The sequence below is a fragment of the Bubalus kerabau genome, chromosome 10 (genome assembly GCF_029407905.1).
Source record: "Bubalus kerabau isolate K-KA32 ecotype Philippines breed swamp buffalo chromosome 10, PCC_UOA_SB_1v2, whole genome shotgun sequence".
NCBI classification, from domain to species: Eukaryota; Metazoa; Chordata; class Mammalia; order Artiodactyla; family Bovidae; genus Bubalus; species Bubalus kerabau.
The window spans coordinates 43,780,953-43,853,041 of NC_073633.1; the positions used below are offsets into that span (position 1 = coordinate 43,780,953).

Sequence of the window (72,089 nt, forward strand, 5' to 3'; positions counted from 1 at the left end):
ATTTTCTAAATCAGAATATATTTATATGAGTCAGGTATATCTGAAAATGTGCTAATATTATTACTTTGAAAGCAAGTGATCTAAGAGACGGCTTTTCTCTACTATTTCATTTAATCTCTGTGAAACATTTTTACCCTTAGTTAGAGTTTTAATCAGAAGGTTCACATAGAACTTTCACACTCAATTTATGATCCAGGGTATGATGAGGGTTTTTATAGACAACAATAAAAGGTAATTTAGACTATTAGTTCTTTAGTGGGGTTCAGACTCATTTTTTTTTTTTTTTAACTTTTTGTAGTACATTGGTCTGAGCAATGTGTATGAGTTCAATGAATGACAGAAAGGCAGTTGTGGCAAGACAGATTGCCAGGACATGAGGTCTGAGAACTAACAGGGAGCAAAATGTATATGGTCTCTATCTATAGAAAAGGAGTTGTGAATTTATCTGTCTTTATGTTTAAATATTTAGTTCAAAATATATTTTCTTTCATAATTCTACCCCAGACTAGTCCAGTTCATATGGTTAACTCCTGTGCTAGAAATCCTATTACACTTGTAACCATGGCATATGATCTAGCCCTTAACTTTTGTTTTGTTTTGTTACTACTTCTGTTATGTTACTCTTTTTTCAACAAGATGTCTTTTGAGAGGAAGTTCTGTTATGGATAATTTTGACTAGTGTAATTATAGACACATAGTAGATATCCCATAAATATTGGTTGATTACAATTCCTGAGAGGTTGGGGTGGGAAGGGAACAAATTAAAAGAAAAAAATGGATGGATGATATGAAAATATATGTCATAACCATTGAGAAGATTAAGTCCTTTGTGTAAAGACTGGAGAAACAAACCATTTCAAAATTATTTTCTGATCATTTTTGTCTCCTGTTTTAAGTCATGTTTTAGTTGTTTTTATTTTTAAATACATCTATCATTAATTTGTTATTTCAGTAAGAAAACTCTGTATTATCTTTCTTCCTGTCCTGATTTAATATTCATTCTTGTCAAATAGTTTGGTCACGGCTCAGATGTTACTGTGAAATTGAGAAGAGTACAGCATTGTTCTGCTATGCTTTTGAAAAACTGCTGTATCTTTTATATTAGGTAAATAGACACAGTTCCAAAAAAGGATATACATTTCCATTCTAATTCTTTTCATGCTGTTGTTACATAAAGCATGTCCTAAGAGCCAAGGATGAACAAAAACTGCTTCTTAAAGAAGAAAGGATAAAGCAAGATAAAGACATCAAAGCTGTTGCCAATACATTTTATCCTGAAAGAAATTACCAGAAAGGATCAGAACTTAACGGAAAGGGGTTACTATTATAAATCTTTCTGAGAATTTCAGAAGGGAGTAGGAAATTTTCAGAGGAGGAGATATATTTATTCAGTTGACAATAGTCCTGTGAAATTTTCTAGTTAATTCAAACAAAAGGCAAAAGCTTTAATATATCTACTGGGTAAATGATGTTTTAAAAATCAGGGAAACACATCTAAAAATGCTTAAAGTGAAAAATGTCTAAGGCCAAATGCTGAAAAACTTTTGAAGACACTTTCAAGTTTTCTCAAAGTACAGTTTCAAGTTCAATGCAAACTCTGTGAAAAATGGTTTCACTGAGAACCAGCATCAACTGATTGTTAGGTCTAAGGTTTCCCATGGTGCCAGGTACTGAAGAAGAGGTGTTTTTTTTTTTTTTTTTTTTTTTTTGTAGTTTTGCAATGTATGATTTGTTCAACAAGTACTCTAAAGTCCCACTTCCTGCAAGGCACTGTGTGCTAGGGAATGTAGAAGATTCAAAGATGTTTGAGGTAATTATCATACCCTTAAGGAGAAAAAACAGGTATAGAAAGTAACAATTGCTGACATCTTTAAGAAAGCTTGTCAAAATTAATTTAAACCAAACTCATGACTTATACAGAGAACTAAAATATCCCATAGTTCGCTTCAAGTAATATTTTATTCTAGTTATATATTTGTTTCTCTTTTGTGGTCTGTGTGAGACTTATGACTTTCCCCTTTGGCCCTATTCAACTGTATTGTCTGTCCCCTGAAGAACCTAGCCTCACTAGGAGTATAGGGCAGTTGTGAGTCCAGAGTCTATAGTGGAGAACTTATGTTAGAAGATCCCTCCCAGCACTTGGCATTTTATTTGAGTTTCATAATTCCCCTCTAACTCAGTTCTGCCTAATGGCTTTATTGAATTGATACAGTGATTAAATACATTTGTAAATCACTTAGCAAATTACCTAGTAATCGCATAGTAAACACATATTGTGTACATGCTGAGTCGCTTCAATCATGTCCAACCCTTTGTGACCCTATGGACTACAGCCCACTAGGCTCCTCTGTCCATGGGATTCTCCAGGTAAGAATACTGGAGTGGGTTGACATGACTTCCTCTGGGGAATCTTCCTGACCAGAGATCAAACCTGCATCGTTTAAGTCTCCTGAATTGTCAGGTGTATTCTTTACCACTAGCACCATCTGGAAAATCCATTAAATGGTATTAAATCAAATAATATAATATTCTCTGTTTAGAACTCTCTAACTGCTTTCCATTGTACTTAGAATCAAAACTGCTGCTTACCACTGAAGATGTCCTACAATGCCTTTACAAAAATCTGTCCACTTGTGTTAGTGCCTTCTTGCATAACTCTTTCCCTATATTTCATATTCCTCTGTCACCCTAGGCTTCTTGCTATACCTGAATGGTGCTAAGCATCCTCCCTCCAGGGATCTCTAAACTTGTTTTCTCTTTTATTTACAAAATCTCCTCAACAAGATTGTTGAGTGGCTCGCTCACTCCCATAGTCACATGGAACATTTTTCATGACAGTTCTATATCAGTGCCATTTCCTTAGACATACTTTACTTGGCTGTCATATCCAGCGGCAATTCCCCTCAGTGGTGTCCTAGTTGCTTTTTATCCCCCTGTACTAATTAGCACTTAAATTGTTCGTTAACTTATTTATCTTTGGCATCCTTACTAGACTATAATTTAGGAAAGAACCTGTAAAGCAAGGACTTTTTCTCTCTGCTTAACTGTTTCATCCTGTCCCTATAACAATGCCTCACATAGAGATACTAAAGACATTTTTGTATGGAAAAAATGACTGGAAGTATTTATTTCTATGGATAACAAAGTCCTGTGCTGCCAAAAGCTATTTCTAGAGAAAAAGGACACAATTAGGAATTAAGTCCTTTATCCATGGCTTCTTGAATCAACATAGTCTTTTTAAAAGTAGAAAATAAAAGTTTTTAATTTCAAAGAGTACAGCCTCGGTAGGTGAGAACAGTTAGGGAATATCAGGTAAGATCAGCTCACACTTATTTGTTGTATCTCAGTTATAAACTTTAAAAGTTAGTCTTAATTTTTTATCATAGTGCTTACCTAGTGACCATTAAAAATAACACATGTATACCTGTGGTGGATTCATTTTGATATTTGGCAAAACTAATACAATTATGTAACGTTTAAAAATAAAATTAAATTAAAAAATAAGTAAATAAAAAAAATAAAAATGCATATAGAGTTTTACAATTGTGAGCCCTGCACTTCATGCTAACAAACAAGATAAGTTACTAGTAATCTAAATATTATTTTTAAAGTCCAAAGACTGAGTAATAGTTTTATAGTTGTTAGACCACAATTTCACATTAGAGTCTGTGCTGTTCTATCTTGCTTTCTAACTGCTTTATGTGCACGTCTTTGTGAATTTGTAACCCCATGGACTGCAGCATGCCAGGCTTCCCTGTCTATCACCAACTCCCAGAGCTTGCTCAAACTCATGTCCATCAAGTTGGTGATGCCATCCCACCATCTCATCCTCTGTTGTCCCCTTCTCCTCCCGCCTTCAATCTTTCCCAGCATCAGGGTCTTTTTTATTTCCTGTCACCGTGTAATAATTTTGATGAAGTCAGGAAAAGGCATGAAGAGTTTGACAGGATAGATTTTTAGTTAAACATTTATAGTATATAGTGTTTGTAATATAAATCCACAATTAAAATGTCTTCCATTAATTTAAGAAAATATTCATTTATTCATTCAGCAATTATTTGTTTACCTACAATGTGCCAGACACTAAAGATATGTGAATGAACAAAACACACGAAAAAAACTTGGGCAAAAAAAGTTTCTTCAATAATCTCTACCAAATTTCACTCTTTGTAAATCTGTCATGGGTGAATTTAAATATACTGACTTTTTTCCAGTTTCCAATTTGTATTTTGCAAACATCTATTGCTTTTAAAGCATAGATTTGGCTACTTGAATAACTAAATAATGGAATTAAAGACTTTATTCTGAAGGAACTGCTATTAATTGAGGGAAGGGAGCCTACACTTGAAAATACTAAGTTAACATACACATATGCATATCAAAGAAGAGATTCAAGATGACTGATGAACATCTTTGATGTTTAGAGATAGGTCACTAGATTTGAAATCAAAGAGACTAGGTTATTGAGTAAATCAAATGCTCATTAGTGCTTCCAGTGACTGTATACTTTCATTTGCCTTGCTGTTTCTTGGGAGGCAAAGCTCTAGATAGTATTTTCACTTGATCTTAGGCTTGGGATTCATATTTAAAGTAGTTGAAGCTTCTGTAGTGATGGTTGCCTTCTCTGCATAACAAAATCATGAATACAGTAGATTCTAAACATTTACAGATTTACAATTCATGGTTTTAACTATTTGCCAGTGAAGGGGGAAAATACTTAATATTTTACTTAAAGAAATTTGATTTATTCACCTGAGTGAGTTTGTCTAGCAAGTACTTAATCTTTTAGTGTTTTTGTTGTTCTGAATATCCTAAAATAATACAACTTTGCTTATTCTGTGAATATTTTCCATTAACTAAAAGAAAAGTATTTAAAAATTTGAATGTGCCAAGGAAATATAGGACTAGTTGGAAATAAGTTTCAAAAGAAAGAAGAGGCTGAATATAAATAAAATACTATGTAATCAAATTTAAAGTTGCCTAACCCACTCCAGTATTCTTGCCTGGAGAATTTTGTGGATGGACTGAAGCGACTTAGCATGCATGCATGCATGCAAGGCATATTTTTATGTATCATGAACCTATAATTTGGGGGCCAGTCTTTTCATTTAGTTAATATTAAATCCTACATTATTTGGATTCAGACGAACATTTTTGTATTTTAATTTTTAGCATATTTATACTGTGTTTACCATGAGGATGGGTATTGAAAGTATTAAATTCTTATCAATGATTTACTTTATTTATATAACTTTTTTAAAGTGTAGAGATATGATAAAAATTTATTACAAGCATTTTGACTATATTTACATATCAGTCAAAAAATCTTTCAAAAGCTTTTCATTTCTACTTCTGGTTACATTGATACTGGCAGGTTTCACAGCTGTGGTAGCATTTGCAGCAATAGTCTCATTGATTACCTAAGAAGAAAAATTCAAATAAAGAAGTATTTATTGCATTTTTACTAGACTGCATCTTAATGTGCTGCACATGGGGTATTTATAATTGCCTCTTATTATCTTACAGTCTTGTCAGAGAGGGGGAATTCGTGCACATTAGGCAATTAGAATACAATCCAAAAATGACCACTTGACTTTAACCAAGCAGCGGTATGTGTGACTAGTACAGTAACAGTTCAGGGAAGGTTTAATGGAAGAATTTAATCCAAGAACAGATTAAAGGCCTGGCTTTTCCCTAGAACTTGATAAAGTGGAATAGACTAAATGGATCATAAATTCATAAGTGAAACTGTGAGTGCTGAACTAGTGTGATTGTTGTAAGAAATTGAAGAGGTCAGCTGGACTGCAGAGAAGGTACAGGGAAGGGAAGCCTCAGCCATTACTGGGACCTGATGATGCTTGACCTGTCATGCACATCCTTGTCCAGGAAGGAGTCTGAACTCTATCCATTACGCAGTAGGAAGTCAGTAGTTGTGAGTCCCAGACCGTTATAGTCATGAGAATTTTTTTCATGTCATGTACAAATAACTTTAAATAAATCCACATGTTTATTTTTCCTGATCCACACAAATATGTGGAGGACAAGAAACTCTAAGTTTGGATACAAATTGATCAGTATTTCTTCTTAGTCTAATATTTTATAAAAATTCTGAGATAAATGTGTAGCCTTTATGAAAGTCTTACAATAGTTTTATTTTTAAAAGAATATGTGCTAAAATTAGAACTTTCGGATGTTTATAATTTGGATAAAATGCAATTTTCCAGGATGATTGAAGATCACTGGATACTGACCTCTGAGCTGTTACATACAATCCTGAGCTGGTCTCTATAATAAGAGTGGGAATTTGTTTCCTTGTTGGTGAGCTGTGCTGTGCTTAGTCGCTCAGTTGTGTATGACTCTGCGACCCCATGGACTGTATGTAGCCCACCAGGCTCCCCTGTCCATGGGGATTCTCCAAGCAAGAATACTGGAGTGGGTTGCCATGCCCTCCTCCAGGGGATCTTCCCAACCCAGGGATTGAACCTAGGTCTCCTGCACTGCAGGCAGATTCTTTACCGCCTGAGCCACCAAGGAAGCCTGCCTTGTCAGTGTGGATAATACCATGCACACTGTGGTCAGAACTCTATAAGTAAAAATAAACTGGAAGTTTTGGCCAATATCCACATATTTAATAAATAATTTTTAAAAGTCAGGTTAGTTTAAGAAAACTCTGGTAATTATCTAAATATAATTTAAGGAATTTTAATTTTTCTGGAATCACAAAGAGGGAACTCTCTGAGGATGGTAACGTTAAAGAACAAAATTCTGCATAGGTAGTGTGACATTTACTCAGAAAAATTAAATCTAGGACTAAAGTTGAGAAAAACTGTTGTCAATTGGAAAGATTATGATGACTGAGAAAGCATTATAGAGGACAAAGTCTTTGTCCTTACACCCTACTGGGAATCCCTTATGGTCTAAAACCTGTGTGATAGGAAGTCATTTGAATATTCCATTATAATACTTCCCAAATATTCCCTAAAGGCTCTGTTCATTTTAATGTCTATAGGATGTTTTCAAGGAATGCCTAATGACATGAGAAAATGATCACAAGGTGAATGGCAAAGGGAAACAAAATTATAAATACAGTATCATTTCCATCTATAATTAAACTCATTAAACAAATATATAAAAGTGAATTTCAGGACATATAATACTTTTGGGAGGTTCTTAAGTCATAAATTTTTGAAAATTTTCTCTGCATAAATATACATATATATATTTCCCAAATTCTTAATGTTGAACCTTGACTCTTATACTTTCAGAGAAGGGCATGATCTACTTATAGTCATAGCTCTTATTTTTTATTAAAGTTTCAGGTTTTGCTTCATAGATTTGTATGAATTTTCTGTATATCAAGAAAAAGAAATCTTGGAATGTTATATTAATTTCATAAAATAGTTTTCCATTATAGTGTTATGACTAGTTTTAAATCACCTTGAATGATGAATTATTTTCAATTTCAGGAGTTTGTTTTGCCTATTCTTATTGCAGTATATACATGGTGATAAATTTTCATTCATGATTGATCGTAATGAAAATGTACATCTATTTCATTAATTCAAGTTTGTAATTTATATCTGAAAATACACAATGATGAATGCATTCAAATTACAACGCAACATGTAGGGTTGAAGAGAAGTATATGTTGTTTCACTTAAGCTGCAAGTGCTGTTTTCATTCAGCATGTAATCATCAGTTTTCAATGGGAGGATGGAAAGAGTTTGAAATCCAGGTTGCTGCTTAGTTTATCAGAAAGGTAAAGACCCAGTCATGGTTCATTTTAATAAGTGAATGCTAGGACCTGGCTGACAAGATAATTTCCATCTTTATTAAAGACCTAAGTGCTTATTCCCTGAGAATTAGTTGGCCTCGAGTATGGTGTTTATGAAAACATGTAAGAGGTTGTTAACATTTTTTAAAAAAGCTTAAAGTTATAAACTCTTCATTGCTGAACAATCCCATTTTGTTTTTTCTTTCAAGATCCTGGGAATGAAAATAGGTAGTTCATTGTTTAAAACAGAAAACAAAACTTATTGTTGAGTGACTGCTGACTTTTACAGTGTACTTAAAATGACTTCAAATGCATTTTTAGTGTCTTTTTCATTTATATTTGCTCTAAGAATCTTGAGGATAGATAAGAAATATATAAAAACACAATAATCTAGTTAATATGCTTTAAATACTGTCTTGGGAGTAGGGATGGGAAATTGGACCCATTGTGAGTTCCAGTGTAGTCTATTTTATGAAATATGCCTTATAGAAAAAATTGGTGCTATTAAGGTAAAGTACAAAGCAAAGGGGTATAAATTCAGATTATGGTTTTCTGTTAGTATTCATATAATCTAGAAAAATTGTTAGCAAAATAGTATGATTGAAAGACTGTCAGATTTTATCTTTTTAGGTTGTGTGATACTACCTGTGTCATTTACTCTCTTAACTGTAATTTTGTTATCTATAAAGCACATCAACAACTCATTGGACATAAATTTGAGAAAACTCCAGGAGATAATGGAAAACAGGGGATCTTGGCATGCTGCAGTGCTGGGGTCCAGCCCCAGCTGATCCAGGGAGTTCGAAGCGGGGACAGCGTCGGCGAGGATCAGGATACAATAGCTTCAATTAGATATTAATTAGAGATATAAAGAGTAATAGAATGAGGATAGCTCAGTAGGAAAATTCGGTGGAGAAAAGAGGCTGAGTAGCTTGGTTTACGCGGGAGACCAATAAAACTTCAAGACAAGAAGCTTGCACCACTTAACGTAGGCCGCAGGCGTCCTTCCGTTCTCCCGAAGGAGAGGAGACACTGAGGCCTCCCCGGTCGGATCTTAGAAGCCCAGGCATAATTAGTAAGCGTGGCAGGCTCCGCACTCCAGTTGGAGACTCAGCCAGAGTTTGAGAGAGAGAGTGCTACATGGGGAGACCAGACTTTTGAGGAACTGATCCCAATTCTTTATTTTCCATGGTCTACTTTTATACACTGAGATGTTATGCAAAAGTTACGCGGGGTCAGCAGTCCTGACTTTTATCAAAGTCAGGTGCTTCATACAAATGTATACAGAGGTCTTAGGGGTGTTACATCATCTTCTGGCCAGGGGGCCTGCTGACAATTTATGACCCTCCTCTTGTGACAGCAGTCAGTCAACCAGGACACTTATTTCTCCAGGGGTGATTATTCTTAAAACAGACGCCACCCAAATAAAGTTACATTCCTATAGGGTGAGGGTGTAGTGGGTTTTAGTTAAGGAAAGAATTTACTTAGCCTAAGGTCTAACGTGATTAATATCAAAGGTTAATACTTATTTCTTCTATATATTCATTAATGTGTATAAGGGCAGGGGATGTGGAGACTTAGCAGTAAACATTGGCTCAACAAATGAAAAACCCTTCACCAATACAATTTCTAATCAGCCCATTATACTTATACTAATGGTTTTCTAACTTTTCTAAGGAACCTGTTTTTAGAAGGTTTAAAGCATCTCGTGCCTCTCACGGTTGGGAGGCTGTGAGCAATCACGTGTGGCTGGACAAGCCTGTCAGGCAGGCTAGAGAATCTTCAGAAGAGTTTGTAGGTTAAAACACTCTTGTCACGTCCAGGAATTATTATTAACTGGAACTCTAAGTTAACTCCTTCTCCGAAAGAGGTGGTGGGGGACAGCCCCCTGTAAAGTCAGAGGTGTAGGTGAGAGCACAAAGTAGTAAAGTAGGCAGGCTCTGGTTATGGAGGTAGATGCTCGAGGATTTCTAGGGGGACTCCTGAGGCTCGATCCCGCCTTTGCGTATGTTGAGCCTCCTTCCTCATGACCTTTGCCACGGGCGGAGTGCCTCCCGCTGGCTCCCCGCATTGCAGTCCATGGGGTCTCAAAATGTCAGGCACAATTTAGTGACTGAACAGCAACAAACATAAAGTAGTGATACTACTATATTTTACAGAAATTATTTTGAGGATTAAATAAAATATATAAAGTGCCTAGGACCATACCTGGTAATTTTTCCAGATTCAGTAAATAGTCTTTTATACAGACATCTATATGTCTTTTTCCTATTTAACTGTGGGTTTAGTCTGGGGTCCATTGACATTTAGGGAATAATGGAGGTTCTCCATTTACAGAAGTCCCTAGGTTCTATGCTTATATTACTTTCATCAGATTTAAAATTTCTCTGTTACAGCCCTTAATTACAAACATACATGTTAAACTTTATTCAGTTTAACTGCCACTTTATCTTATAGTCTAATTTAACAGTTTAATTGTAGGCAATTTCACAGAATTAGAAGCCAGACCTGTGAGTGTAGCCCTGGTTGTGGTAAAAAAATTGCAAAGGGAACTAATTTTATTTTATTTTTTTAAATTTTTTCAAATCAAGAGTTTTTATTGTCTCTTTAAAATATCACAACTGAGTCCATAGAGCCATCTGCTATCTTGTTGTTTCTGCAGCAGGATCACTGAGATCTTATTCATCAGCCTGCTGAATTGTTCCTTTTTCAGAAACATAGATACCATCCAAAAATTTTATGATATCCTTGTTTTTAACTGTGGTGGCTTGCTGAATCAAAGCAGCTGAATTTGACACAAGTTCAATGTCATTTCCTTCAAGAATCAACTCATCTTTCTGGGCTTGAGATACTGAACAGGCAACCCCTGGCCTCATTCGAACCCTGTGTATGTATTTTTCACCCCCAAAATTTCGGATTTCCACAAGAGAACCATTCTCCTGAATAACAACATCGATGGGGAAGTGGGCATACACTGACCTCATCTTGTAACGGAAGCCCAGTGTAACACCCTTGATCATGTTCTGTACGTGACTACAGATTGTGCGAACAGTGGCCAGTTCCTTTCTGTTTCCCCACCATTTGTCAACACGGAGCCTCTTCTTTTTCTTTCCAAGGAGACTGAGTTCTACATTGATGTGATTGAAGTCCCTCCGCAGGGTGCCTCTGGGGCCCTTCACAATAATTGTCTGTCCCTTCAAGTTAATGTCGACATTTTCTGGGATGTCGACAGTCTGGTTGCTGAGAATGGTCTTCATTCTCGCAGTAGATGCGGCAAAAAAGCAGGGAACTAAATTTAAAGTGAAACGTTTATTCCATAAATAGATCCTTTAAAATGTCAGGAGTAAAATATACTTATATAAAATATTTTCAGCTTTGAATTCAGTTGATTGGTTGTTTTGTATAAAATCATACAAAAACGAGACTTTCTGTGGTTGTGGGAACAATGAGAATTGCCAACAGTTCACATTAAATGCATAATGTAAAATTATCTACACAAGATATTTTATCTTGCTTGTTTTTTTTTAACTTTAAATTGGAATCTTTGAGTCGTTAGTTTCTAGATGTAATATTTAAGTATTTGAAATATATGCAGCCTCTCATTTTATACCTAATAATTTTAACACCTAAGCATGGGCTAAATATTTGCTATTTTATTTTTTCCAGCTTCATTGAGATATAATTGACTTTTAAAATTGTATAGGTTTAAGGTGTATAATGTGATGATTTGAACATATATATTGCAAAATGATTACCATAATATGATTAATTAACACCTCCATTACCTCATATAATTACCTTTTCTGTGTTTGTGAGGTGAGAAAATTTAATATATACTCGCTTAGCAATTGTTGAGTATATAGTATTGTTAACTATACTCACCATATTGTACATTAGATCACCAGACTTTATTAATCTTATAGCTGGAAATTTGTGCCTTTTGACCACAACTCCTCATTACTCTGACCTCACACCCCTAACAACCATCATTCTACTCTCTATTACTATCATTTCAACTTTTTTAGATTCTACATGTAAACATGATCATGCGATATTTGTCTTTCTCTGACTTATTTCACTTAGCCTAATGATCTCAAATTTACCTCAGTTCAGTTCAGTCACTCAGTCATGACCGACTCTGCTACCCCATGAATTGCATCATGCCAGGTCTCCCAGTCCATCACCAACTCCCGGAGTTCACCCAAAATCATGTCCATCGAGTTGGTGATGCCATCCAGCCATCTGTCGTTCCCTTCTCCTCCTGCCCCCAATCCCTCCCAGCATCAGGGTCTTTTCCAATGAGTCAACTCTTTGCATGAGGTGGCCAAAGTACTGGAGTTTGAGCTTTAGCACCAGTCCTTCCAAAGAACACCCAGGACTGATCTTTAGAATGGACTGGTTGGATCTCCTTGCAGTCCAAGGGACTCTCAAGGGTCTTCTCCAACACCACAGTTCAAAAGCATCAATTCTTCAGTGTTCAGCTTTCTTCACAGTCCAACTCTCTCATCCATAAATGGTTTTCCCATGACCACTGGAAAAATCAAAGCCTTGACTAGACAAACCTTTGTTGGCAAAGTAATGTCTCTGCTTTTCAATATGCTATCTAGGTTGGTCATAACTTTCCTTCCAAGGAGTAAGCGTCTTTTAATTTCATGGCTGCAGTCACCATCTGCAGTGATTTTGGAGCCCCAAAAAATAAAGTCTGACACTGTTTCCCCATCTATTTCCCATGAAGTGATGGGACCACATGCCATGATCTTCATTTTCTGAATGTTGAGCTTTAAGCCAAATTTTTCACTCTCCTCTTTCACTTTTACCAAAAGGCTCTTTAACTCCTCTTCACTTTCTGCCATAAGGGTGGTATCATCTGCATATCTGAGGTTATTGGTATTTCTCCCGGCAATCTTGATTCCAGCTTGTGCTTCTTCCAGCCCAGTGTTTCTCATGATGTACTCTACATATAAGTTAAACAATCAGAGTGAAAATATACAGCCTTGACATACTCCTTTTCCTATTTGGAACCAGTCTGTTGTTCCATGTCCAGTTCTAACTGTTGCTTCCTGACCTGCATACAGATTTCTCAAGAGGCAGGTCAGGTAGTCTGGGATTCCCCTCTCTTTCAGAATTTTCCATAGTTTATTGTGATCCACACAGTCAAAGCCTTTGGCATAATCAATAAAGCAGAAATAGATGTTTTTCTGGAACTCTCTTGCTTTTTCGATGATCCAGCGGATGTTAGCAATTTGATCTCTGGTTCCTCTTCGTTTTCTAAAACCAGCTTGAACATCTGGAATTTCACGGTTCCCATATTGTTGAAGCCTGGCTTGGAGAATTTTGAACATTAATTTACTAGCATGTGAGATGAGTGCAAAATTGTGCGGTAGTTTGAGCATTCTTTGGCATTGCCTTTCTTTGGGATTGGAATGAATACTGACCTTTTCCAGTCCTGTGGCCACTGCTGAGTTTTCCAAATTTGCTGGCATATGAGTGTAGCACTTTCACAGCATCATCTTCCAGGATTTGAAATAGCTCAACTAGAATTCCATCACCTCCACTGGCTTTATTCATAGTGATGCTTTCTAAGGCCAACTTGACTTTATATTCCAGGATGTCTGGCTCTAGGTGAGTGATCACACCATCATGATTATCTTGGTCGTGAAGATCTTTTGTGTATCTATGTTGACTCAAATCATAATATTTTGTGTATACACACACACACACACACACACACACACATAACCCTTTATCATTATGTAAGGTTTGTCTAGTCAAGGATATAGTTCTTCCAGTGATCATGTATGGGTGTGAGGGTTGGACTATAAAGAAAGCTGAGCACTGAAGGACTGATGCTTTTGAACTGTGGTTTTGGAGAGGACTCTTGAGAGTCCCTTTGACTGCAAGGAGATCCAACCAGTCCATCCTAAAGGAGATCAATCCTGAGTGCTCATCTGGGTGCTCATTGGAAGGACCGCTGTTGAAGCTGAAACTCCAATACTTTGGCCACCTGATGCAAAGAGCTGACTCATTTGAAAAGACCCTGATGCCAGGAAAGATTGAAGGCAGGAGGAGAAGGGGACGACAGAGGATGAGATGGTTGGATGGCATCACTGACTCAATGGACATGAGTTTGGGTAGGCTCCAGGAGTTGGTGGTGCACAGGGAGGCCTGTCATGCTGTGGTTCATAGGGTCGCAAAGAGTCAGACATGACTGAGCGACTGAACTGAACTGAACTGAAGGAAATTTGCCTCTTCTTACATGCTTTTGATTTAAAGTCTGTTTGTCTGATACAAGTATAGCTACCCCTACTCTCTTTTAGTTTCCACTTGGCTGGAATATCTTTTCCCATTTCTTCATGTTAAGCCTATGTGTATCTTTAAAATGGTTTGATTGGGAATTAATCCATTTACATCTAATAAAATGATTATTAATATCTCTTAATAGGTAAGGACTTTCTAATGCCATCTTATATTTCTCTTCTTTGTAGTTTTCTTGTTTTTTTCTTCCTCTTGTGTAGTCTTCATTTGTGAACTGATAATTTTCTGTAACAGTATGCTTTGATTTCCTTTTCTTTGTTTTTCATATATCTTTTGATTTGTGGTTACCATGAGGTTTATATAAAATGCCTTATAGATACAAGTCTATTTTATGCCAATAACCAGCTAACTTTGATCACATATAAAGCTCTATCATCTTTATGTTTTTGATGTTAAAATTTACCTCTTTTTCTGTTAGTATACATTCACAGATTATTAAAGCTATAGCTATTTTTAATACTTCTGTCCATTAACCTTGGTTATCACATCATCACATTATAGTATTCTGAATTTGTACTGTACAATTACATACACTTCACATGCTAACAAGGTTATGCTCAAAATCTTTCAAGCTGGCTTCAGCAGTACGTGAACTTCTAGACGTGCAAGATGGTTTTAGAAAAGGCAGAGGAACCAGAGATCAAATTGACAACATCGGTTGGATCACGGAGAAAGCAAAGGATTCCAGAAAAACATGTACTTCTTCTTCATTGACTATGCTAAAGCATTTGACTGTGGATCACAACAAACTGTGGAAAATTCTTCAAGAGATGGGAATACCAGACCACCTTACTTGTCTCCTAAGAAACCTATATGCAGGTCAAGAAGCAACTGTTAGAATCAGACATGGAACAACGGACTGGTTCACAGCTGGGAGAAAAGTATGACAAGGCCGTGTATTGTCACCCTGCTTATTTAGCCTATATGCAGAGTACATCATGCAAAATGCCAGGCTGGATGAATCACAAGCTGGGATCAATACTGCCAGGAGAAATATCAGCAACTTCAGATACACAGATGATACCATGCTAATGGCAGAAAATGAACAGGAACTAGAGCCTCTTGATGAGGGTGAAGGAGGAGAGTGAAAACGCAGCTTGGAACTCTATATTAAAAAAACCCCGAAGATCATTGGCATCCGGTTCCATCACTTCATGTCTAAAAGAAGGAGAAAAAGTGGAACAGTGACAGATTTTCTTTTCTTGGCCTCCAAAATCACTGCAGATGGTGACTCAGTCCTGAAATTAAAAGATGCTTGCTCCTTGGAAGGAAAGCTATGAAAACCTAGACAGCATTTTAAAAGGAGAGACATCACTTTGCCAACAAAGGTCCTTACAGTAAAAGCTATGGTTTTTCCAGTAGTCATGTACGAATGTGATAGTTGGACCATAAAGAAGGCTGAGTATTGAAGAATTGAGGCTTTTGAACTGTAGTGTTAGAGAATACTCTTGAGAGTCCCTTGGACAGCAAGGAAATCAAAACAGTCAATCCTAAAGGAAATAAATCCTGAATATTCATTGGAAGGACTGATACTGAAGCTAAAGCTCTATTACTTTGGCTACCTGATGCAAAGAGCTGACGCATTGAAAAAGACCCTGATACTGGAAAAGATTGAAGGCAAAGTGAGATGGAAACAACAGAGAATGAGATGGTTAGATTGCATCACTGACTCAATGGACATGAATTTGAGCAAACTCTGGGAGGTAGTGAAGGACAGGGAAGCCTCGCGTACTGTAGCCTATGGGGTTGCAAAGAGTGAGACACAACTTAGCAACTGAACAACAGCAAAAAAAATATATATATATATATATTCATATATATATATGAATAGCTTATGTTGGCCATTTTGGCCAAAAATTAGCATATTTCTTGCCATAATTTTATTTTTACTTCTATCAAAGGCTTATTGTATGCCTGGTGTTCTACATATATAAATGCTTTTAATCTTCATTATAATCAGGTATTATTTTCCATTTTATAAATGAAAAAACTGAAAAATGTTAACTTTTCTGTCATTTAATATTATTAAAAATATAGTATGAGGATAAAATAATGAATAAAATAAATAATATCTGCTATTATGGAGCTTTTATTATTGGGGGGTCAGTTCAGTTCAGTTCAGTTGGTCAGTCGTGTCCAACTCTTTGTGACCCCATGAATCGCAGCACGCCAGGCCTCCCTGTCCATCACCAACTCCCGGAGTTCACCCAGACTTATGTCCATCGAGTCAGTGATGCCATCCAGCCATCATCCTCTGTCATCCCCTTCTCCTCCTACCCCCAATCCCTCCCAGCATCAGAGTCTTTTCCAATGAGTCAACTCTTCGCATGAGGTGGCCAAAGTACTAGAGTTTCAGCTTTAGCATCATTCCTTCCAGAGAAATCCCAGGGCTGATCTCCTTCAGAATGGCCTGGTTGGATCTCCTTGCAGTCCAAGTGATTCTCAAGAGTCTTCTCCAGCACCACAGTTCAAAAGCATCAATTCTTCGGTGCTCAGCCTTCTTCACAGTCCAACTCTCACATCCATACATGACCACTGGAAAAACCATAGCCTTGACTAGACGGACCTTTGTTGGCAAAGTAATGTCTCTGCTTTTGAATATGCTATCTAGGTTGGTCATAACTTTCCTTCCAAGGAGTAAGCGTCTTTTAATTTCATGGCTGCAGTCACCATCTGCAGTGATTTTGGAGCCCAGAAAAATAAAGTCTGACACTGTTTCCACTGTTTCCCCATCTATTTCCCATGATGTGATGGGACCACATGCCATGATCTTTGTTTTCTGAATGTTCAGCTTCCAGCCAACTTTTTCACTCTCTTCTTTCACTTTCATCAAGAGGTTTTTTAGTTCCTCTTCACTTTCTGCCATAATGGTGGTGTCATCTGCATATCTGAGATTATTGATATTTCTCTTGTCAATCTTGATTCCAGCTTGTGTTTCTTCCAGCCCAGTGTTTCTCATGATGTACTCTGCATATACTCTGCATGATGTACTCTGCCTTGATGTACTCCTTTTCCTATTTGGAACCAGTCTGTTGTTCCATGTCCAGTTCTAACTGTTGCTTCCTGACCTGCATACAGATTTCTCAAGAGGCAGGTCAGGTGGTCTGGGATTCCCATCTCTTTCAGAATTTTACACAGTTTATTGTGATCCACACAGTCAAAGGCTTTGGCATAGTCAATAAAACATAAATAGGTGTTTTTCTGAAACTCTCTTCCTTTTTCCATGATCCAGCGGATGTTGGCAATTTGATCTCTGGTTCCTCTGCCTTTTCTAAAACCAGCTTGAACATCAGAAAGCTCACGGTTCACGTTTTGCTGAAGCCTGGCGTGGAGAATTTTGAGCATTACTTTACTAGCGTGTGAGATGAGTGCAATTGGGGGTAGATAGCAAAACAAACAAACAAACAAACAAAAAAAACAATTTCAGGGCTATTAAGACAATATATAGTGTAATAATGAGGTAGATACTGTGAGACTGAGGATGGAGGTCTTAGGATTCCGTTAGTATAATTGAAGACCTCTCTGTCTATGTGGCTTTTCTCTCTGAATGAAAAGAATGAGAGAGCCAGGATAATATTTAGGGAAAGAGTGTTCTAGTAAGAGGGAATAAAATAAATTCAAAGGTCCCAAAAGTTTTGAAGCAGTGGTTTGCTTGGGCTAAAAAGGACAGTCTGGTTGGAAAGGCATGACTGTGGATGAGAGTTATGGCAAACAAGTACAAGATGGAACAGAGTATTATAAAATACAGGAGAAGGGTTAAGTATGTCAGGCCTTTGGAGGCTTTGGTGAAGATTCTTGATGGGATACTTTTGAATGGCATGGAAGCCGCTGGAGGTTCTGGAGCAGAGCAGTGCCATGTTCTGATTTACATTTTGAAAATATCATTCTCATTGACTGTAGTAGAAGCTATGATGGAAATAGGTAGCCTGTTAAGAAGAATCTCAATAGTACAGGCAAGGTTGATAATGCTGGATGATATGAAAAATGGTTTGGGTTATAGTGTTATTTTAAATATAGGGAGCAAGAGAGGAATTGTGGAAGGATTCAGTGTCTTTGATATGGATATTTATAAAAATGAAATTGCCATTTTATTAAGATTAGGGAAAAACTTGTTTTAGAATTTATAATTAGATCAATACTTTTGTTTGAAGCATGTTAAATATGGAATTTATGTTAGATATTTAAGATATATCAGTTAAGAAAACAGCCTTGACATTTGGATTTGCAATGTGGAGGTCACATTTGACCTTGATGAGGTGGTGGACAGATAAGGATATTATTTGGTGTTCTTGTTTTCCCTATAGAATTAAGTGCAAAGAAATTTAGTAAAGGTTAGGAGGGAAGGTGGGTTTTGGATGTTGTCAGATAAAGGTGAGAAATTGGCATCTAGGAGAGTGGGAGAATAGTTTTACAATGATGCTTTCATGTAATTCCAGGCAACATTGCCTCTCCCCTTGAAATCTATGGTCATTTACTTAAGCTGAGACCAGCATGGCTCCAAGATTTTCGTTAGCAAGACTCAGCTACTCAGGTAAAGTTAGAAAGTAGGTGAGAACTAGAAGTTGGATGAGAACTAGAAGTTAACCAGAGTTGGAATCTTGTGAACTTAGTATCCTGAAGGGAAAGATGAAGAAAGAAGTATTTTGATGAACCATCAACTCTAAATAGGGTAAGGATGAAAAAAATATTATGAAGGAAATTATAGAGAACAAAAATCAATAGAGGCTCCAGTGTGGCAAATAATTGTTAGAGTTGGGATAAAGAGCATCCAACAATATCTTAGTTTTGGAGAGTGGGATATTAGAAACCAAGAGTGGAATGATTGTAGTTATCGATAATAACAAGTTGTGATTACTGAGTCAGGTGATTTTGCTTATGATAGACTGTGAGTTTCCCAGAGCAAAGTAGAAGACCATGTGGAAATGAGAAAGGAATGGGAAAATGTGTTAGATGAGGGATTGTATGGAAGTGCATCACAGGGATCACAGTTAGAGGGACTTACAGTCATAGGCTCCCTGTGATTTCTGAAAGCAGCCGGGACATCTTAACAGTGTCTTCAGAGGTGATAATCAGATTTAATTAGGGCCTCCTTCTAAATCAGGTCTCAGCCTTGGCTGCACATTATAATCACCTGGGGGAACTTTAAAAATTTCCAGTGCTCAAACTTCACCCCAAACCAATGAAATTAAAATCTCTAGGGGTGGGACCCAGATGTCAGCATTTTTAAAAGTTCTCCAGGTGTTTCCAATGTGCAGCCAAGGCAGAGAGCCAGTTTTCTGGCTTTAGGCCAGAAGAAGTAGCAAGAAATGTTGGCTCTGGAGCCTAGGCTCTGCACGCTAAGACAGATCACCTTGGCACTGTCTGCACGTAAGGTGGGAGTCAGATTTGCCTTCCTCCTGTGTCTGAGCATCTAATGAACTAAGGTTTATGCGAGAAGCAAACCAATTCACTCAAAACAGTTAGTAGATGTGTCTGTGTATATTAGCCAGTAAAAAGTAAAAAAGAAAGTTTCTTCCCCAAGAGCAGAACAATCACAGTTTGAGACCCTGTACTGCAGGACAGCAGGGCGTCGCTGAGATAGCAATTGATGACATATACATTGCTCTGAGGGCTCCTTAAGAACTTCTACCTTTTACGAATGTCAGGTGAAAGGTTCACAGCACAACTTTTCATGCTTAATTAGCAGTTAGAATCGCTTCAAGAAATCAAACAGGGAGGAGCAGATGGACTTGCAGCTCACCTTGCGGCAGTAATTTGTTTGTCTCAGCCATTAGTCTTGGTTGCTAACAATCATCTAAAGGTAATGGAATCATACTTTTGCTTATTCTCTATTTGGTTGCTAAATAATTTAGTCCAGAATCTAATTTCTGTTAAAACAGAAAAGTAAAATCTTTATTTCAGAGCTATTTAATTTGCAACATGTTGCCATTATAATCTCCTGGCATTGGTGTAACATCTAAGACTCAGCTGATTGCTTTAAGTACTCAGCGCTGATATGCTCTAGTAAGTGAAGAATTTTTACTTGTAGATTACAAAGAACACATTGTATCTTATTTGCATCTCAATATAAATAAGTTACAGAGGGCTAAAATTTTGCTTTTGGATTTTAAAAAGAAAAATTCCTACACTTTAAAACTGAACTCTAAATGGCCCTGATTTTTGAACAAAACTTTTAATATTTTAGAAAGCCAGTATTGTCCTTTTGTTGTGGAAGCAGTTTTGCTATATTTTTAAAATAAATCTTTACTCCACAAACATTTATAGTACTCTGAAAAGGTTTTATATTTTATTTACTGGTGCCATAGCTTTTGAGATTGAAATGGACAAGAAAGGTCTGCCATAAACTCTTTTGTGTTGTGTTAAATCTGTGGGTTTAAGTGACCTAGGAGAGAGTGGTAATTCTTTCAGCTTCCTCTACTTGGAAATGTGTGTTAGTTCTCTTTGAAAAGAAGGCTTTACTTAAATTTAACTTGTTATTATTTTCCCAGTTGGAGTGACAGAGAATGCTGGGTGACCTTTGTAGGGTTACTTATTGTCTTCATGAAAATTTTCTCCGTCTGAACTAGAGAAAATACCTGCTGAGCTAAGGACTATGGTGAAGACAATGCGTGTCAAACATTTTATGTGCTACTTCTCAGAAAGAAACCAGCCATGATAAATAGACTTTCAGAACAAGTTTTCTAAAATTCACCATGTGCTAAACTTTTCCAAGTCCATCTAATCTTCATCATGTTTTTGCACTCTAGATAAGCCATGATGATGAGTGAGAGTTGGTTCTAGGTAAAATACTGCAGTGGATAGTTTAAATTTCTGCCTTGACTTTTTGTGTCTTTCTCTTGTCCTCTATGGTATGCCTATGGATTTCAACTTCTATTTACTCTGACATGCATAGCACCTGATATAATTCTTCCTTTCTCTATAAAGACTGCATATGACCAACCTAGATAGCATATTCAAAAGCAGAGACATTACTTTGCCAACAAAGGTTTGTCTAGTCAAGGCTATGGTTTTTCCTGTGGTCATGTATGGATGTAAGAGTTGGACTGTGAAGAAGGCTGAGCGCCGAAGAATTGATGCTTTTGAAGTGTGGTGTTGGAGAAGACTCTTGAGAGTCCCTTGGACTGCAAGGAGATCCAACCAGTCCATTCTGAAGGAGATCAGCCCTGGGATTTCTTTGGAAGGAATGATGCTAAAGCTGAAACTCCAATACTATGGCCACCTCATGCAAAGAGTTGACTCATTGGAAAAGACTCTGATGCTGGGAGGGATTGGGGGCAGGAGGAGAAGGGGATGACAGAGGATGAGATGGCTGGATGGCATCACTGACTCGATGGATGTGAGTCTGGGTGAACTCCAGGAGTTGGTGATGGACAGGGAGGCCTGACGTGCTGCGATTCATGGGGTCGCAAAGAGTCAGACACGACTGAACTACTGATCTGATCTGAGGCCCAAATAAACCCCATTTTAAGTCTTTGCTTGCTATTAAAAAATATTTCTTGGACCCTACCCCAAAACCAATTAAATGGGAAACTCCAAGGATGTAGATTTGTAGAATATTGAAGTTTAAAAACTCCCCAGGTGAGTCTAATGTAAAGCCTTGGCTATGTGTCACTGTCTTAAGCCAAAAACTTTGGATTCTTAAGGGTATAATTCTAAAGAGTTAGCTGCTGAATAAAGAACATATTTGTAAACCAGAAATCCTTAAATGCTATGAGCCCCAAACTAGCGAGAGAACATTGTCTCAACAGCCTAAAGGATGACAACAACTAAACTAACAATGATGTTTTATGTTGCTATGAAATTCCTCAATTGCCATGATCACTGCTGCTGCTGCTGCTAAGTTGCTTCAGTCATGTCCGACTCTGTGCAACCCCACAGACGGCAGCCCACCAGACTCCCCCGTCCCTGGGATTTTCCAGGCAAGAACACTGGAGTGCGTTGCCATTTCCTTCTCCAATGCATGAAAGTGAAAAGTGAAAGTGAAGTCACTCAGTCGTGTCCGACTCTTAGCGACCCCATGGACTGAAGCCTGCCAGGCTCCTCCGCCCATGGGATTTTCCAGGCAAGAGTACTGGAGTGGGTCGCCATTGCCTTCTCCGGCCATGATCACTGAGTGACCATTATTTCCTTAGTCTCAGGCACTGAGTTATCTGTAATTATCTATCACACACTGGATGTATTATTTTTCTTCTTGTATCTGATAGCATAATGTTCACTAGCAAGAGACCAACTTCCTGATCTGTGGGTGTGGGGATAACTACAAACTCATTTGCTATTGTGTCACAGTGAATTTCTGATTCTAAGAAACATCTTCAATCACCAGAATGACAGTAGGGTTGCCTGTTTTCCTTATCTGCTTTAGTTAATTTAGTTTATGTCTGTGTGTTTGGAGTTGGCTGTCTCTCTGTTCAGAACAATTAGGAGGGTGCCCTCAGAATTGTAAGCATACTGGGACATTGTTCATGGCTATGACGCCATTGTATTCAAAACCATAGTTTCCTAAGCTGATTGTTTTTTGATTGGACCAGATATTAGAAGATAAATGAAGAAAACTTGCAAACTGCAAGTATTCTTGAAGTAAGAGTTTTATATTTATACATATGTGAGATTAGAAGCCTTTGATGAAAAGTTATTCTTAGATCAATATGCTCACTTTAAATAACTTTATTTTTAAAATTATTTATATTTATTTTATTTTAATTTTGGCTTGCATCAGTCTTTGCATGCACGAGAGCTTTCTCTATTGTGGAGAGCAACGTCTGCTCTATAGTTGAGCTGCATAGGCTTCCCACTGCAGTGGCTTCTCTTGCTTTGAGGCATGAGCTCTAGGTGTGCAGGCTTCAGTAGTTGCGGCTCACAGGCTCTAGAGAACAGGTTCAGTAGTTTTGACACATTGTCTTAGTTGCTCTGCAGCATGTGGAATCTTCCTGGATCAGAGATGGAATCCATGTCCTTTGCGTTGGAAGGCAGATTCTTACCCATTGTACCACGAGGGAAGCCCTATTCAGTTGGTGAAAAAAGTAATTGTGATTTTGGACTGTGAATTTTAAATCGTTATAACTAGGCTCAAACATATTTTTATTAATCAAAATAGGAACCATTACAATCAACACATTTTTGCTAATGAGAAATAAGTTTGCTTATACTTACAGTATAAAAATCCATGCTTGGGATTTGATCAACTCTTGGAAAGCATTTTCTGCATCCTGCGGGTTGTGGAAGTGTTTTCCTTGCAAAAAGTTGTTGAGATGCTTGATGAAGTGGTAGTAAGTTGGCGAGAGGTCAGGTGAATAGGGTCAGTCACTTCAGTTGCTCAGTCGTGTCTGACTCTTTGCAACCCCAAGAATCGCAGCATGCCAGGCCTCCCTGTCCATCACCAACTCCCAGAGTTCACTCAGACTCATGTCCATCGAGTCAGTGATGCCATCCAGTCATCTCATCCTCTGTCATCCCCTTCTCCTCCTGCCCCCAATCCCTCCCAGCATCAGAGTCTTTTCCAATGAGTCAACTCTTTGCATGAGGTGGCCATAGTATTGGAGTTTCAGCTTTAGCATCATTCCTTCCAAAGAAATCCCAGGGCTGATCTCCTTCAGAATGGACTGGTTGGATCTCCTTGCAGTCCAAGGGACTCTCAAGAGTCTTCTCCAACACCACAGTTCAAAAGCATCAATTCTTCAGCGCTCAGCCTTCTTCGCAGTCCAAATCTCACATCCATACATGACCACAGGAAAAACCATAGCCTTGACTAGATGAACCTTTGTTAGCAAAGTAATGTCTCTGCTTTTGAATATGCTATCTAGGTTGGTCATAACTTTCCTTCCAAGGAGTAAACATCTTTTAATTTCATGGCTGCAGTCACCATCTGCAGTGATTTTGGAGCCCCCCAAAATAAAGTCTGACACTGTTTCCACTGTTTCCCCATCTATTTGCCATGAAGTGATGGGACCAGATGCCATGATCTTCGTTTTCTGAATGTTGACCTTTAAGCCAACTTTTTCACTCTCCACTTTCACTTTCATCAAGAGGCTTTTGAGTTCCTCTTCACTTTCTGCCATAAGGGTGGTGTCATCTGCATATCTGAGGTTATTGATATTTCTCCTGGCAATCTTGATTCCAGCTTGTGCTTCTTCCAGCCCAGCGTTTCTCATGATATACTCTGCATAGAAGTTAAATAAGCAGGGTGACAATATACAGCCTTGACGTACTCCTTTTCCTATTTGGAACCAGTCTGTTGTTCCATGTCCAGTTCTAACTGTAGATGAGGTAAAACTTTATAGCCCAATTTGTTCATCTTTTGAAATGCTGGTTGTGTGATATGAGGTCAGGCATTGTTGTGGAGGAAAATCAGGCCCTTTCTGTTGACCAATGCTGGCTGCTGGCGTTGCAGTTTTCAGTGCATCTCGTTGACTCGCTGAGCAGACTTCTCAGATGTGTATTGGTGTTGCCAGGATTCAGAAAGCTGTACATCAGACCAACAGCAGACCACCAAACAGTGACAGTGACCTTTTTTTTGGGTGCAGGTTTGGCGTTGGAAAGTGGTTTGAAATTTCTTCTTAGTCCAACCACAGAGCTGGTCATTGCCTGTTGGTTGTCATATAATATCACTTTTCATCATATATCATAATCTGATCAAAAAATAGTTCATTGTTGTATAAAATAAGAGAATTGACATTTCAAAATCATGATTTTTTTGATTTCTGGTCAGCTCATGAGGCACCTGCTTATCAAGTTTTTCACCTTTCCAATTTGCTTCAAATGCTGAGTGACTGTAGAATGGTCGACACTGAGTTCTTTGGCAACTTCTCAAGTAGTTGTACGAGGATCAACTTTTATGATTTCTCTCAATTTGTTGTTGTCACCTTCCCATGGCTGGCCACTAGGCTCCTCATCTTCAAGGCTCTGGTCTCAGCTAGAACCATCACTGGATTGTATGTTAGCTAGCTGTTCCTGGGCCAAACACGTTGTTGATGCTTCTGGTTGTCTCCCCTGCTTTACAACCCATTTTGAACTCAAAACTGCTTGAATTAGCTTTTCGTCTAACATCATTTCCATAGTCTAAGATAAATACAAAACAAACAGCAAGTAATAATTCATTAGCAAAAAACATGACATGAGAAATATGCATTAAAATGATGTATAACATAACCACATTTACTGAGAATGTATTCCAGTTCATATGGCAAATATCAACAATGCAAAAACCGCAGTTACACTTGCACCAACCTAATAGATGTTCATTTTTAATTTCAGTTTATGAGCCCTTTCAACTTGTACCCTGAACTTGATAATAGCAAATAAAACCCACTTTGTTGCTGTTTAATCAATTTCATAAAATGAAGAAAGTTGCAACATCTGGCTTTTGCTCAAGCCCATATTTCTTTCACTACACTGCTCTAGAAGACATCTTTTTAATACAATTCAGGGGCATTCATCCTGCCTCACTCTCACTGTGACCTTTGAGAGGAGTGCTAATATGTCAAAGATGAGGATACTATTGATTAACAATTTTGGTGAGTTAAGTATTTTGTATAATTCTGGAAGAGATTAAAGTCTATTTTAAGACTCCCAGTTTCTGGTTCTGCATCACATATAAGGAGCTTGGAAATCACCAGTCTTCCTTAAAAAAAAAAAAAAAAAAAAAAGTAAAAACTGAACAGACTAAAAAAGTCAACATCTTTTTTTGGATCTGTAAGAGAGGTGAGACACAAACACTGCCCCCACGATTGAAGAGTCAGGCAGGTACAGGGAATAGAGACTTGGGAGTGGAAACCACCTCAGGAAAACTATAATTGAAAAATTGCTGGTGGCTTAGTGTCCAACTCTTTGTGACCCTCTGGACTGTAGCCCCTCCAGGCTCCTCTGTCCATGGAATTCTTCAGGCAAGAATACTGCAGTGGATTGCAGTCCCCTTCTCTAGGGGATTTTCCCCAATCAGGGCTCCAACTCACGTCTCCCACAAGGTAGATTATTTACCGTCTGATCCACCAGGGCTTCTTTTTTCAATTCACTTTTTTGGGAAGACAACTCTGAGGGTGAAAAACTAGACCCGCTGACAGTGGTGAGGGGAGGAGAGGTGCACACTATTATGAGATTTATCCTCAGGAGATTGGTCAAGTTCCCACAGTAAATGTGGGAGAAAAATATAGATCCCCTGGAGAAGGAAATAGCAACCCACTCCAATACTCTTGCCTGGACAATTCCATGGACTGAGGAGACAGGCAGGCTACAGTCCATAGGGTCACAAAGAATCAGACCCTGACTGTGCGACTTTCACTTCTGGCAGGAGGGGGAAGAGTAAGGAACCATTTAAAAATGCCCAGAACATTCTGTTCTTCTTAACAAGACCTGTCCTCAGGAGAAACTAGATAACTAGAGCCTGACTGACCTGGGGAAGGGAAATACTTCAGTATCTCTAGCTATCCTGTCTCACTTAAGAGTTGGGGGTTTGAGGGGATAGGGCGACTGTGGCTGAGAAACAGTGGTCAAGTGCAGAGGCACAGGCTCTAAAAGACTGAGATTTAATCAGAAGAATAAAAACGGCTATCCCTCCCATGGCATATTACTAAGGGTCTTTTTTATAGCCTTTTCTTTTACTTGGTACCTTATATTTGGCTGTCAAGAAAAAGTTTGCAAGGCATATTAAAAGGCAAAGAACATAATTTGAAGAGACAGAGCAAGTATTAGAACAAGACACAGTTGGGATGCTTTATCTATTCAGTGGCCCTTTTCATGGTTGTTATACCATGTACATTTTTGGAATTTTTTTTCCCAATTAATTGTTTCAAAAGACTATCTTATGGATGTCTCTTGAGAATGTGGGCATCATGACTCTCTCTCACCTACTTTAGGTTTGAAAAGCAATGACTTAGCAACTGAACAACACCAACAGCAGTCAAATGCTTTATGTTTTTGAGAGAAACTGGTTTTCTCCTTAATGTGTTATTAGCATTGTTATTTTTCAGTTGCTAAGTTGTGTCCAACTCTTTGCATTCCACGTGGACTGCACCTTGTCAGGCTTTCCTGTCCTTCACTATCTCCTGGAGTTTGTTCAAATTCATGTCCATTGAGTTGATAATGCTATCTAACCATCTCATCCTCTGCTGCCCGCTTCTCCTTCTGCCCTCAACCTTTCCCAGCATCAGGGTCTTTTCCAGTGAACTGACTCTTCGCATCAGGTGGCCAAAGAATTGGGGCTTCAGCATTAGTCCTTCCAATGAATGTTCAGGGTTTATTTCCTTTAGGATTGACTGGTTTGATCTCCTTGCAGTCCAAGGGATTCTCAAGAGTTATTAAAATTAGCAAGATGTAATACTGATAACCAAAGAACAACCTTAGGGTCTGACTTGATGACTTTGGCCTGCATATTGTAAACAAGAAGATGAGCCATGATTTATAGGTAGTTTAGCCCACTTATTAAAGCTGGGGGGAGGTGAGTCATTTAGGGTCAAGTTCTTTTTAATTATAAATATTGTGTCACTTGAATGTTTAGCATATGTGGTTCATTTGTAATCAAAGAACAATTTTATTTTTTATCTTCTATGTCCATGAAAATCTGTTCAGAAGGGGCAGTGTTGCTGACCCTTGATGAAATCTTGACAGGCTTAAGACATTTCTTATTAATCTCTGGTAACAGCAATCTTATGGTTCTAGTCCTTTTAAATTACAAATACAGTGTTCATTCATTAAGTAAAAATCTCACTGTGCATAGTAATATTTTAATCTTTGTTGAAGGGATGGTTGGATGGCATCACTGACTCAATCAACAGGAATTTGAGCAAGCTGCGGGAGATGGTGAAGGACAGGGAAGCCTGGTGTGCTGCAGTCCATGGGGTCACAAAGAGCTGGACATGATCGAGCACCTGAAAAACAATAAGAGGAAAGTCCAACTAACTGTTGATAGTTATCCTCTTCCTTACCTAAGACCTGTAGCAGATGGAAACCTTTGATCTAATAAGGAGAAAATAGTATACTCAGCTTCTTTTTTCCATCCCTCTTCTTACCTCACTTCTTCCACTCTCTAGCTTCAAAGAAAAAAAAAGAAACAGGTGGAGAGAAGGGAAAAAAATGACATAGAACAGAGAAATATCTTACTTGGGTGACATCTGGTGAAGCCGATTTTAAACTTTTGAGGTCTGGTAGATGTTAAATGCTGATTTCTTTTTCTTATGGTGCCTGTGTATATATATGTGTGTGTTTCTTGAACATGTATATATATGTGTGTGTTTCTCTGAACATGGTGACATGTTCAGTTCTACCTCTCATGGTATGAGCAGAACAATCCATTTCCCAATATATTGCTTTTCCTTTGGCCTCTGTTTTTCTGGTAGGCCACTCCACAAATAATAAACTATTGGTGCTCTCTACTTTTACTCCTGGACTTAACACTTGGATTTAAAATGGCTCCAGTCTTGCTTTTTTTCTTTCTGGCATGACTCAACACCTTGGACCTGACGGTCTCTGGATGTGAAGGCCAGTCCAAACAGAACTACATTTATTCTCCCACCCCAAGCCACTGGAAGATCCTGAGGCATTCTCTGCAACTCCAAACTTCAGGGAATTGACATTCCAGGATCTGGGAGTAGTATAATGAAAATCCCCATTCTGAGGCTTTAGATGAAGAGTTGGAACCTTCCACACTTATTCCATCCTTCTTGGGAGAGGCTGGGGATTTCTACCAATGGGTGCATGCCTCCTCAGTCACTTCAGTTGTGTCCAGCTCTTTGCGACCCTATGGACTGTAGCCCACCAGGATCCTCTGTCCATGGGTTTATCCAGTCAAGAATACTGAAGTGGGTTGCCATGCCCTCCTCCAGGCAATCTTCCCGACCCAGGGATTGAACCTGTGTCTCCTACATCTCCTGCACTGATTGAAGGTTCTTTACCACTAGGACCACCTGGGTACCAATGAGTCTTCTCAGAAATTTACTCTCCATACCTTGACCCAGCTTATTATATATGATTTGCTTGAGGAATCTAAGAATTGTTGACACTGAGATTTTCTTTATAAATGTTATATATGGTCATCTGTCTTGCATTCATTTCTGTATTTGATGTGTATCATATTTTTGTCTCAATTGAAATGGAAAGATTTACATTTTGACATTCTATAACATGTACGTTTGCCTGGAGTATCTCCTCTTAACATTGCCCCAAGAACCAGGGATAGGAAGGTTCTTTCAGAGAATTCTTTCAGAAAATTCAGATACATATTTGAAACTGTCCCATTTCATTATGACCAACTTGACTGTTAATTAGAAAACTATAGCTTAGCTTGCCAAATGCAATTTTCCATAGATTTTGGATTATTTACTAGAGAGAGGAAAAAGCTGCTTGAAATAACCACTGTAAAAAGACAAAAGTCTGGTGGAAAATATTGAGGCCTCCTATAGGAATAGTTTTCCATGAATTGAATCACAAGAGTTGCATTTACTTTATAAGGTCTCCAATAGGTCGGATAATTTAGATAAGCTTTAGGAACCAAATGGCAATAGAGTGCACTGAGTCTGTCCTAATTCACAATTCTGGAAAATACTTCCTAACTCCTCTTTAATTGGCTTTCTGTACCCAAGCATCATAGCTCACTAAATGGACCATGTGAGTTAAAGCATTGCTGTACTATCTGGACATTCATTTTAGTATATCAGACTTCATTAGCTTTGTAGGATTTACAAAGTTAGGACATGTGAGACATTAATAACTGTGATAATATTTTATACAGTTAATTATTTTTGGCCTCAGTGGTATGGTGAAATAAAGTATTGTTTCTTTTCTGCAAGATGTGCAAGTTTTGGGGCTATAGATTATAGCCTTCTTTTATCCCTTAAAGGTGAGTTACTATCAAAAATTAGACCATAGTTTTATACATTAATGTCTATGTTTACCATATTTGCATGCTGAGAAATTATTCTTTTTTTTCATATTTCTTTTATCTAATTTTTATTTTGAAATGAAATAAGACTTCCTTGTAACATCTCTAATATTAAACAACTTTTTAAGCAAGTTAGACTGTCTACAAGGCTTTTCATAATATCTATGCTAGGAATTTTTTTTTAATTTTATTTTATTTTTAAACTTTACATAATTGTATTAGTTTTGCCAAATATCAAAATGAATCCACCACAGGTATACATGTGTTCCCCATCCTGAACCCTCCTCCCTTTTCCCTCCCCATACCATCCCTCTGGGTCGTCCCAGTGCACTAGCCCCAAGCATCCAGTATCGTGCGTCGAACCTGGACTGGCATCTCATTTCATACATGATATTTTACATGTTTCAATGCCATTCTCCCAAATCTTCCCACCCTCTCCCTCTCCCATAGAGTCCATAAGACTGTTCTATACATCAGTGTCTCTTTTGCTGTCTCGTACACAGGGTTATTGTTACCATCTTTCTAAATTCCATATATATGCATTATTATACTGTATTGGTGTTTTTCCTTCTGGCTTACTTCACTCTGTATAATAGGCTCCAGTTTCATCCACCTCATTAGAACTGATTCAAATGTATTCTTTTTAATGGCTGAGTAATACTCCATTGTGTATATGTACCACCACTTTCTTACCCATTCATCTGCTGATGGACATCTAGGTTGCTTCCATGTCCTGGCTATTATAAACAGTGCTGCGAAGAACATTGGGGTACACGTGTCTCTTTCCCTTCTGGTTTCCTCAGTGTATATGCCCAGCAGTGGGATTGCTGGATCATAAGGCAGTTCTATTTCCAGTTTTTTAAGGAATCTCCACACTGTTCTCCATAGTGGCTGTACTAGTTTGCATTCCCACCAACAGTGGAAGAGGGTTCCCTTTTCTCCACACCCTCTCCAGCATTTATCGCTTGTAGACTTTTGGATTGCAGCCATTCTGACTGGTGTGAAATGGTACCTCATAGTGGTTTTGATTTGCATTTCTCTGATCATGAGTGATGTTGAGCATCTTTTCATGTGTTTGTTAGCCATCTGGATGTCTTCTTTGGAGAAATGTCTATTTAGTTCTTTGGCCCATTTTTTGATTGGGTCATTTATTTTTCTGGAGTTGAGCTGTAGGAGTTGCTTGTATATTTTTGAGATTAGTTGTTTGTCAGTTGCTTCATTTGCTATTATTTTCTCCCATTCTGAAGGCTGTCTTTTCACCTTGCTAATAGTTTCCTTTGATGTGCAGAAGCTTTTAAGGTTAATTAGGTCCCATTTGTTTATTTTTGCTTTTATTTCCAATATTCTGGGAGGTGGGTCATAGAGGATCCTGCTGTGAAATTATTCTATAAAGAGATTTTCTATTGAAGTTTTTCTATTAGATTCTGTGATTTTCTTTCAGAAAAATGCAATCTTAACACTTCATATGAAATGGAAATAGAGTCTGAGGGCTTTAGGGACTCATTTGAAGAATTGAATACGTATGCTGCTTTTATAAAAAGAGACTCCTAGAAGATAGTTGAATAACTAGTTAGAAGGTTCCCGGGTCCCCAGGTGACCATGTGAAGCAGATTACCACATCCTGCCCCTAACATGTAGTTGACTATGACATATTTCAGGATTTTCTCAGAATTGAGAAAATAGTTATAATACAATCAATGCCACTTATAAGCTGTATTTTATATTAAAGGCTAGAAGTTTTGAATGTGTGAGAATACATGAACTGTTTTGCATTATCCATTGTAATAGAGCTCTACTAGTTGAGTATGTTTGGAAACAGTATGGCTGTGTGTTACCAAAGTTGTATTCTAGTGAACTGAAAAAACTTTCTGGTCAGAAAGTACAGGATTTTAACAGTAAGAAATGATTGCAATTCTGAAAAAAAAAGTAGAAATATATAGGGAGGAAGTTGGGTTATTAACATAGTAATAACAAGAATTGAAAATTAGTGGCACATTAAAGAGATTCTATAAAACAGTGAATCAAATGCCTATGAGCATCAAAGAATTTAAATATTTAGAAAAATATATACTCCTGGGCCTCCAACCAGACTTACTATATCAAGATTTTCATTTTTAACATGCTTACATAAGAGTAGTTTTACCTTTGTGATGCTTAAATGAAATAGCTGTTGAAAGTTCTTAGAATAGTGCCTAACATATAAGCATTCAACAAATACTGTATTAGTCATTGGTATTATTGAAATTCCTGTGCACATTAAAGCTTGAGAAACACTGCTATAGAAATGGATTATATGGTGTGATTGCCATTTTAATAAGTCAATATTACTATACTCAAAGGAGAGCAGTTGATTAACTGAATAGAGGATCAAAATACTTTAAAAAGTGGTCTCCTTTATCCTTGGGAAACTTTCAGTGGGCAAAAGAATGTAAAGTTCACCTCTGCCTTTTCATTTCCACAAACATCTTAAGTTGACAATGGACCAATTTCCTGATATTAATCAGTATAAAGAATATAAGAAGAACAAATTTTTTTTTTTGATAAGTTAAATTTGGTTTTAGTTAACACTTTTTTTTTCCTGATTATTTTTTTTAAATTTTATTTTATTTTTAAACTTTACATAATTGTATTAGTTTTGCCAAATATCAAAATGAATCCACCACAGTGGTTAGTGAGCTCTCTCTCTGGTGATATCTGAAGGTATTAGTCTAGGGCTCACAGCTATATAGGCAGGCAAATTTAGGTGTCAACAAAATAGAAATGACTGTAGACATGATACTTGAAATAACAACCAGAGAGAATTTGTAAAATTGTAAAGTTGAGTACCTCCACTTTTGAGATCTTAGACTTGACATTGTTCTCTGTGATCATAGCCTTCTTATTTCCCAATAACTTCACACTCTTAGTTCTTACTAAGAACTTACTAAGTTTTTACTCTTATTTACAGAAATTTCCCTTTTTTGTATTCCTCTGTTCACTGAGTGCTAACGTATTTGTGTAACGTATCATTCTCCTGATTTTCTGTTTCTGTCTGATCTGGGTCTTTAGTAGGTGTCTCCAGTGATACTCACATTATTCAGTGCTGGGGTAGCAGACTATTCTGGTTCACTCTCACTCTTTCTTCTATTTTATGGTGGTCTGCTGAGCATTGTTGAAGAAAGCTGTGAAATTGTGCTGCTTTTTGGTTACTGCTGTCATTTTTCTAATGTTGACTTGTATCCTTTTCTATTTAAAAATTATTTTATTCATCTCTTACTATTGATTATAGCAGCAGTTTTAAAACCTTTTTAGCCACCTTAAGAAGGATCCAGAAGAGGTGTTTATATTTAATATTTTTGAGAAAATTCAGTCCACTCGATGTGAAAGTTTTCAATTTCCTTTCCCTATATTTCAATTTTTTCTTCACTCATTCTCTACTTGTATATTAAAGAAGCAACTCTCTTCCTTTATAAAACTATTTGCCTTACTTTGCTTTTAGTCATTCACTCACTTTTTGTTTAATACCAAATATTGTTTTATTAATAATCATTTTTCTTTTGAATTTTCAGTCATTCTCATAGACTCATTCTTTCTTCTCAGTATGTTAAGAACTCTTATAAACAGTAAATCTTTCCTCTGAACTTCTTAAATTGTAATTTCTATTTTCATCTATAGATTTCTTTATGCTCTATTTGCTGTATCTGCTCTCTTACTATTTTAGTCCCCTAAAATCTTCCTACTTCTTACCTTTTCTCCCCCTTTACTTACCTATTCAGATGTTATCAATGACTTCCTCACTTTTAAAACCAATATTAATTCTTATTATTAGTAACCCTCTTTTTTTCCCTGGCTTGTCAGGAGCTTTCTTTTTCTTGACACTCGACCCTTCTTCAGTTTTCCTGACACTTTATCTATTTTCCCTCCTGTTTCTTTGTTTAATTTGTTTATCTCTTCTCACTCTTTAGTTGTTTTTATAAAGGGAATTCTCCAAGGTTGGATTCTTTCCTCTCATTTTCCCTTCTCTCTCTGGAAACTCATTTACTCTAACAGTTTATAGACTTGCCTTAGTTTGGAGGGCCTTCAAATATTCAAATATTCCTCTCTAGCATCTCATCAATATGCTGACTTCTAACATATTGTTAAATATATTTTTTCTTATTTTTTTTAATTTCTCAAAAATATTATTCATTTCCTTTGATGTTGTTTCTTCTAGGCTTTACCATTTCCTCATTTAAGTTTGTTCAGTTATGTTTATGTTTCATTCTGTTTTCCCTGTGTTCTTCAGATGGGACAACTTGTGTTGATCTATATTTAAGTTTGTTGACTCTTTTTTCTTTTGGTTGTTAAGCTCAACCAGTGAATTTTTAATTTAAATTACAATTTTCAGGTATTTAGTTTTCATTTCATGTTTTAAAATAATTTCCATTTCTTTGAGTCTGTGTCTACTCATTCATTATGGGTATATTTATTCTTTGTACAAAATTTTAATAGCTGTTTAAAATTCTTGAGTGCTAAGTCTAACATCTGAACCATGATTGGTTTGGTTTCTATTCATTGTTTTGATTTGTTTTGTTTTCCTTGACCCTGGGGCACATTTCCTGTTTCTCTATTTGTGATTTTTATTTTACACTTGACATAGTGAATGATACATCTCTATTTATATTTCTCTGAAAAGTGTTGTTTTTTTTCTATTCAGTGATTTAATTATTGGATGATCACTTTCAACTTGTGTAGGATTTATTTTACACCTTGTTAGTACAGGTTTATGAAAAGTCCAAGTTGTTTCCCAGTTCTGTATATCCTGGCAGAACTCGCATCTAAACTTTTTCTCCTGAAGATCTTTGGTTTTAAGATTTGTTATTGAATGCTAAAAGTAGGCTGTACTTTATGGTGTGGTTCTTACTCTTAAGGTACAAGCTTTCTAATGTCTCATTGTTCAGGGGGTTAAATATTAACCTTTCCATTAGGGTTGACTTGAACTCCAGTGTCCCCTTGTGCTTCTTGTTCTCTCATATATTTCTTCACTCTTAACCTGTAGCAGATGCACTCTGATAAACTTTAGTCTTTCCATGTGTATGTGCAGCCCATTCTTCAGCCAAGGACCATGTGGGAGCCCCACATGAAATTCTGTGTCCCATTATATCTACAGGTCCCTTGTCCCACAAATTCTTGCCACTCCCCTGCTGCCATGAATTCTAATCTTTATCCTTAGCTCAGTGGAATTGCTGTACTCTGCTTGGCCTCCAGCTCATAGTGTTGTGATTGGGAGTTTGTCCTCAGCCAGAGAGAGGGCAATTATAGTTTCCCAAATGAGCTTCCCATCTCAGGAATCATAGGATTGAACTGACTATTGTTAGTGCCCAAGAAGAGTTGTGTGTATTTTTGTAATTCTATAATTTTACGAAAGGAGGCAGTTTATAGGTAAAGGGCTACTTTGATAACAGTTATTCCATCAAGCCAGAAGTCTTGAAACCTTAAAATATTTTTTTGATTCCTTTCTTATATTCAGGCTTCCAGTCCAAACTAAATCTTTTGTTCTTTCTTCTCAAAGCTGTTTATGTCTATTCCAATCATTTCTGTGATCACTGCCTACCATCCTGAGACCATGATTTGCCCAAATTTCTGTGATGTCTGTATCTTTCTAACTAGTCTCTCACAACTCATATAACTTTAATTATCTCATTTGTTTATATAAGTTATTTACTAATTACTTAATCTGTACTCTTTAATAAGAAAACTCAAATGATCTCTATATGATATTATAGCTTTATCTACCACTATTCCCACATATTACTATTCCCTCACAGTAATCCAAGTCTATGCCCTGACCAGTAATGCTGAAAAGCTGAAGTTGAATGGTTCTATAAAGACCTACAAGACCTTCTAAAACTAACACACAGAAAAGATGTCCTTTTCATTATAGGGGACTGGAATGCAAAATTAGGAAGTCAAGAAATACCTAGAGTAACAGGCAAATTTAGCCTTGGAGTACAGAATGAAGCAGGGCAAAGGCTAATAGAGTTTTGCCAAGAGAACATACTGGTAATAGCAAACACCTTCTTCCAACAACACAAGAGAAGACTCTACACATGGAAATCACCAGATGGTCAATACCTAAATAAAATTGATTATATTCTTTGCAGCCAAAGATGGAGAAGCTCTATACAGTCAGAAAAATCAAGACTGGGAGCTGACTCTGGCTCAGATCATGAACTCCTTATTGTGAAATTCAGACTTAAATTGAAGAAAGTAGGGAAAACCACTAGACCATTCAGGTATGACCTAAATCAAACCCCTTATAATTATACAGTGGAAGTGAGAAATAGATTTAAGGGACTAGATCTGATAGACAGAGTGCCTGATGAACTATGGATGGAGGTTCGTGACAATGTACAGGAGGCAGGGATCAAGACCATCCCCAAGAAAAAGAAATGCAAAAAACCAAAATGGCTGTCTGAGAAGGCCTTAGAAATATATGTGAAAAGAAGAGAAGCAAAAAGCAAAGAAGAAAAGGAAAGATATTCCCATTTGAATGCAGAGTACCAAAGAATACCATGGAAATATAAGAAAGACTTCTTAAATGATCAGTGCAAAGAAATAGGGCAAAAAAATAGAATGGGAAAGACTAGAGATTTCTTCAAGAATATTAGAGATACCAAGGGAACATTCCAGGCAAAGATGGGCACAATAAAGGACAGAAATAGTATGGACCTAACAGAAGCCAAAGATATTAAGAAGAGGTAGCAAGAATACACAGAAGAACTATACAAAAAAAGATCTTCATGACCCAGATAACCATGATGGTGTGATTACTCACCTAGAGCCAGACATCATGGAATGTGAAGTCAAGTGGGCCTTAGGAAGCATCACTACGAACAAAGCTATTGAAGGTGATGGAATTCCAGCTGAGCTATTTCAAATCCTAAAAGATGATGCCGTGAAAGTGCTGCACTAAATATTCCAGCAAATTTGAAAAGCTTGGCAGTGGCCACAGGACTGGAAAAGGTCAGTTTTCATTCCAATCCCAAAGAAAGGCAATGTCAAAGAATGCTCAAACTACCACACAACTGCACTCATCTCACACGCTAGCAAAGTAATGCTCAAAATTCTCCAAGCCAGGCTTCAGCAATACAGGAACCGTGAAATTCCAGATGTTCAAGCTGGTTTTAGAAAAGGCAGAGGAACCAGAGATCAAATTGCCAACATCCGCTGGATCACAGAAAATGCAAGAAAGTTCCAGAAAAACATCTACTTCTGCTTGATTGACTATGCCAAAGCCTTTAACTGTGTGGATCACAATAAACTGTGTAAAATTCTGAAAGAGATGGGAATCCCAGACCACCTGACCTGCCTCTTGAGAAATCTGTATGCAGGTCAGGAAGCAACAGTTAGAACTGGACATGGAACAACAGACTGGTTCCAAATCAGGAAAGGAATACGTCAAGGCTGTATATTGTCACCCTGTTATTTAACTTATATGCAGAGTGCATCATGAGAAACACTGGGCTGGATGAAGCACAGGCTGGAATCAAGATTGCCAGGAGAAATATCAATAACCTCAGATATGTAGGTGACACCACCCTTATGGCAGAAAGCAAAGAAGAACTAAAGAGCACCTTGAAAATGAAAGAGGAGAGTGAAAAGTTGGATTAAAATTCAATATTCAGAAAGCTAAGTTCATGGCATCTGGTCCCTTCACTTCATGACAAATAAATGGGAAGCAATGGAAATAGTGACACACTTTATTTTCTTGGGCTCCAAAATCACTGCAGATGGTGACTGCAGCCATGAAATTAAAAGACACTTGCTCCTTGGAAGAAAAGTTATGACCAACAAAGATAGCATATTAAAAAGCAGAGACATTACTTTGCCAACAAAGGTCTGTCTAGTCAAGGCTATGGTTTTTGCAGTAGTCATGTACGGATGTGAGAGTTGGAATGTAAAGAAAGCTGAACACCAAAGAATTGATGCTTTTGAACTGTGGTGTTGGAGAAGACTCTTGAGAGTCCCTTGGACTGTAAGGAGATCCAGCCAATCCATCCTAAAGGAAATCAGTCCTGAATATTCATTGGGAGGACTGATGCTGAAGCTGAAACTCCAATACTTTGGCCACCTGATGCGAAGAACCTACTCATTTGAAAAGACTCTGATGCTGGGAAAGAAGAAGGCAGGAGGAGAAAGGGACGACAGAGGATGAGATGGTTGGATGGCATCACTGGCTCAGTGGACATGAGTCTGAGTAAACTCCAGGAGTTGTTGATGGACTGGGAGACCTGGCATGCTGCAGTCCATGGGATCGCAAAGAGTCAGACATGACTGAGAGACTGATATGAACTGAACTGACTGATTCTCTCATATATACCATAGTTACTAGCATACCTATAAGTGTAATTCCTTAAGTTTCCTTATGTTGTTTATCTTATGTAGAATGCTTTGAGTCTTCAAAATTATTTTTTTCAACTAACATTTATTAAGTGCCTTAGGCATGCCAGACACCATTTTAATTTATAAAATTATAAGACTGAACAAAGTAGGTTCTGTCACATTATGGAACTTAAAATTTAGTGGAGAAGATAGAAATTTAACAAAAAATTCACATAAATATTAATTATGCCTGTGTTAGCAACAGTAGAGAGGCACACTGTCTTAAAGTGTACTTGCTATGCAGCCTTATCATAGACTTTAGAATTCATTTACCCAGAATATTATATTTGAGTATATAAGCTGTTGTAAAGTAAGCTGGATAAAATGCATATGGAAGATATCTTTCTAGGCAGAAAGAGCAACTTGAGAGAAAAACCCAAGGAAGGAAACAACAAGATTTTGTAGGAACTGAAAGTAATCAGTGGTCTAGAGTGCAGTGACAAGTAAGTGATGAGTAATGGGACTGGTAAATTACCATAGTGTCAAATGATCATTTCTCCGTAGGTTATAATGGCACTTTGGGATTTTATTCTAAGAGCAAAGAGAAGCCTGCAGGGAACCTCAAAGCTGTCACCCAGTTTTCTAACAGGCACTGGGACTGTTAGACAACCTCTCTCTCCACTCTTCAAACTGTTACTCCTGTAGGTGGAATTTTAGTGGCACAAAGAGCTTGCAAGTGATCATAGATTCTGCTTATATTGCTCTGGTCCTTATAATTGACAGAATGCCAGCATTTGTGGACATGAGCATGTAACAATGCAGAATTATGGGACTGTTCATCTTTCTTTTAATTCTTACCTACTTAACATAGTCATACAAACTGATTTGCCTTCTGGCCTACAAAGTTGTTAGTTGTTTTAAGTAGAGAGGTATTATTAGAATCACATTTTATTAAGATATCCCTTACTGAACATAGGGGAAATTTTTGAAGGGGCAGAAGGCAAGAATGAAAGAAACTAATACAATTATGTAAAATTTAAAAATAAAATAAAATTAAAAAAAATAAATAAAACAACCATCAAAAAAAAAAAAAAAAAAAGAAAGATAGAGGTTTAGGTAAGATGCTTGAGTGCAGGTTAGAATGCCTGCCCAGGTGGCTCAGTGGTAAAGAATCTGCCTGCCAATGCAGGGAGACACAAGAGATGTGTGTGTGATCCCTGGGTCAGGAAGATCCCATGGAGGAGGAAATGGCAACCCCCTCCAAAATTCTTGCCAGGAAAATTCCATGGACAGAGGAACCTTGTGGGCTGCAGTCCATAGGATTGCAAAGATTTGGACACAACTAAACACAGTATATTATATATATATATATATATATATATACATATATATATATATATAAAAATATATATATAATGTATACTGCTGCTACTGCTAAGTCGCTTCAGTCGTGTCCGACTCTGTGTGACCCCATAGACGGCAGCCCACCAGGCTCCCCCAACCTTGGGATTCTCCAGGCAAGAACACGAGTGGGTTGCCATTTCCTTCTCGAGTGCATGAAAGTGAAAAGTGAAAGTGAAGTTGCTCAGTTGTGTCCGACTCTTAGCTACCCCATGGACAGCAGCGCACCAGGCTCCTCTGTCCATGGGATTTTCCAGGCAAGAGTACTGGAGTGGGGTGCCATTGCCCTCTCCGATATATGATTATATCTGTGTGTATGATGTATATGTGTGTGTATATGCACACACAAACATATATATATATATATATATATATATATATGTTTGTATATATACACTGAACTTAGCGGAAATTTTTGAAGCCACAGGAACAAGAATGAAAGATAGAAGGTTAGTTAAGATGCTTGAGTGCAGGCTAGATAGGATGTGCAGCTTTGGATAGAATGTTTGCTGTGGAAAGAACTAGGACAAGGGATTCATTTACATTGCATTATTTCCTTCTTTTTATCACCTTTCTAAAATGTTTCTATTTTCTTCTATCTCCATTTACAAATCATCTTCTTATGTTTCAGTAACCTATATTTACTTATTTCACCTTGTAGGTAGAATTCCTTAGAGAAATACTTTGTGTTTTATTTAACTTCTTATCTGCTATGTTATCTAGGACAGTGACTACATTCATTCATTTCTTCATTTATAGATACTTTGCTCTTAGCATGTTTCAGGTTATTTAAGCACAGTAGAGTAACTGCCAAGAAAAAAGACATAATCTCCACTTTTGTAGAGTGTCTCATCTCATAAAGGCATTTATCTGATAATAATGCAAACTAATTCTAACTATAAGTATAATGGACACCATGGGCTGGTGCACTGGGACGACCCAGAGGGATGGTATGGGGAGGGAAAAGGGAGGAGGGTTCAGGATGGGGAACACATGTATACCTGTGGCAGATTCATTTTGATATTTGGCAAAACTAATACAATTATGTAAAGTTTAAAAATAAAATAAAATTAAAAAAAAAAGAAAAAAAAATCTACAAACGTGATGGTATGGAAGCATATAAAAGGAGCAGCTTCCTATTGAGCTGAGATATGGAGGAAGAATTAGCTTTAAACAAGGGAAAGAGAGAGGACATTTCAGGCAGAGAGAAGATGTGTTGATCTGGTGAACAATTAGCTGCATCTGAGCAATAGAAAGAAGGCAACATAGTTGGAACTCAGAGAAGGGGATGTAAGGTAAAACTGGGACAGTAGGCCACTTCTAGCCAATTTAGGGCCTTATAAATCATGTTAAGATTTTAGTCTTTCAAAAAGTCTACAAATAATAAGTGCTAGAGAGAGTATGGAGAGAAAGGAACCATCCTACACTATTGGTGGGAATGTAAATTGGTACAGTCACTATGGAGAACAGTATGGAGGTTCCTTAAAATCTAAAAATAGAGTTATCATATGATCCTGAAATCTGATTTTGGGGTATATATCTGTAAAAACAGCAACTCTTAATTAGAAAAGATATATGCATCTCAGTGTTCATAGCAGTGCTACTTACGATAGCTAAGACATGGAAGCAACCAAAATGTCTATCAACAAATGAATGGATTAAGATGTGATACACACAATGGAATATTACTCAGCTATAAAAAATGAAATAATGTCACTTGGAGAAACATGGATGGATCTAGAGCTTATCACCCTAAGTGAAGTAAGTCAGATAGAAAAAGATAAATATCATTTGATAACACTTAAGTGCAAAATAGTGAAAAAGCTGGCTTAAAGCTCAACATTCAGAAAACTAAGATCATGGCATCTGGTCCCATCACTTCATGGGAAATAGATGGGGAAACAGTGGAAACAGTGTCAGACTTTATTTTTTGGGCTCCAAAATCACTGCAGATGGTGACTGCAGCCATGAAATTAAAAGATGCTTACTCCTTGGAAGGAAAGTTATGACCAACCTAGATAGCATATTCAAAAGCAGAGACATTACTTTGCCAACAAAGGTCCATCTATTCAAGGCTATGGTTTTTCCAGTGGTCATGTATGGATGTAAGAGTTAGACTGTGAAGAAAACTGAGCGCCAAAGAATTGATACTTTTGAAGTGTGGTGTTGGAGAAGACTCTTGAGAGTCCCTTGGACTGCAAGGAGGTCCAACCAGTCCATCCTAAAGGAGATCAGACCTTTAGAACAGCATTGGAAGGACTGATGCTAAAGCTGAAACTCCAACACTTTGGCCACCTCATGCAAAAAGTTGACTCATTGGAAAAGACCCTGATGCTGGGAGGGATTGGGGGCAGGACGAGAAGGGGATGACAGAGGATGAGATGGCTGGATGGCATCACTGACTCGATGGACATGAATTTGAGTGAACTCCGGGAGTTGGTGATGGACAGGGAGGCCTGGCATGCTGCAATTCATGGGGTTGCAAAGAGTTGGACATGACTGAGCAACTGAACTGAACTGAACCGAAGTGCAAAATCTAAAAAAAATGACACAAATGAAATTACAAAACAGAAACAGATTCATTTACATATAAAGCAAACTTATGGTTACCAATGGTAAATGTAGGGCGGGATCAATTGGGAATTTAGGGTAAAGAGACACACTATTATTTATAAAATAGATAAATAACAAGGACTGACTGTATAGAACAGGAACTATATTCAATATCTTGTAATAACTTACAATGGAAAAAAATTTGGAAAAGAATATATAACTGAATCACTTTGTACATATGAAGAACTGTAAATCAACTATATTTCCATAAAAAATAAAAAATTTAGTCTTTATCCTATTAGTATGTAATATGTCTGAACGCCGAAGAATTGATGCTTTTGAACTGTGGTGTTGGAGAAGACTCTTGAGAGTCCCTTGGACTGCAAGAAGATCCAACCAGTCCATTCTGAAGGAGATCAGCCCTGGGATTTCTTTGGAAGGAATGATGCTAAAGCTGAAACTCCAGTACTTTGGCCACCTCATGCGAAGAGTTGACTCATTGGAAAAGACTCTTATGCTGGGAGGGATTGGGGGCAGGAGGAGAAGGGGACGACAGAGTATGAGATGGCTGGATGGCATCACTGACTCGATGGACGTGAGTCTGGGTGAACTCTGGGAGTTGGTGATGGACAGGGAGGCCTGGCGTGCTGCGATTCATGGGGTCGCAAAGAGTCAGACACGACTGAGCGACTGATCTGATCTGATGTTTCTAATAGTTATTTACTTAAAGAACAAATCTAAATATTTTAGTAAGCAATGAGGATAGAAATAACATGGGAAAGAAAGATTAACTAGTTGAGATTTGGGGAATTAGATTGAATTAGAAATAGGACCCATGATGTAAGGTGGTAAGAAGGTAGGCAGTGTTTGAAGTTCAGGGTTTGAAAATAGAGCAGAGATTGGTAGTGAGAAAAATGAAGACTGTCAAGAAGCTATAATTGTTAAACACAGATGACTACTAGTGCTATTGGGCAGTGAAGTTGAAGGATATTTGCATAAACTAAATTCAGGGTTTCACTTTTCTCCATCGTTATTTTATGTATTATGACTGTAAATGGCACGTCAGGTGTCCTCAAGAATTTTCCATGGTTTGGTAATTCTCTTGGAGGATTCACAGAACCCAAGATAGAGTTTATACTCACAGCTACATTTTATTACAGCAAAAGGGCTTAAAAAATCATCACAGGGAAAGGTGCATGGGTCAAAGTCTCAGTGTAATCAGATGTAAGTTTATAAAGAGTCCTCTTTTATTAGAGTCACAGAGGGTGACATTTAGCTCCCCAGCACTGAGTTGTGATGACTGTTTGAAATGTTGTCCATCACGGAAACTCATTAGATGCAGTGTCAAGGATTTTGACTGGGGCTGGGCATTTTGTCACCTTCTACTTAGACTATACCAAATTTCTAATCTCCCAGGCGTGAAGTGTATATTCAGCTTAAACCACATTTTTTAAACAGAGTTTAGGCATGGTGAGTGACTCATCAGTTCTCAAAATGGTGGAGAAATCCCCTTCAAATCCAAGCTCCCAGATGCCAGTCAAGGGCCAACCTTGCAAGCAAAACTTTCTAAGCTCTGCACAGTGGTGATAATAGAATTTGTAGATCATCCTTTGTTTCCTAATTCTTTGTGCTAATTTATTATTTATATAATATATTCTGCAGCAACCTATTAATTGTATGTGTAGCTTTCATTTGATTTATACATGGTGTCACAGACTCTTGACTTTTTGTACTTTTGAGTTATCTTATTTTTTTCACTTCTTTTCTAACAGTGATCTTGTTTCAGGACAGACTTGGCTAAGCTTGGATTTTGTGGAATTCTATCTTGTGCTCCATTCGTCTAATCTCTTCTCTAGTCATTACATATTGATCTCATGCCATATCTATGTTTCTTTGAAGGTTAATGGGAAAATCATTTGGAATATCTTTTTATATAAGGTAATTTACCTTCCTAACAATGCATAAATCTACCAAGAGTCTACAATGTTTCTGATTGGTCTTAGAAGATAATATTAATGAGAAGTTGTAAAATTAATTAAAGCTCATAAAGATTTATTATTAGTTAAAATAATTCTAGTGTGAAAATGTGTTATTCAATAACAGCTTACACTGTAAAGAAACGTACACATATTTTTTTTTTTTTGTCTTTACTGGACCAGTCTTGCATTTGCTGTGTGTTGAGTTCCCATACTAATAGAAATTGCTAAGAAGGTTGTGGTGACCAGAATTGTGGTGCAACATACTGTTGTTTGGCTGTGTTCTTGCTATATTTTAACAGAAGAATTTGTATGTTATCCTATCTTTTGTATTAGTCCATACTCAAAGCCAAGAATTGTTTTTCTTATTCCTAGAAATTGTTTCTATTCTCTGAGCCCATTCAAAACGTGTTCCAAGGACCAGTGGTACTGGAATTACCTGGGAGTTTGTTAGAAACACAGAACCTTAGGCCTAGCCCCAGACCTGCTGAATAAGAATCTGTTTGAGTGGATTGTGTGTGCCACGAGCCTGAAGCTAGCATGGATGACTTGTGCTGCCACGATCTCTTTTATTCAGGTTATCTGAAAATGTTAGAATTCTGTCACTTATAGCTGAGTGAGCCCAGTCTAATATAAAAATTAACCAGATAAGAGGAAACTGAGGTCACCTACTTCCTGTGACCCTCCTAGTCCTAGGTTCATGTCTGCTTCCGTTTGTACTTTATCCTTGAGGAAACCTGAGTCCAGCACTCACTGCTGCTTGGGTCGCTGCTGTGTGACTGAGGGTCTCAGAGACTCCCTGCTGGCATCAGATAACCTAGGATCACCACAATTCACTTTTCCAGTGAAATAATCCATTCATTGAATTAGAAAGGAGAAGACAAGATGATGGAGTAGAAGGGCTTGAGTTCACCTTCTCTCAGAGAAACACAAAATCACACCTAACTACTGAACGGCTGTCTACAAAACAGACTGGAACCTACCAAAAAAGATATTCTACATCCAAAGACAAAGAAGAAGGCATAGCAAGATGGTAGGAGAGGCACTTTCACAACATAATCAAATCCGGTATCCACCAAGTGGCCTACCCACAAACTGGAAAATAATGATCTCACAGAGGTTTTCACACAGGATTGAGAATTCTGAGTCCCCATATCAGGGTCTCCAGCCTGAGGGTCTGGCTGAGGAGGAGCCCCCACAGCATGTGGCTTTGAAGGGCAGTGGGTCTTGTGTGCAGGAGCTCCACATGACTAGGGGGAACACAGACTCCGCTCTGGGAGGATACGCCCAAGATTTCATGTGCCCTGGGACTCAGGCAAAGCAGTGACTCTGGAGGAGCCTGGGCAGGGCCAGGCCTACCTGAAGGTCTTGGAGGGCCTCCAATATAAAATACAAAATTAAATTAAAAAATAATAATCTGCTTTTCACCAAGATCCCCAGTTGATCCATACACATATTTTAAATTTGGGAAGTGTTGTTCTAAATTCTGCCATTATCCTTGTCTTCTTATGCTCCATTGTCAACCTGTGCCTATTTCATCTGGTCATGCTGGGAATAATTAGCATGTTAGTCAGGGAATTAAAAAGGTCTGTGAACTAATGAATTGGTTATGCCTGAAAAATTCTGTAAATTGCCTTAATTTGGGGAGTGTTGCTGCAGCATCAACTATAAATAAATCTATTGTCTCTCTCATAATGTTGTTTGCACTCAGAGCTCTAGGCAACTGCATGAAAAATGCCTTTAGCATAGTATCATCAACCCCAACACTGAGGCCCCCTAGCTAAAAGTCTGCCAGCTTCACCTCTGTCAATTTTAGGCAAGCAGCTGGGCCATTGATGTTGTTGCTGTTTTTTAGTTTTTTATTGGAGTATAATTGATTTACAATGTTGTGTTAGTTTTAGGTGTACAGAAAAGTGATATATACATATATATATATTTCCATTATAGGCTATTGCAAGGTAGTGAATATAGTTCCCTGTGCTGTATGGTCAGTCCTTATTGTTCATCTATTTTGTGTATAGTTGTGTGCATATACTAGTGTATTTCTCTCAATCCCAAACTCCTGATTTGTCTCTCTTCCTGCTTTTCTCCTTTGGTAACAGATAAGATTGTTCTCTATGACTGTATGTTTCTATTTTGTAAGTAAGTTCACTGATAACACTTTTTTAGATTCCACAAATAAGTCGTATCATATATTTGTCTTTCTCTGACTTTCTTCACCTAGCATGATTATCTCTAGATCAATCCATGTCACTGCAAATGGCATTATTTCATTCTTTTTTATGGTTGAGTATGGGCCATTATTTAAACTGGAATTTTTTCTAATTTTTTTTCTCCCTTTTCTTCATCAGTAGCTGCTTGTGCCCAGATTCCAGGACAGGAGTTCAGTTCAGCTCAGTCACTCAGTCATGTCTGACTCTCTGCGACCGTATGAATCGCAGCACGCCAGGCTTCCCTGTCCATCACAACTTCCAGAGTTCACCCAAACTCATGTCCATCGAGTCGGTGATGCCATCCAGCCATCTTATCCTCTGTCGTCCCCTTCTCCTCCTGCCCCCAATCCCTCCCAGCATCAGGGTCTTTTCCAATAAATCAACTCTTCGCATGAGGTGGCCAAAGTATTGGAGTTTCAGCTTTAGCATCAGTTCTTCCAAAGAACACCCAGGACTGATCTCCTTTACAATGGACTTGTTGGATCTCCTTGCAGTCCAAGGGACTCTCAAGAGTCTTCCCCAACACCACAGTTCAAAAGCATCAATTCTTTGGCACTCAGCTTTCTTCACAGTCCAACTTTCACATCCAAACATGACCACTGGAAAAACCATAGCCTTGATTAGAAGGACCTTTGTTGGCAAAGTAATGTCTCTGCTTTTCAATATGCTATCAGGTTGGTCATAACTTTCCTTCCAAGGAGTAAGTGTCTTTTAATTTCATGGCTGCAATCACCATCTGCAGTTATTTTGGAGCCCCAAAAAAATAAAGTCTGACACTGTTTCCACTGTTTCCCCATCTATTCCCCATGAAGTGATGGGACCGGATGCCACGATCTTAGTTTTCTGAATGTTGAGCTTTAAGCCAACTTTCACTTTCATCAAGAGACTTTTTACCAGGACAGAAAAAGGAGGGCCTAATGTCTTAGGAAATTTCATGATGTTCTTAGCTGTGTCCACAAAATATATTCTGCTCAAGAATAAGGAGTAAAAAGTTATTCCTCTCTCCCAGTTCCACAGTTGGGCAACCTGCCTGCATCTCTGATTTTTTTTGCCTTTATAAAAAACCTCTTTTTGTTTCTTTTTCTCTTTAATTCTTCTATTTTGAGCCACTTGTTGCTTCCCTTAGCTAATTCAACTTAAGCTTTGTACTTCTCTTTTAGATTTTAAGTTTTAGTGGCTCAAATTTTTCACAACCAAAATTCTTGATTACATAAAATTATTACCCTCCCAATTAAAATGCAAATAATTATGAGAAAGTAATTTATTAACATAGAAATCAAGGTTCATATAAATTATAATTTAAACTCTGAATATTATTATTCAGGGTTTTATACAAAGATGTTAATTAACATTGGAATTTGATCTGCATATTGAAGAAATTTACTTATTAAAATAGAATTCATAAGTATTGAGTTGATTTATACTGGAGGGAAATATTCTGTTTAATGATTTGAATTCTATTTCTAAGATAAACAGTTTTACTGTTCTCTAACTATCGCACAATTGCAAACATCTCACGCGCTGGTAAAGTAATGCTCAAAATTCTCCAAGCCAGGCTTCAGCAATACGTGAACCATGAACTTCCAGCTGTTCAAGCTGGTTTTAGAAAAGGCAGAGGAACCAGAGATCAAATTGCCAACATCCGCTGGATCATGGAAAAAGCAAGAGAGTTCCAGAAAAACATCTATTTCTGCTTTATTGACTATGCCAAAGCCTTTGACTGTGTGGATTATAACAAATTGTGGAAAATTCTGAAAGAGATGAGAATATCAGACCACCTGACCTGCCTCTTGAGAAACCTATATGCAGGTCAGGAAGCAACAGTTAGAACTGGACATGGAACAAGAGACTGGTTCCAAATAGGAAAAGGAGTACATCAAGGCTGTATATTGTCACCCTGCTTATTTAACTTCTATGCAGAGTACATCATGAGAAACACTGGGCTGGAAGAAGCACAAGCTGGAATCAAGATTGCGGGGAGAAATATCAATAACCTCAGATATGCAGATGACACCACCCTTATGGCAGAAAGTGAAGAGGAACTAAAAAGCCTCTTGATGAAAGTGAAAGAGAAGAGTGAAAAAGTTGCCTTAAAGCTCAACATTCAGAAAACGAAGATCATGGCATCTTGTCCCATCACTTTGAAATGTTGTTGAATCACACAAAGACGCCGGGATTCTTGGCCCCCGGAAGAGAAGAATTCAATCCAAGGCCAGAGACGAGGCTTGATTGCTCAGAGCTTTTGTGTAATAAAGTTTTATTAAAGTATAAAGGAGATAGAGAAAGCTTCTGACATAGGCATCAGAAGGGGGCAGAAAGAGTACCCCTCTGCTAGTCTTCAGCTGGATGTTATATAGTCACTGCTGCTGAGTCACTTCAGTCGTATCCGACTCTGTGCGACCCTATAGACAGCAGCCCACCAGGCTCCCCCATCCCTGGGATTCTCCAGGCAAGAACACTGGAGTGGGTTGCCATTTCCTTCTCCAATGCATGAAAGTGAAAAGTGAAAGGGAAGTCGCTCAGTCATGTCCAACCCTCAGCGACCCCATGGCCTGTAGCCTACCAGGCTCCTCCATCCATGTGATTTTTGAGGCAAGAGTACTGGAGTGGGGTGCCATTGCCTTCTCCGTATATATTCACTAGCAGTCTGTTAATGAAAGAAAGGAATGTCTTAAAACTCAGAATGGCACCAGGCCCCTCACCCATAAGATGCATTTTGGGATAATCTTGGCATCAAATGGTTCATCCTGGGCCATAAAATGATTAACTTGAATCTTGAAGAAGGGCAGACCAGCATACAAATAGTTTCATTTACATAGATTAGGGGAACAATATCTGAGTATAACTTACTGGTTTGTCAAGTAGGTTCTGAGCCAAGAGGGGGAACCGACTTGAAGACAGAGTTTGGGGTAAATGAATAGTATATTAGCATAGCTTAAGACAAACATTTCCATAATAAAAAGGCATTGGTTATCTCTAGGTTTGAGAATAGTTAACTTCAGGTGAAACCAGTTGTCATTATGGCAACACAGTATTTTAAGAGAAACCTCCTTTTAAATTGTATAGAGAAGGAAAAAATATCCCTAGTTTGTTTCTTCTGCCACTTAAGAGAGATAAAAATGTCTGACACTTGCAGGCTATTTCCTCCTTTTGGAGACCCCTGGCCTTCCTGCCTGTTACCCTCTTAACTTCATGGGAAATAGATGGGGAAACAGTGGAAACAATGTCAGACTTTATTTTTTGGGGCTCTAAAATCATGGCAGATGGTGACTGCAGCCATGAAAATAAAAGACTCTTACTCCTTGGAAGGAAAGTTATGACCAACCTAGATAGCATATTCAAAAGCAGAGACATTACTTTGCCAACAAAGGTCCGTCTAGTCAAGGCTATGGTTTTTCCAGTGGTCATGTATGGATGTGAGAGTTGGACTGTGAAGAAGGCTGAGCACCAAAGAATTGATGCTTTTGAACTGTGGTGTTGGAGAAGACTCTTGAGAGTCCCTTGGACTGCAAGGAGATCCAACAAGTCCATTGTAAAGGAGATCAGTCCTGGGTGTTCTTTGGAAGGACTGATGCTGAAGCTGAAACTCCAGTACTTTGGCCACCTCATGCGAAGAGTTGACTCATTGGAAAAGACTCTTATGCTGGGAGGGATTGGGGGCAGGAGGAGAAGGGGACGACAGAGGATGAGCTGGCTGGATGGCATCATGACTCAATGGACATGAGTTTGGGTGAACTCTGGGAGTTGGTGATGGACAGGGAGGCCTGCTGGTGTGCTGCGATTTATGGGGTCGCAAAGATTCAGACACGACTGAGCAACTGAACTGGACTGAACTGAAGACTAGGTGAATATATGCAAAGTGATGGTATTACAATAACTGAAAGAATGGATGGGTCTGATTTTTTCCACCATGAATTTAGTCTATTCTCTAAATAGCAGAGTACTTTTTGTTACTTCTTTCCCTTAAAATGCTGTTTTATTAAGTGAGAATAAACTGGATCTACTTAGTGTAATTTTGCTGAAGTCATTAGTCCTAGCCCTAAGCTTCATATTATCTAAAATTTGTTATGAGTATTCAATGAAATTGGAAAAAAAAATGTTTAACTCCAGTGAGTCCCTTATATTCAGATCTTCAAATTGCAAACTTTGAAAGATGTGAACCTGCATTCAGATGTCCAGTCATGTAAGTTAGTTCATGTGTCTGATGTTCATTGTCACATGTGTGTACCCTTTACAAGTGGTTGTGCTTTTGTGTACTTTAACATGCAGTGCTGTATAGAGTACAGTAGTATAGTATCTTTGTTTCAAGCTCAGGATGTCCAGAAGCAAGCATAAGAACAGTGGTGATGTAGCTGGTGTCACTATTCATGACATAGGAAATGGCAAGGGGATTTTCTTTATTTGAGGAGGCATTGTTAGTTTTTGAGGCACAGGACCTGAATGTAGAGAGTACATGAAGGTTGCAGCAGCCATTCAGAATTCAGGCCAGTGTTATCATGTCATCGAAGACAAGAAAAAAAGAGTTACTACTCAGACATCATTGGATAATTTTCTCAAGAGGCTAGATAGAATAGAATCCAGCAAGGGAACCAGAACCTGTTTCATCAAGGTCAGATATGAGTGAAATTGCAACTTGCCCTCTGTCTGCTACTGCTGACAGTCCTTCAGCTCTACCATCTCCCACCTCCTCTCCCTCCTCCAGTCAGTTCAGTTCAGTTCAGTTCAGTCGCTCAGTCGTGTCTGACTCTTTAGGACCTCATGAATCGCAGCACGCCAGGCCTCCCTGTCCAACACCAACTCCCGGAGTTCACTGAGACTCACATCCATTGAGTCAGTGATGCCATCCAGCCATCTCATCCTCTGTCATCCCCTTCTCCTCCTTCCTCCAAACCCTCCCAGCATCAAAGTCTTTTCCAATGAGCCAACTCTTCCCATGGGGTGGCCAACATACTGGAGTTTCAGCTTTAGCATCATCCCTTCCAAAGAAATCCCAGGGCTGATCTCCTTCAGAATAGACTGGTTGGATCTCCTTGCTGTCCAAGGGACTCTCAAGAGTCTTCTTCAGCACCACAGTTCAAAAGCATCAATTCTTCAGCACTCAGCCTTCTTCACAGTCCAACTCTCACATCCATACATGACCACAGGAAAAACCATAACCTTGACTAGATGGACCTTTTTTGGCAAGGTAATGTCTCTGGTTTTGAATATGCTATCTTGACATAGAGTTCCTACAACTCTTATAATTTCCTATGTTATAGGAGCATGTGACACAGAGCCCTTAAATCCCTTGAAATTTTCTGAGTGATAGGAATTTTTGATTGCTGTTCTAGTGAAGCAATTCTTTGTGGGATCCTGCCTTGGGGCTGATCACCAAAAAGATTATGTTGTGATTAAGCTTCATTTGTGATGTTCAAACCAGGAAAAAGTGGATGAAGTGAGTCCAAGTGACCACAGTGATTTCTTAGGCCATGCAAACATGGCTTCATACTTCAGCCACTTAAATTCTTTTTATAAATATAGAACCCTAGGTCCCACTCTATACTTCCTCAAACTGTACATCTTGGAGTGGTTCTCTTAATGTTCATGTCTCTAGAAGACATGAGTCTACAGATCTATGAATTCAGAAATGATTGCCAAGTTCCCTAGTTAGTACCTACTGTATCACGATTTCTCCAACTAAAACTGCATAAAGTTAGGTTTTGACATATTATTATATGTGCTTACCATTGAGTATATACCATGATATATTTTTCCAGGCATTACTTTCATAATTCAGAATAGAAGTATCATGGTTACAAATGTGCAGACTTTACAAAGGAGTATATTGCTGAGTTACTTACTGTAGGTTAGGGCTCCACATTCACTTAGAGCATTTCTCATTAAATGTTAAATATATTAAAATAAACAGGCAAAATGCTATAAACTTCCAATGTGTGGTAGTGTGATGTCATATGTATGTACATGTGAAAAACACACATGAATATTTATTGTTTCAGATATGTTCTCAGTAACTCTTCCTCTTCTCTGTTCAGAGAAGAGGTCCTGCACTATGACTTGAGCAGTGGTACTTAAAAAGATGGGAATACCAGACCACCTGACCTACCTCCTGAGAAATCTGTATGCAAGTCAAGAAGCAACAGTTAGAACTGGACATGGAACAACAGACTGGTTCCAAGTACGGAAAGGAGTATGTCAAGGCTGTATATTGTCCCCTGCTTATTTAACTTATATGCAGGGTATATCATGAGAAATGCTGAACTGGATGAACCCCAGCTGGAATCAAGATTACTAGGAGAAATATCAATAACCTCAGATAAGCAGATGACACCACCCTTATGGCAGAAAGTGAAGAAGAATTAAAGAGCCTCTTGATGAAAGCAAAAGAGGAGAGTGAAAAAATTGGCTGAAAGCTCAACATTCAGAAAACTAAGATCATGGCATCCAGTCCCGTCATTTCATGGCAAATTGATGGGGAAACAGTGGAAACAGTGACAGACTACTTTTTTGGGCTCCAAAAATCACTGCAGATGGTGACTGTAGCCATGAAATTAGAAGACGCTTACTCCTTGGAAGGAAAGTTATGGCCAACCTAGACAGCATATTCAAAAGCAGAGACATTACTTTGCCAACAAAGGTCCTTCTACTCTGAGCTATGGTTTTTCCAGTAGTCATGTATGGATTTGAGAGTTGGACTATAAAGAAAGCTGAGTGCCAAAGAATTGATGCTTTTGAACTGTGGTGTTGGAGAACACTCTTGAGAGTCACTTGGACAGTAGGAGATCCAACCAGTCCCTTCTAAAGGAGATCAGTCCTGGGTGTTCTTTGGAAGGACTGATGCTGAAGCTGAAACTCCGGTACTTTGGCCACCTGATGCGAAGAACTGACTCACTAGAAAAAACTGATGCTGGGAAAGATTGAAGGTGGGAGGAGAAGGGCATGACAGAGGATGAGATGGTTGGATGGCATCACTGAGTCAACAGACATGAGTTTGAGTAAACTCCGGAGTTGGTGTTGGACAGGGAAGCCTGGTGTGCTGCAGTCCATGCAGTCTCAAAGAGTCAGACATGACTGAGTGACTGAACTGAACTGAACTGGACCTAACCCATGAAGAATTTGTATTCCTTCAAATATTTCAAGTGTGGAACACATTTAGTTAAATCAGTCAGCCTATTTTCCCTGGAATTAAGACTGGAAAGTGCAGAGAAGTCTGTCTGGTTGGTGATTAAGAGTGTAGATAGAAATATCCAGGAATGTAACAGAAGCAGTTAATGGTAAAGTCAAAGATTTACCATTACTGAGCAAACTCAGTCCAAAGAAACCCAAGACCCAAGAGCATCTGAATCACCAATGACAAAAGAGACTCAGTACCTCAACATCAATACTTACGAAGAGAAGTGAGAGAGAACGCTGCTAGCGGTGTCACTGACAAAACCTCCATGAGAAGTGTGGATGTAGAGGGAGATATCAGGATGGCCGAGCATTAGGTGAGAGCTGCTGTGTACCCTTTCAGTAAACCCCTATTATTAATCCAATCTTTCTCTTCATTTTAACTCAAAAGTATTTAACAAACACATGCACACTTTCTAATATAAAACAAGATATAAAAAACATGAAGCCTTAAGCTAAGATCATACTTAGCCTTCGGCTAAGATCATACTAATGTTATATCATTACCAATCTGTATCCTGTTTCCCTGAGATCAGGTGGGTGATATCAAGGGAGGTGATTGACTCTAAGGGACTGAGGAAATGTTTTATGGTGCTGGAATTTTTCTGTATTTTTGTAGTGATGGTTATATAGCTGTGTGTAATTCCCCAAATCTATCAACTTATACACTTAAAATAGGTGGATTTTATCTAGTGTAAATTATACGTCAGTCAGTTCAGTTGCTCAGTCATGTCTGACTGTTTGCAACCCCATGGACTGCAGCATGCCAGGTTTCCCTGTCCATCACCAACTCCCAGAGCTTGCTCAAACTCATGCCCATCAAGCTGGTGATACCATCCAACCATCTCATCCTCTCTTGTCCCCTTTTTCTCCTGCCTTCAATCTTTCCAGCATCAGGGTCTTTCCCAATAAGTCAGTTCTTCCCATCAGGTGGCCAAAGTATTGGCGCTTCAGCTTCAGCATCAGTCCTTCCAATGAATATTCAGGACTGATTTCCTTTAGCATTGACTGGTGATCTCCTTGTAGTCAAAGGACTCTCAAGAGTGTTCTCCAACCCACAGTTCAAAAGCATCAATTCTTTGGCACTTAGCTTTCTTTATGGTCCAACTCTCACATCCATACATGACTACTGGAAAACCATAGCTTTGAGTAGAAGGAACTTTGTTGGCAAAATAATATCTCTGCCTTTTCATATGCTTCAGTGTCACTGACAAAAACTCCATGAGAGGTATGGATGTACCTCAATAATGCTGTAAATAAGAAAAAGAGGATAAAGAACCCCTTTACCTTTAGTAAAGTAAAAGTTTGGAACAGATGTTTGTTATTGGAAGGGCTAGTTACACCTTAACTCTTGAAGAGGAAGGATATTTCAAATTATTGGTTGAAAAAAATTGTATACAACCTAATAACATAAGTATCTTATGGAATTTATACCTCAGGTAATTTGTGAAGGAGACTGAATTCTTTTAGGAGTACAACTCCAAGAAGGATCAAGTAATCTGCTTGAGGTTATAGAAAGAAAGAGATGAAGAAACAATAAAACAAACAAAAATTCTTTGAGTTAAAAGTAATTTGGGAAACAAATACTTTTTTCTGATTCTCTGGTAGATTAGTTAAAATAAAGTTATTTACCTTCTCATTAACTGGAGATAAGTAGAATTTCAATTTCCAAACTTCAATATTTCAGAACTACCTAGCACATTATATGTGTTATTGACTCCATTTCACAGGTTAAGTTATAGTTTCTGTTTCATGATTCCCTCCTTTCTTGCCAGGACTCAAAATTAGCTGTACAGATACTGCAAATTTCAGTCTAGCTGATATATAGGCCAGTAAGTGCATTTAAAAATAGCAAATGGTCAAATCTGACCTTTGGATTCCAACAACTGAGGGGTAATTGTACTGAAATCATTACTCTTCCAGGGAGAAAAAGCATTCTGAACATTGACCCCCTGCTTAACTAAAATGGGGTTATTTTTTCCTTATCTGGTGACTCTTTTGACACTTTGATGCTAAGTGTCATTACTTCTGTCTGGCCTGTGGATTACTGAACTCTATGTAAATGTGATTGAATAACCTGAACCTGTCATGAAATATTTATAACTTTTTTGTTTTTTGAATATTTTGAAATTTACTTGTAACTATATTATTAATGAAATGGCCTATATAGAAGATGCCACAGTATATCATATTTATTTTGTACAAGTACAGTTTTTCTGATACAAGTGTATATTTTCAATCTTTTTATGGAATTTAGGTTATATCCAGTGGAATGTCAGATACGTGGTCAACCATGTGGGTATCATCTTTTATAAGGCTTAAATGTTTTGAACTAAAATTTAAGAACAAAACTGAGTCAGAGTATGAGAAATATGTACAAAGAATAAGTTAATATTTAGTCAATAATAACATATGTTGTTAAGTTATAGTAATGATATTCAATAATAATAGCAATAATTTATTCAATGCCTAGTTATGTACTAAGCATATATATATTAATGACATTTTACTTTCTAGTTCAAAGAAATTTTCCTCATTCTTATTTACATATCTTATTATTTGTGTATCATATATATATATATGTCAGGTATTTGTATATGCTATGAACTGCGTGTATCCCCCTGAAATTCAGATGTTGAAGCCCTAATTACCAATGTAATTGTCTTTGCAGGTGGAGCCTTTGAGATGTAGTGAAGGTTAGATTAGGTCACGAAGGTGGGATTCTTGTAAAAAGAGAGACGGGGATCTCTCTTCCTTCATCCAAGCACCAACGGAAGGATACATAAGGATGTGAGGGGAAGACAAGCCTCTGCAAATCAGGAAGAGGCCCTTACCAGACCCCTAACCTGTGAGCACCTTGATTTTGGACTTTCCAGCCTCTGAAACTGTGAGAAATAAACTCATAGTTGTTTAAACTACCCAATATGTCATATTTTGTTACAGCAGCATAAATTAACTAGAACAGTATATGTATATTTGATAGCTATTTTTATTGAGTACTTTCTATGTGCTGAGGCAGAAATCTAAATGTTTTACATGTAGTACCATATTTCATTTTTACCACAAATAGATGGAATAGGTGCTGTTATATCATTCAATGGTAATGAGAAGGAAACTGAGGCATAGAGGATTAATTGGCTTCTCAAATTCACCAAGCCAGTTGAACTCAGATAACTATTCCAGATCTTAATATCTTTGCCACCTGTCATATTTGGCTAAAAAAAATGATAGTTATGTCATTGAAAGGAAAATGTAAAAGTAATTATTTAAATTTCAAAAATAAAGCTTCCTATATAATTCCTTTTAAATTTTGGCTATGTTTGCATTTGTTAAGGAACCATTTTTATTTTTAGGTTGTACACTCATCTTTTACAATAAATATTTCACAGTTTATCTAAATGTACATTGCAATGAAATTCTTTCTAATAGGATAGCATTTTCCTTGCTCAATATTCTCTTATTACTGTTACCTAAGAACACTAAAAAGAGCAGCAATTCCTTAACTCTAAGCGTGTATCCAAGGAGTGCCGTATTATTTCCATATTCAGCAACTAGTGATATATGATCATTATTCCATTATAAACAATAATCAGCTCTTAGCTTAAATTAGTCTTAGCATCTTGATTGTGAAAGTGAAAGTTGCTCAGTCATGTCTGACTCTTTGTGACCTTATGGCTGCTCAAAATATGACTAGTTCTTTTCTGTTGTAGAATGTAAGATGTAGAAATTTCAATTGCATAAAATATTTTATTAATGATAAAAGCAGAGGTTCAAGCAGATAGTCATGTTTGGAAGTGATATCAGATGTGTAAACAGAATTACTAAAATATATAATTGAATGTCCCTTTGGGAGAATGCTTAGCTGTCAATCGTTCATGATTCTTACCTTGATACTTATTTTGTGTCATAACTGATTTTGTTTGGGAAATTTCTTTCTTGTAAGGAAAAAACCTTTTGATGCTGATAAAAGGCTTAAGTGAAAGGAGGGAAACATTTGTGAATCAATGAGTCTATTTCTTTACACTTTTAGCTGTCAAGATTAGTCTTGTTTACCTAAACTTTTAGCAAATGTGATTGTACTTATTGAGACTCTTTCCTTAGTGTTAAGGTGGAAACTTAAAACATCAAGATGTACTTATAAAATACAAATACAATTTGTAAAGAAATGCTACCAAGCAAAAATCTAAACTGTACAAAGTTCATGAAAATTCTAAATATTCTTAAGACATTGTATCTTAAAAAAAAAAAAAGACATTGTATCTTAACATTGCATAGTTTGAAACATGGTACTCGTATTTTAAATCTGGCTGTACTAAAGAGTAAAAATTTACTAAAGGGAGCTGTATTGGAAAAATATTTGATTTTAATTTTGTTAAGAAAAGAATAAAATAAGAATAGCAAACTAAATAGAATTAGTTATACTAAAATTATTTCTACAATGTAGAACTTAGAGCAGTTACTAATAAAACAAAATGTAATGATACTCTGAAATTTTCTTTTACATATTGTTTCAACCTATTTTCCAATAGCAAGTTTAAAATACTGTCAAATAATTATTAAGCAAGTAATGACTAGTTTAGTTACAATGACAAATTGCTTAAATAGGATAATATGCTACAGTTTTAAGAAATATGGCCTAAAGCAGCCAAGAGCAAGTGAACTGACTCCTTTCGCAGGAGTGCAATATGCACTCCTGCAATATGAAACAATGACGTTCATTTTCTTTTTGCTTTCTTTAGACCAAGAAAAGACCCTCTGGAATTTAGCAGAATAGGTTCTCTTATAAATGCTAAACTTATAGATGAAAATTTCCCTAAATAGCTGGAACCATGTCTTACTTATCTTTGTATTTAATGATTCAGGTAGTTCCTGACATTCAGTAAATTCATGTGGAATAATTGAAATAAAACTGCATCATAGTACTATACTAAACCTTATTTTAAAAAGAGAATTATGTAATAATGGAAAATTGCTATTGGAAAATTTCTTATCTTTGAAAAGTATATAAATCTTGTATTCTGCTGATTTTGACTCAGCTGGCAACAGCAAGGCAAAAGTTAATCAATATAAGAAGCAGCTAAATACTACATCATCCTATCCCTGAATATATGTTTTTCTTGCTTACGCATCTGTGGACTTTTGAAATGGTGATGGGTCTGTATTTCTGCATACCTTAAGATTTGTGTTAACCATTCCCTTTTCTACTTTTGTTAGGTATGTAACCCTGATTTACTAATTAGACCAGTAATTACCATGGAAATTTACTACATCTCTTTGTTAGGAACAGTTTAGGGGGAAGACAGAGTGTATCAAGTGTCTGCATTTCTTGTAATTCACGTCAACTTTTCCTCTAAAATATATATTTTAAGTGAATCTGGTACAAGATAGGAATAGATAGAAAATTCAGATATATTTAAAGAGGAGGCACAGTTTGCTTCCAGAGTCTTCAAGAAAGGAACAATGTCTATGCCTTGAAGGGCAGCTATGAGTATAGTAGAAGGGTTTTACACTTTCTTCCAGGCTCAATCATTCATGCATTTAGTTGTGTTTCTATGTTTTCAGAATGTTTATCAAGAGATGTGTCTAAAATGATAGGTCACAGAATTAAACAGGCAAGTGTTTTAAACCTAAAAGTTTTCAAGATTGTCCTTAGAGTAATACTTAACTAGATCATTAAAATCCTACCACATAATAATTAAATGTTAATTAAAAACAGACAATGACTTTTTAATTAAATTATCAGTGACTTAAAAAAACAATTTTGAGGAGTATGAGTACTTTAATTTCTGTTGGGAATGTAAATTGTTACAATATTTGTATTTATCTGTGTTTGGAGGCTGACTGTGTATAAATAACTGTGCAAATATTCATGCTCTTCAAAATAGAAATCCTACCGTTAGAAATTTTTCAATGAAATTAGAGGCTGCCATGCTATTATAAAACTATTAAAAATAAAGTGTGAAGCATGTTTAAAGGCATGGGGAAAATGCTAACAATATGATATTAAGTATAAAAATATAGTATGATTAAATTCTAGTTAAAATATTACTAAATTTTATTCAAAACATATAAGGAGATACTAATTTTGGGAGTGATAATATTACAGGAATTTCAAGTCCATCTATGTTGTTGAAAATGGCAACATTTCATTCTTTTTAATGACTGAGTAGTATTCCATTATGTGTATATTACCATATCTTCTTTATTTATTCATCTTTTGATGGATACTTAGATTGCTTCATATTTTGGAAATTGTAAATAGTACTGCTATGTTATCTTTTTTACATGGAGTGTATGTGTCTTTTCAAATTATTAATACTGTTTTTGTTTTTACAGATAAATAACCAGTAGTGGAGTTCTATTTATAGTGTTTTGAAAAACCTCCATGCTGTTTTTCACAGTAGTTTCACCAATTTACATTCCTACCAGCAGTGTATGAGGATTCCCTTTTCTCCACATTCTCTCAAACTTTTATTATTAGTTGACTTTTTGATGATAGCCATTCTGACAAGAGTGAGATAATATCTCATTGTGGTTTTATTTTGCATTTCTCTGATGATTAATGATGTTTAGCATCTTTTCATGTGCTGATTAGCCCTCTATGTATTCTTTGGGAAAATGTCAGTGGAGGACTTCTGCCCATTTTTTAAATTGGGTTGTTTGTTTTTTTTTTTGATGTTGAGTTGTTTATATATTTTGGATATTAATTCCTTACTTTTTGTATCAATTGAAATTATTTTCTTCCATTCCATAAGTTGTCTTTTTGTTTTGTCAGTGGTTTACTCTGCTGTACAAAAGCTTTTAAGTTTAATTAGGTCCCATTTGTTTATCTTTGCTTTTATTTCTTTTGCCTTGGGAGATATCTAAAAAATAGTGCTGTGATTTATATCAGGAGTGTTCTGCCTATGTTTTCTTCTAGGAGTTTCATGGTTTCTGGTCTTACATTTAGATCTTTAATCCATTTTGAGTTTATTTTTGTATATGATATTAGATGAAGCTCTAATTTCATTCTTTTATGTGGAACTGTTTATTTTTATCAGCACAATTTATTGAAGATACTGTCTTTTCTCCATTGTATATTCTTGCCTCTTTGTCATAGATTAATTGACCATGAGTGTGAGGGTTTGTGTCTGGTCTCTCTATTCTGTTCCATTTATCTATGTCTGTTTTTATGGCAGCATTATACTATTTTGATTATTATAGCTTTGTAGTATAGTCTGAAGTTGCATTAATCAAAACAGACTATTTCTGAGGAAGAATACTTAAGATAGAAGACAAAAACAAAATGCAAGGGAAATTGAAACTTCTGGCACCTATAGCTATGTGAAAAATTAAACAAGGCCCAATTATTAGCCAGATTACTGTAAATCTTTACATTAGAGGCCTATTTACCTCACTTCCTATTGCCCAATAACATGCCTGGCATTCAACAAAAAATCACAGGGCACCCTAAAAGGCCAGAGAGAATGAATTAGAAGACCTAAAACAATCATCAGAAATCAGACTCAGACATAACACAGATGTTGGAAGTAATAGACAGGAAATTAAAAAATATATATATGATTACATGTAGGGATCTAATGGAAAAGAAATGCAGAATGGAGGGAGAGATAATATAATTGGATAAATTGAAAATCTCAGAAAGGATCTGAAAGAAAATGGTAGGGAATTTTAATATATATATAAAGCAGACAAATTATGCCTATGATGAGTTCATTAGAAGATATGATACAGCTGAGGAAAGAGTCAGTGTGCTTAATGATGGGTCTAAGAAACTTTCCAGACTGAAATGTGAAGGAAAAAAGGATTAAAAAAAAAGAAAAGAAAATACACATACCAGAACTGTGGGAAAATTTCAAAAAGTGTAACATATGTATAATTTTAGTGTACCATATAGAGAAGAGGAAAAACAGAAGAAGTAATATTTTAAGTAATATTATCTGAGAACTTCCAAAATTAGCAACAGATGTAAAACCATTGGTCCAGGAAGTTCAGAACAGTAAAAAGGATGAGTACTGACAAAACAAAGCAAAATTATGCCCAGGCATATCTTATTCAGACTGCTGAAAACCAAAGACAAGAGAAGATCTTGAAAGAAATCAGAGGAAAATGTTAACTACACCTTACCCATAGAGGAACAAGGACTAACAGTTTCATTGCACTGTAATTCAGAAGCCATGTGAGTGAGAAGAGAGTGGAGTGAAATGTTTAAAGTGATGAAAGAAAAAATATTACCTACCTAGAATTCTATATCCACTGAAACAATCCTTCAAAAGTGAAGGAGGCTTAAGACATTCCCAAACAAAAACTGGGAGACTTCATATCTAGTAGACCTGGCCTGCAGGTGCTGTTAACAGAAATTCCTGAAGGAGAAGGAAAATGATAGATTACAAACTTAAATCTCAAAACAAGCATCAGAAGAGATATATAAGATCTTTAAAGAAAACATTTGATTAAAAGATAACTCAAAGTAATAGTAGTAACGGTTGTATTGGGCAGTTAGTGCAGGGGATAGGAGGGAGGAAATGGAGCACTCTGTATTAAGTATCACTACATGTGGAGAAGAATAGCACTATTTGAAAGTGGACTTTCATTAGTTAAAAATTTATACTGTAAACTCTAGAGTAACAACTGAAATAGTTTTAAAAGAAGTATAATTAATAAGCCAAAAGAGTCCATCCTCAGTTCCTTAACAAGTGACCCTCACCATAGGGCAGCTCACAAAATGGTAGCTTTTTTCATTAATGCTGGCAAGGGAGACAGACTGCTAGAATGATGAAAGTTACAGTCTTTTGTAACATAATCACAGAAGTGACACCATGTCCACCTTAGTTATGTTCATTAGAATCAAGTCACATGCCCTGTCCACTCTTAAAGGGAAGGGATTACACAAAGGCATGAATATCAGAAGGTGAAGATTGTTGGGGCCATCTTGGAGTCTCTCAGTCATAGTCATTGCTTTTCATATGTAAGGGGCTTTCTCTGTGGAGAAAGTTAATATTAGTGTATGAAAGGTCGAGTTGAGAAGGAAGTTCCCAATGTGTATCTGTTGTTCAGTCACTCAGTTGTGTCCAGCTTTTTGCAATCCCATGGACTGGAGCACTCCTGGCTTCCCTGTCCTTTGCTGTCACTATCCAATGTGTGTAAATATTTTAAATTATTTTTACTCTCTTCAATTCCCTTTCCTATCATTATTTTTCCTGACTTTACCAATTCCATGCCTTTCTTTCTCAGAAAAGAGAAATCACCAGCCTTGAACCATTTTTGCTTTCTCTATCATTTCTCTGGCTTAGATGGAAAGGAACATCTCTTTCCTTTCCAAATAACATGCACTATCATCTATCCCCTTTCCTTTTTATTACCAAATGTCTACTAGCCTGCCAATGTGGCCATATTTAACACAAAAAAATTTCTCTACCTCCCAGATATTCTCTTATTTCTCACTTTCATTTAACTTTTAGGAAGTCTTGAATGTATTCCAGAGTCACTGATTTCATTTTTACCCTTCCTATATACTCCCCAGTGTAGTACCATATCGGAGAAGGCAATGGCACCCCACTCCAGTACTCTTGCCTGGAAAATCCCATGGACGGAGGAACCTGGTGGGCTGCAGTCCATGGGGTTGCTAAGAGTAGGGCACGAATGAGCGACTTCACTTTCACTTTTCATTTTCATGCATTGGAGAAGGAAATGGCAACCCACTCCAGTGTTCTTGCCTGGAGAATCCCAGGGACAGAGGAGCCTGATGGGCTGCCGTCTGTGGGGTCGCACAGAGTCGGACATGACTGAAGCAACTTAGCAGCAGCAGCAGCAGTAATACCATATGGCTTCTGCTCCTAATGCTCTGAGGAATCCTTTGTTTGGAATGTTATTTCTTATTTGCCAGTCCAGTGATTTGTCAATTTCTAACCTAATTCACCATAATTTTTCCTTTGTTACTTGTTTTGCTTGACTACTGTAATATCCTAAGTGGTTTCCCATCTGTCCTCATTCCAATGCATCCTATACACTGAAGCCCTATAAATTGTATGGAGCTTGAATCATGTCACATGACTCCCCAAAATATTTAATGAAGCTTGGATCATGTCACATGACTCCCCAAATATTTAAAGTTCAATTTAGAAAATCTTAAATGTCAGGTTTTAATACCATCATACAAATTGTTAAAAGCAATTATTTAAAAAATAATGAAATTGCTCCATAATTGTAGATACCGTCCTTTTTGCTCTTTGGTGCCCATTGATCATTGAAGAAGCTCTAATAAACACAATTTCTTCACTAGTCTATCAAACTTTTTATTTTTCTGACTCTAAAATTAACTAGTCATATTTCTTCAGATAACTCTTCATTTCTCTGTTCTTCACCTCATCTCTTATCCATAAAATACAGCAATTGCTTTCTTTTATCTTAAAGGATCTTTGTCACTCTTAAAAATGACATTTTAAGTTGCTTTTTATGAAACTGCTATTTTGTTTCATCTGATCCTAATCAATTATGAGTCTATAAGGTGAAAACTCAACTGCATCAGAATGTAAACTATTTTATTTTGCCCTAGTATTGTAATTGAGCTCTATCATTCCCCCCCCCCCCAAATTAGGGGTAATGCCTACTTTTCTCAAAAAAAACATATTAGATATTAAAACATTCACTCAATTTTTAAATACAGGATATTCTCCTTTTCTTTAGACTAATATTGAGAGTTTAAGGTAGCTGTACAGACATGATTTTCTGTCAGTTTGAACAGATTCTGACTAATCCACCTGACATTAACTCATTTAAGTTCTCTACTTACGAGCACTAGAGAGGAAAGCTGTCAGAAAGTTCCTGTCATAGCTGAAATATAGCTGCCAAAGTTTATTTTTTGTACTGTCAGATGTAGAAAGTCTTATTCTTAGTGGGCCAGATATACCTTCACTATTCTTGGTTTTACAAGCATATTATGGTGTTTGCTTTAATGAAAATGGAATAGATTCTTGTGGTTTAAAAAAGGGTAAGTGCATAGTATTCTCATAATTGGGCAAATTTGTAATTTCAATATTAACCAATCTTTGATAATTTTTCTTTATAGATAATGAAATTTAATTTTTAGATAATCAGTATGAAAACAATGCCCTCAAAGCACCTTGTATTCTTTTTTTTTGAACTAACAAGATATTTTTAATTACACAAGTAATGTACACAGTCCTTTTTTAATTTGCAGAAAATCTTTTATTTTTCCACAGTAGTAACAAATCTTTATCAGTTTTCACAATAAAGAGCCAGACAAAAAATAAAGGATAATTACAATTTCAAGCCATAATGGAAACATTATTAACCTAACTATAAAATAACTGCATACAATTTGGGGGGTTAATAGAGTGATGTAGTAAGTGGAAGTGCATACACGAACATGTTCTCATTGCCCAGCCAGTCTATGTCTTTTGGTTGGTGCATTTAATCCATTTACAGTTAAGAAATTATTGATATGTATGATCCATTACCATTTTCTTAATTGTTTTGCATTTAAGATCAAGAGCTTTACAGACAAGAAAAAGTTAAGAGAATTCAGCACCACCAAACCAGCTTTACTACAACAAGCACACTGTATTCTTAGTCTTGTGCAAGCTGAACAGAAGTCTTAAACCTCTTAAATGCTCTTTACATGTTGATCACCTACTTAAGTTCTTTTTACTGACTTAATTAGATGTTTGTGTGATTTATGCCTCACATTTTTAAGTATCAAAAATACATAGCATTGCATACAATCTTTTTGTATACCAGATTATGACCTTGAGCTAAATGCCACAAAGATTTTGTGATTGTGTTTCCTGCGCTCATCTAGTGTGGTGAACATCAGGGCAATAGGGAGTTCTGGGGAACTGTAGAGAGAAAGAAGACATGAAAAATATTGGTTCTGGAAATAGCCAGTAAGCTATGAGTTCATTATTCATTGAACAGCTATTGAGTATCACAAAGCTAACACTGATTGAAATTTAAAGGGACTTCTTCCTCAAGATACTTTATGGCCTTCTGCTTGAACATTGTTATAATAAAAATATGAATTTATTGGGTTGGCCAAAGTGTTCAATTGGGTTTTTCCATAACATCTTATAGAAAAACCTGAATGAAATTTTGAACCAACCCAATATAATAATTATGAAATGAATGTTCCTCCTATTAATATAATTGTATATAATATAATTAATATAATATAATTAGTGCACAACTTGTATAGATGCATAGTGTTCAATACTGAAGGTGATCAAGAATAAGTTTATCCTTGACCTCATAGAGAGGCACAAAAATAAAGATATATAAAGAAATAGTTATGCAATCAGATTAAATATTATTTGGGAAAAGAAAAAAAAAGCACCAAAAAGAAAATAATAATTTAGAAAGAGCTATTAGAAAATGTCTCTTTTGCCAAGTGATATTGATACTGAGATCTCAAAAATGAGAAGAAACCAGGCATGTGAAAAGTTTAGGAAAGAAGAATGAACCGTATATATAGAGGCTATGATGCATGAAAGAAGCAGTTATATGGGAGCACCTGAAAGAAAGCTAGGTTGGCTTAGGAAACAGGAAAGACAACAGGATAACTGGAAATAGCTACATGTCTAATGACAAGAAACAGTTTTATAAATTAAATTATGGTCTATTTGTATAAAAGAACACAATGTAGCCACTAGTGAGCATGTTTCTAAAGGCTATTTTGTACTATGTAAAATTGTTCATTATAAATAAAAAGAAGGATATAGAACCACCATATATGTATGGATATATGTTATACAATTTCCCAATTTCATTATGTCTGAAAAAATAGGCTGTATAGATGTATTTGAAGCAAGTATCTGTGGTGAGATTATGAGTGATTTAAATTTTATTTTATTGATGTTTAATTTTTCTTTTAATCCTTGAAGTGTTTTAACATGTATACAAGAGACATACGTAAATTTTATTACTGCATTGTCATAGCAAACAAGTAGAATAACTAATTATCCTTCAGTAAAGAAATGGATTAATAGACTGTTTTATTGGTACAATAGAATATTCTTTATCAAATCAAATGGAAAAGAAACTAGAACATTCATTAACATAAATATCAAAAGCATAATTTGGAAGCAAACTAAAATTAGGTACAAAAATGTAGCTGAATGTGATAGCTTATATAAATTTAAAACCTATTTTCTATATTATTTATAGTTAAAGTTATATATGTGAATTTTTAAAATTACATGTTATAATGATACTCCCTAGTTTCACAAAAATGAAAAATGATTATCTCAGGAGGGAGGGAAGAGAAATGGATAAGACAGTGGCTTTAGCTACATTTATAATTTTATTTTTAAATATATTAATCTGAAGTAAATATGGTAAAAATTAACACTTTAATCTTGTACCCTTTCTATTATTCTGTATGTTAAAATGTATTTTAGAGCTACATTTTAAAATTCTTATATTAAAAATGTTAAAACTCATAACCACATGGATATTATTACTTAAGTAATAACAAGGGAAGATATATATTGGAGCATCTGAGGTCAACATAATTTAAAAATTTTACAGTGAAATAAAATATTCTGAGGAGAACATACTGAGGAGAACATAAAGTACATATGTACATATGCACTTTACTTAGTTATTAGGAAAATGCCCAGAAAATCATCATTCAGATAAAGAAATAGAACATTATAGCAGCTAGAATTAAAATGAGCTTGTTGCTGTTTCATTGCTAAGTCTTGTCTGACTCCTAGCAATCCCATGGACTGTAGCTGGCCAGGCTCCTCTGTCCATGGGATTTCCCAGGCAAGAATACTGGAGTGGTTTGCTATTTCCATCTCCAGGGGATCTTCCCAACCCAGGGATCAAACCCACATCTCCTACATTGGTAATGGGTTCTTTACCACTGAGACAGGAAAAATGAGGTTAGGTTTTCCTATTTTTGAACTTTTTGTTAGTGAAATTGTATTTTTGTCTATATGCATGCGTGTATGTATACATGTATTCTTTTGTTGCTGCTTTAGCTCAGTATTTGTGTGTGTATGATTATTTATGCTACTGCATTATGTCACCTCATTTTTATTGCTATGTGTTATTTATCCATTTGCCTGTTAATGGACACTTGGGTTGTTTCTATTTTTGGCTACATGAAGAATGCTGCTCAGCAAATTTATACAGTGTATTAACATATCTGTTGTGCATCTTATTGCTTTTTACTTATAATGAACAATTTTGCACAGTATAAAATCCATTTCATTTGACATTGTGTTGATCTGCATAGTTCAGGAAGAAATAACTGTGTTAATCAAAGACAATTTAGCAAGCTATAAGAAAGGATGTTTCTGAGTTTATTGGGTATTTGTGAAGTGAAAGTGAGTGAAAGTCACTCAGTCATGTCCAACTCTTGGGACCCCATGGACTGTATAGTCCATGGAAACTTCCAGGCCAGAATACTGGAGTGGGCAGCCGTTCCCTTCTCCAGGGGATCTTTCCAACCCAGGAATCAATCCCAGGTCTCCCACAATGCAGGCAGGTTCTTTACCAGCTGAGCCACCAGGGAAACCAGAGAATACTGGAGTTGGTAGCCTATCCCTTCTCCAGCAGATCTTCCTGACCTGGGAATCGAACCTGGGTCTCCTGCATTGCAGGTGGATTCTTTACGAGCTGAGCTACCAAGGAGGCATATTTAATGATTAATGATATTTAACCAGAATTTGAAACTACAAATATTGGATTTGCCAAAAATTTTGGGTTTTTCTATAATATTTTGAATTTTGGCCAATCCAATAAAATAATCCCAAGAAAGAATATATAGATAAGGATATGAAAAAGTGAGCAAAGTAAGAAGTGTACCCACAGAGTTTAGTTAATTTTACTATTTTCTTTGATGATAAGTAGGAATAGAAATATGGTCAATTATGAAAGGTGGATAACTTTTAAATATTTATAGTTAGCTTTGAAAGTGTGTTTGGAGCTATAAGCTGAATGTGGAGCTTAATGTAATATGGTTGTGTTTGGGGTCTGGAATTTAAATAAGGTAAAATATAAATTTCATAAAGATCTGATTCAGGAATTTATTCCACTTTCCTCTCCTGAATTTTTATCACTCTCTTCTTTGGTTTACACCAACTGAATTGTTTGTCTGTAGGATTAATGAAAATTACAAGCTAAACATTCTTATTCCTTTCAAATCCTTCTGAAAGTACAAATGCTATGTAAGAGTTTAGATTTTTAAGGAATTTTTTCATTTTGATTCTGACTGCATTTAAAATAAGCAGAGAATAATAGGTGAATCACCAGAAAGTCAACTGGGGTAGAATATTCCAATTTCTATGGTAAACTGGAAAGCAGAATTTATCTTTGCTATAGTTAATTTTAACTTTTATTTATGAGTAACATGTTATATCTAAGATTTGCTTTGTTTTGCTGTAAAAAGAATGTTTTATTGTAAAGAATGGTAGCAGCATAATGTCTTTCACTTGGGTGATGGGCATGAGGACATTCATTGTGTTTTTATTTTCCATCTGTGTTTGAATTCCATAATAAAAAGTTAAAAAATATATAAAGCTATGTTTGAGGAAGTTATGTGTTAAGAGATTAAAAAATATAAAAGTTTAGTTAATATACATTTCTTCTGGGTAAGAAAACTGCTTTGTAAATAAATATGCTTTCCATCTCTCTAACCATCTCTATTCATTTAATTTAGCATTCAAACATCTATTTGTCCAATGATGCCATATATACTGAGCTCTCACAAATGGTGTGCATATCACTGGAGAATATTGTGTTTAAGGCAAGGCCACAAAAACACAGAATTGTGGAGCTCAAAGAAAGCTTGAGGCTCATTTTTGCTGTTGTTTTATAGTTGCTAAGTTGTGTCTGACTCTTTTGTAACCCCATCAACTGTAGTCTGCCAGGCTCCTCTGTCCATGGGATTTCCCAGGCAAGAATACTGGAGTAGGTTGCCATTTCCTTCTCCAGAGGCTCTTCCTGACTCTGGGGTTGAACCTGTGTCTCCTGCATTGGCAGGCAGATTCTTTACTGCTAAGCCAATGAAGCTAAGGCTCATTTATCCTAACCTATTTTCATAAATGATTACCCTAATTCTCAGGAGATTAGGCAATTTCACAATGTTTTTAATGACAGAGAAACACGCCCAAGATGATAGAACGTTCTCATGTTATATGTGATGGGTTATATGGACAGACTTGGTACAACGAAAAAATTTGCTGGACTCCATCTACTGCAGTAGTGAAAGACTGACATGTTAGTGATAATAGAATTGTGCTTCCCTATATTTATAAAAAGTCATTTTCTAGCTACAGTAGACTGAATCCATTGAATTTTTCAGTAACATCCAATTCTGCTAATTTCAGGTTCATCTTTAAGTGCTGTGAAAAAAACGGTTTTACAGATGGAGGGATGGTAAGAAAGCATGCATTATAAACCTAAATAACTTTGGCAGATTTACCTCAGGGATTTTACTAGAAAAGGCAATTTCTGTGGGATAAAAAGTATTTTGACATGAAAATATCTTAATAACTCTGTAAAGTTGTCAGTTTTTCTTAGGGGAATTTTCTCTATCAAGATAAATTACAGTTTTGCCTTTTTGGGATTTCAAAATGAGGGTTTTAAGGCAGCAAATAGCTGGTGGCTAGAAAAGCAGTAAACTTGCTCTGCCTTAGTTATAATTACATGAAAGATACTCAGAACTTTTGCAAGGCCTGTCATAAAAAAGTGTGTAATTTGGAAATAAATAAGTTAAACTCTTTTGTTTGATGGATATCTGAGGCCCAAACCTCTACAAATTGCAAGCTGTGTGATTTGGGACAAATTACTAAACCTCTCTGTGCCTGTTTCATCAGCACATAAATGAGATACAATGGAAGGTATTTCATAGGATTTGAGTGAGGATTAAATGACATCATGTACAGTTCTTAGGTGAGTACTTGACAAGCTGTTCAATACTAGCTAGTATTAGTAAGTGTTCAGTACTTGTTAGTGCTAGTATTATTTGATTCAACTATTTAACAATTTATGATAGAAAAATCCATTAGCTCATCACTGTTAGTTAAGTGAACTAGAGGACTGAATTTCTTTCTTCCCCCCAGTTTTATTGAGTGTAATTGACAAGCACAATAAGATGTTTTAAAATGTACATTGTGATGATTTGACATATGTGCACACTGAGAAAGGATCTGTCCCATTTAGTTTCTGAATGTGTGTATAACCTCACATATTAATCTTTTTTTTTTCCCTAAGAACATATAAGTCCTACTGTCTCAGGAGATTTCAAATTTACAATAAAGTAAATAGTCACCATGTATACATTAGATCCTTCAGTTCAGTTCAGTCGCTCAGTTGTGTCCAATTCTTTGTGACCCCATGTACTGCAGCATGCCAGGTTACCTGTCCATTAGCAACTCCCAGGGCTTGCTCAAACTCATGTCCATCCAGTCAGTGATGCCATCCAACCATCTCATCCTCTGTTGTCCCCTTCTCCTCCTGCCTTTAATCTTTCCCAGCACTGGGGGCTTTTCAATGAGTCAATTTTTCACATCTGGTGGCCAAAGTTTGGAGCTTTAGCTTCAGCATCAGTCCTTTCACTGAATATTCAGGACTGATTTCCTTTAGCATTGACTGGTTTGAGCTCCTTGCATACAAGGGATTCTCAAGAGTCTTCTCCGACACCACAGTTCAAAAGCATCAATTCTTCAGTGCTCAGCTTTCTTTATAGTCCAGCTCTCACATCCATACATGATTACTGGAAAAACCATAGCTTTGACTAGATGGGCCTTTGTCAGCAAAGTAATGTCTCTGTTTTTTAATATGCTGTCTAGGATTGGCATAGATTTTCTTCCAAGGAGCAAGTGTCTTTTAATTTCATGGCTGCAGTCACCATCTGCAGTGATTTTGGAGTCCAAGAAAATAAAATCTCTCACTGCTTCCATTGTTTTCCCATCTGTTTGTCATGAAGTGATGGGACCAGATGCCATGATCTTTGTTTTTTGAGTGTTGAGTTTAAGCCAGCTTTTTCACTCTTCTCTTTCACTTTCATCAGGAGGCTCTTTAGTTCTTGGCTTTCTGCTATAAGGGTGGTGTCATCTGCATATCTGAGGTTATTGATATTTCACCTGGCAATCTTAATATCAGCTTGTGCTTCATTCAGCCTTTATTTTTTGTAATTAGATCCTTAGACTTTATATCTTTTATAGCTCAAAGTTAGTACCCTTTGACCAACCTCGCTGTAATTTCCCTACCTTCCATCCCCTGGTAACCAACAATCTACTCTCTGTTTCTATGATTTTGACTTTTGTTTTCTTTTCCAGATTCCACATGTGATTCATACCATGCAGTATTTATATTTGGATTATTTCACTTAGCATAGTGGCCTCAAGTTCCATCTGTGTTGTAGTAAACAGCAGGATTATCTTTTTTTCTCATGGGTGAATAATAGTCCATTGCATACATATAGCACATTTCTTTATGCATTCTTCTAC

The 72,089-nt window shown here is 36.9% G+C and overlaps 1 protein-coding gene and 1 long non-coding RNA gene across 2 annotated transcripts; one reads left to right on the top strand and one right to left on the bottom strand.

Moving 5' to 3' along the window:
- Positions 1–10,432: 10,432 nt before the first annotated feature.
- On the bottom strand, positions 10,433–11,049 carry LOC129620571 (60S ribosomal protein L9-like). The gene has a single exon (XM_055536383.1). It carries the CDS (start codon positions 11,029–11,031, stop codon positions 10,453–10,455), a length of 579 nt encoding a protein of 192 aa, XP_055392358.1. The 5' UTR covers positions 11,032–11,049; the 3' UTR covers positions 10,433–10,452.
- Positions 11,050–19,314: 8,265 nt separating this feature from the next.
- Positions 19,315–56,918, top strand: LOC129621286 (uncharacterized). The gene is made up of 2 exons (XR_008699179.1): positions 19,315–19,889; positions 56,282–56,918. It is a non-coding gene; the product is annotated as an uncharacterized LOC129621286 (long non-coding RNA).
- Positions 56,919–72,089: the final 15,171 nt, after the last annotated feature.

Coding starts and splice junctions, on each gene's coding strand:
- LOC129620571 (XM_055536383.1), bottom strand. CDS start 11,031: ATGAAGACCATTCTCAGCAACCAGACTGTCGACATCCCAGAAAATGTC.